Source organism: Magnolia sinica, chromosome 6 (genome assembly GCF_029962835.1).
Source record: "Magnolia sinica isolate HGM2019 chromosome 6, MsV1, whole genome shotgun sequence".
Classification (NCBI taxonomy): Eukaryota; Viridiplantae; Streptophyta; class Magnoliopsida; order Magnoliales; family Magnoliaceae; genus Magnolia; species Magnolia sinica.
The window spans coordinates 36,653,341-36,725,429 of NC_080578.1; the positions used below are offsets into that span (position 1 = coordinate 36,653,341).

At 39.9% G+C, this 72,089-nt stretch overlaps 1 protein-coding gene across 2 annotated transcripts; it reads right to left on the reverse strand.

The window, feature by feature from the left end:
- Positions 1–18,086: 18,086 nt before the first annotated feature.
- LOC131248656 (beta-1,6-galactosyltransferase GALT31A) lies at positions 18,087–44,731 on the reverse strand. Of its 2 annotated transcripts, none has more exons than XM_058249038.1 (11): positions 44,412–44,731; positions 24,245–24,347; positions 23,976–24,037; positions 23,629–23,816; positions 23,148–23,211; positions 22,627–22,699; positions 21,896–22,016; positions 21,139–21,226; positions 20,884–21,009; positions 19,817–19,926; positions 18,087–18,407 (listed from the first exon to the last, which is right to left on the reverse strand). In XM_058249038.1, the coding sequence occupies exons 1-11, from the start codon at positions 44,525–44,527 to the stop codon at positions 18,259–18,261; spliced, it is 1,200 nt and encodes a 399-aa protein (XP_058105021.1). In that variant the 5' UTR covers positions 44,528–44,731; the 3' UTR covers positions 18,087–18,258. The 2 variants fall into 2 exon arrangements, with proteins under 2 accessions (XP_058105021.1, XP_058105020.1); XM_058249037.1 differs by having other exon boundaries at positions 23,629–23,840; positions 44,412–44,730.
- Positions 44,732–72,089: the final 27,358 nt, after the last annotated feature.

Sequence of the window (72,089 nt, forward strand, 5' to 3'; positions counted from 1 at the left end):
TGTGGAACCGGTCGAGAAGGTACAATATCCCTGGGCAGGTTATCGACTGGACGAATTATGGCGGTACTCGTGCGACACTGTCTGGATTCTTTTTTGCAGATATCCTAGTTGGTTGTGCATGCTTGTTCTTTCTAGTAAAGTGAATCGATTCTAACTTCATCTTCGTATCAATGGGCTTCATTTGCATTTAATGTAGTCAAGAATGGCTTGTTATCGGCCAAAACTAATTCGACTTTATCTTAATTTCAAAATATTATAAATTGATGTAAGGGCGATGCAATGCACACGAAGGAGCGGATTTAATCTCTTCAAGCGGAGCATTGTAGTTGGACGAAGTATTGACCATGAAGAAAGGGGTCAATATTTCATAGTGATTTATATAGAAGTTATTTTGTAAAGATTGTTTAAAAGCATGCTTATACCATGTAGAACCATTAGATTTTCCAAAACTCTCAAATTAGCAATCATTACGAAAATGCCATTAACATAGACCCTTAAATTCTAGATCAGATGGTTCTCGTGATCCGATTGATGTAAAATTTTATACCATGCCTATGTATCATAAATTGTCCATATATGTTAAATTTTAGCTATTAAATCATTATAAAAGTGACCCAGTTGACAAATCAGCCCCTTAATCATTGATTTTGGTGTCCATCGAATAACGAAAACTCGTGGGTAGTCGTAGTAGGATATTTTTCTTCATATAAATGACTTGGATTGCCCATCATATAGACCAAGTATAAAATATGAAGACCCCACTTTGTTTTTTCCCTTAGTCACGAAGTTATCCTTTTAGGCTTACCGACTGGATCTCCCGATTTACCCACTTTCAGCCATCCATCGCAATTCAAACTTGGACCACACTTTGGCCTCATATGACTACGGGATCATACAAAATTTAGACCCCGATATATAATCTTATACCGTTGAATGTTGAAGTCAATCCATTCCTTTTGGCGCAACAAGTAAAACTTCATATTTAGAGTCTTCATACCATTGATCAACCATCAAACTTTACCCAATCGTTTGCCTACCTCGACTACACATCTCCTCCAAAATTGGGCCCTGATCATTAGATGTTGACCGTTAATTAAGATCAAGTCCGTTTTGGCACCCACTAGGAGTCTCTTCAAGATAAGCTTACTTAAGCCTCAGATCAACTCCATATTTAGTCCCATGGCCTAACACGACTTGCTTAGACCGATGAATGGAGTGAATTCCTTATAAATAGCATTATGGACCCCACATTATACCTATAGACAACCCGTGTTTGCACCCAAGCTACCCTCACGTACAAAGACGTATTTAAATAAAACTTCTTTTTCCAAATTTCTAATCTCAGAATAAGCAATTCAAAAGTGAACATCTTCAATTACTTCAGATCATGTGGTTCACCAGATTAATGGATCTGCCTCATTTTTATCCCCAATGTCCTAACATGTACAGAGAAACAGATGGACGAAGTGGATCTTTCAAAACCTATCACAATGGGCCCCACCTGATCGCCAAAAGTCGAGCCAAAAACTGGAACTTCTGCCCACTATAACAACTCCCATAAAAACCATGTGTAGGAGACAAATTCTCCCGCTGAACTCCCTGTTTTGAATCATCTATAGATCTCTGCTGTCTAATCCTGCTAAGAAGAAATTTCAACTCCTCCTTAGTCGAGAAAAGCAAGATGAACATGGTTTCTTCCGCCGTTCTTCTCACAAACAAACAACATAGTCCGTAATGGGATGAAATCAAAACCTGATCAATGCACGGCTTGCAGAAGCATTTTGAAGCAGGAAATCATGGTTTCCTTCTTGGAATTGGATCGAAAATCTCTACAAAGCAGAGGGAGATTTCTTTTAATCTTGGCCTTCTATGCCAGCTTGTGCGTAGAGCACAAGATTCGCGAGCCTTCCACAGGAATAATGGCATTGTTAAACGTACTTTCCTCCAATTTTGGTGTGTGAATCCCTCTACAAACCAGGAGAAGATCTTCAGACAATCTGTGGGATCCACGTCCCTTCTCTACTAGAATCTAACTAGAAAAATCGGATTACACCGCCAAAATCTAGGGTCATTCGCAAACAGGGCAGTGGAAGTGTGCATCTGCCCAAGACTTTCAAAGAGCGGACCCACCAGTTAAACAACGATGAACCTCCGATTCCTGGGTCCCATGAGTTTCTATAAACCCATCAGGAACGTCCACTAGATTTGTGAAGAAGGAATAACCCAAGATAAGGGAATCCACCATTAAAACGCCTATCATCTTCTTTGTTGCATGATGACCATTGATCATGGAGATTACACCATTCCAAAATCTGATCCACTCGATGGCTTGTTTAAACATATAATCTCTTTCGGTAGATTAGAAGAAATGAACCAACTATCAAGGCCACGGATTAGGATCGAACTACCACCAAGACCCCTATGCATGCTCCGTGTTATAGAACAGTTAGAACTCTCTTCCCCTTCGCTGATGCTGGGCAGATAATCTGTATATATTTGGGAGAGAATCCAGGTCTAAATCTCAAATAAAGAAGAGAGAGAGAGAGAGAGAGAGAGAGAGAGAACATCGGTTTGAAGAGAGAGGGAAAAAGAGACTGAGCATGCTTAGGGTCAAGCCACAACTCGCTGAGTTGTCTGACTGAGTCCAAATCCAAGCTGGGTCCCTCTGACGATTAAAGGTAAGCTATTAGGGTTAGTTCTTTGTTAATTTATGGATTTTCAACAACCTTATGTAGTTATTTTAGATCAAGTCAAACCAAGTCGACTTAGCAAGAAAATTCATCTAAAGATTTGGGTTTGGTTGGCTAAGGTTGAGCACTAACCGGAGAACTCCTCTCCTTTACTAAATTCACATCTAAAAAGTTATATTGGTAATACAGATCCTAACCCTTGATCTTAAGACAAGTCCTGGTATTCAATTTAACTATGTAAGAAAGATAATGAAGGGATCTAACCATCTAAATTGTTAAAAACTAGGTTGGAATTCAAATCCTATGGCATATAATCACACTCAAGGAAGAAACGACGTTAGAGGTGACAATTTTTCCTTTAATTTTTGTAATAATTTGATTTGATTATCTTATTCTTACATGCTTTAAATTTTATTATTTTGAATCATCACCTTATGAATGAATGTTACAATTATCACATTATTATCTTATTACACAAGTATCGTGTAGCAAATCCCACCGTAGCGATCTATATATCATCGTGGACATAATGCGTTTCGGGTAGCGACCCTCTTAGTTGACACATAAATTTAAGTAATTAATAATGCGTGTTACATCACTTCTGGGATTGGATGTCATAAATAGTCGCTCCATGAACAAATCATGTCATGTAATTCATTTGATTTGTATGTTGTGCCGCCTTGTAGTGTTCACATAAATCTACGTTAACATTGGACACGCCGACGAATCTCCATAGTATGGGATACAGAGTGAACCAGATATCTTTAAACTACTTTTCACATTATGATGATCACTACGTGTAATAGACCGCACATACTTTGTTAGGTATGCATTTTATTTGAATATTTGCGCATACCGATACCACTTGTATTTGTGGAGTATGAGATGTATCGGGACCCTTCTGTTATTCTTATGAATCACTCGAACAATTGTAAACTTTAAAGGATGACCACCACTATGAGTAAGGCATTAACCCTCTCCAACCATACAGATATTGCAGGTAAATTACAGGTTGATGATACGGACGATAATCATTCTATAGAAGATTCTTTCGAATAAAGAAGAAGGATAGCACCACAAATTATTTTATTTATTTTTCACTGCAAACTTTAGTAATGTAATGAGCTCCCATTAAGAGGGCATTTGATGATTTGTTGAGTTCTTTTACTCTAATGGAATAATAAATACAGTTTATTTTACTCTCATGAATGGTTACCTTCGTGAATGTAACTGGATGTGATCTAAATGAAAATAAATAAATAAATAAGGTATGATTTTGAAGCATCTAATTTTTACATTATTAACACTCAAAATTCTCAGGCACGAGTATATACTCAGGCTGCGAAAATTCAGGGCGTTACATGACTATTCTTTGATTCAGAGCTCTCCGTTGAGGCCGGAAGTTAAAGGGCGAGAACCCTTTCTGAGGTCGATAGGGCTCTCCTGTCGATCCCCTTTCGAATTGCATGTCTGACCTGCCTTACTAGCCAAGGTGAAGCTTCCACATCTTGTGCCATTTTGGTACCTAGGCTACATAGTGGTGAGTCTTAATCGTTGTGTTACATTGCTCTCAATTGTTCTACGGAACTCACAGTCATTGTATATGACTAGTATCATTTTAATCTCGATTGTCGCAGTAAACCATGGTAATGACCAGGACCAAGATCAACCCTTTGCCTTGGTTGATCCAACTTTCATAGGCTCACCATGGCCATGTTGACATCCAAATTAGGTGGGAATGGATTAGTATCTATCAGCATTGCTTATTCGCCATTTTCTAGGAATTTCATCAGTCTGCGATCGATGTTATTATGGATGACATTCTTCAACACAATACACTTGTTAGTGGAATGAGAACGCGTTTCATGCCATTTGTAAGATTTAACCATTTTTAATTCATTTGCCATAGGTATTTTGTGATTATAATGAACTTTAATAAACTTCCCTGCTAATAGTATCTCGATATCTCATCGGCTCAAGTGATATCAAAGGTATATATCTTCTAAGCCTTTTGTGTGGTCGACGTAGTTATTTCTGCGTTGACCAGCATTGAACAAATGAGTGGCTTTTTTGCCACTACCTCGGCAATCACAACCTCATAGTTAGGATCATGGTAGTATGTCCCAATTGTGGAGTTCTTTTGCCTGGTTCCTTCCTAGAGAAGCTCCTCATATCTAGAAACTTTTCTAGTTAGATCATACAAATCTGTAAACTCTGTTCCAATGAATTTCTTTTAAAGTTTGTATTCCAAGCTGTCTTGCACAAGTTGTACAAATTCAGCCTAAGTCGTGACAACCTTACACCGACTTTTCACTCTTTTAAATCGGGTGATGTAACTCTCGTAAGATTTCCCAGGAAACTATGGGAAACGTGCGAGATCAACCATGGTTATCTCCTTATCCTTAGAAAAGAACTGGGCATGAAATTTTTCTCCATCCTGCAAGGTATGGATTGAATTTACTATGTAAAGGACGTTGCCATCAATGAATGAATGAATAGTTGTAACTTGTGATATCCACTGTTATCCAGTTCACCACACTGCATAGTGAATCGACCTACGTGCTCGATGGTCGATTGACTAGGATCGCTCGAGAATAGGGCAAAATCCAGTCGATAGTTCCTCGACAATGGGTGTTGTCAGTCGATCTATTCGGGATATGGCTTATGGTAAACTGAGATGGTATTATGGTCGATGACTTGTCTTGTTACTTCTTGGACCATTTGCATAATCTGGTCGCTATATATCCACTGCGGTTCAACCATTGGTGGTGGATGAGGACCTACCCAGTTCTGTCCTTCATGGAATAATGGATTTCTACGAAAATGCTGGAATGGTTATCTCCTGACATACCCTGATTCCGCACTTCATGAATAAAATTCATGACTCCCGCTCTGATCGCCTAAACTTGGCATGCAGTGGAGCATTTCACCCATCCTGGATTGGAACGGGAGGCGAGTTCCACTGTAAGGGAGTTATCAGTGGCGGATAAACCAGGTTACCAATAGACTTGCTTCATCATTACACTACGTTGTCGTAGGTACTCTTTCGGTGATGATGGCCACCAATCGGTGTATAGCCTTGTTCTTGTTAACCATCCATCTGTTAACATTCTCAGTTTGAACACTAAATTTCTCAACTTGAGCATGTACTAAATCTACTCGAGCTCTCTCATATTCCTAAATGTTCTAGATACTCAGTTGTACATCCCAAAGTCCGATCGTTATCTCTTAAAGAGAAGCTGTCTAAGAGGTTGATGCGCCTTCTTGGTTGGTAGGACCGAATATCGAACTAGTGTTTAAATTTAATAATTCATGAGTCGTTTGAACCGGCATGTCCTCGGTTAGAGACAGTGCGGTTCGTGTCGAGCGTTCAGCCCCAGCAATTTGACTGCTTCTTCTATTCATATTTTAAATTGATCAATTTGTAATATCACACCGGTAAGTAAACTAGAGCGAGTGTTCTACCAGGCATGCCAAGAAATGTGTTGGTGCTAGCCAAAATTGTTGCATAGCCAGTGCACAGTAAATATTTGTGGCCACCAAGTAGTTTGTGGTCCCACTGGACGTGCTAATAAATGTTGTTGTTATTTCAATCTCGGTCACGTAATTAGCGCGGGCATGCCAGAATTGAATGTGCAGCTCAATTCAAACCGAACAACTACAACCCTAATCGTCAAGATAGGCAGATACATCAGAAATGGACCGTATATGACCGAGATCGAATAAGATAGGTCACCGATTCAGCCACTTACACAATGTTGCTTGAGACGATCAAACGATTATCAGAGGGTGGGGTTCATCCTCTGAAAATGGGTTACACCTGTTCCTTCCATATGAAAGGACTTTCTCTTCAGTATAGATAAAACAAAAGAGAAATTCTTACAGTCAACCATGGAGAACAACTGCAGAACGCCTTTATAGATGGAGAACTTCGCTTAATACTCGAACTGAATCCAGCGTATGAGCATAAACTCGAATTATAGCTAAAGTTAACAATTAGATTACTAATACGGATTATGCTAAGGAATGTAAATGGAAAATAAAGGTAAAGATTACATTACGGAATGACCGATAATTGGAAGAGTACACTAAGTAATGTAGATGACAGATAATTGAATGATGGATTTGGTTTGGTTTGGTATAAGACGATTTCTTCTACCGAATTATATTGCTATTTAGAGTCTTAAACTGATCCTATGGATGCTTCTCATGTTCTGACGGTTGCTATAACTATTTCAGCACTACTAAACCCTTGAAATCTTTTCTCTTCTTAGCTGCCGTAAAAGTGCACTCGCTCATATGCACATTATATTTCTCTTACAGAAAGGGTGGAAGCAAATCTTATTTTTCTTTAAGAGACCACGTGATGTGTTTATAACATCCAATCCATATAATATATGAAACCCACCATCCCACGACCTAAAAATCTGGCCTATTCAAATCACTAGATGGGCTACATTTGAACCTATACGTTTTTGAGTGGTGTATATTAATTTCTATTGTTTGGCCTATCTTATCATTTGATCTGTTTGAATTTGGTCCTTCTAGAAATCATGTTGGACGAGTTGGACATGAAATATATACCTCACGGGCCTACACTTCTCCATTCAGAACTTTTTAAAGACAACTTAAATGAGCGTAGGGCTTATTTGGGAGCCTGTAAATGACTGTAAATGAAAATTAGAATGGGAGGTAAATGAATTGGGATTAAATGACTCACTTAGTTTGTTTGGATGGGAGTAAATGAAATATATTTGAAATTTAAATATTCTATTTGGATGGACATAAATTTGAAGAATTAAAATGCATTGGAATTCTTCAGGATATTGATATTCACGGGAACATATGTGATATCCGAAATCAACTTTAATATTACAAATTAGTGTAAGTGATATTTAATAGAATGATTGAAATAAGCCAATTGAAATATATACTTTAGTAAAAAAATGAGAAATTTTAAACCTTAGGTGGGCCATAAATGTCCATTTTAATATAGGGATCACAAACAAGCAACTTGGGAATGCTTTTTAACCATTCATTTAGATGGCCAACTTTTAGAGGGTTTGGATAATTTTATTAGTGTGATTTTCAATGATATAGCTGGTAATTGAATTGCTTCGCATATCATTAGCATGTCATGTGCATCACGAACATATGCATAGCCCCACATTTGTTTACTTGTGCGACTATCCAAGAGAGCTCAAAAAGGCATTTCACGACATTAACTTCCAAATCCTCAAAGAGAATTTTATTTATTTGTCCATTTATTTTCATTTCCATGCATTTACTTTCATCCAAACACACCTCAAATACCATTTACTTGAAATTTCTCCCATTTACCTCCATTTATTCCCATCCAAATGATTGAAATTTCTTCCATTTACCTCCATTTATTCCCATCCAAATGGAAGTAGTTTCTCTCCTTAATATGCATTACTCGGCAATTTTGGTTGATGTGTACTATGTGGACCCCAAAGGTCTCCATTTTCACTACTTGAGAAAAAAACGGAGAGCATTTTTGTAATTCCAGTCCTCAAAAAGCACCTCTAATTTTCAATCCTAGAAGGGTAATATTTTGTAAAATATAGATTCCTCATAAATTTTGTGGTGAACATCTTTTAAAAAAACAAGAAAGAAAAACTCAAATTTTTATGATGAGTTTGCCAGTGAAATTCCCACAAAACTCAGATTTTACCGTACAATGCCTCCGGCTGAAATTGCCAAGTAATGCTTATCGAGGTGGGAATGCTGATTGTACATTGAACTTGCTAGTAATGACATTGCTACTGATCAGTGCTCCGTGGACTCCACCATGATGTATGTGTTTCATCCATGCCGTCCATCCATTTTGCCAGATCACTTTAGTGAATGAGCAAGAAAAATGAGGCAGATCCAAATCTCAGGTGGACCACACCATTGGAAAACAATGGCGATTGAAGACCCACCATTGAAAAATTTTAGGTGCCACAAAAGTTTTGGATCAAGCCGATATTTGGGTTTTCCCTTGGTCCAGGTCTATGAAACCTAATCAACAAGTTGGATGGCAAATAAATATTACAGTAGACCTTACGAAGTTTTTAATAGTGGGTTCCTACTATCCTTTGCACTTGAGATTTGGATCTAGTTATTTTTAAGCTCAAGCCAAGGGGTGTAAATGGGCTGGGATTGGGCATACAAAATCAGAATTTTGAATAGGCTTAGCCCGACTGCCCAGCCCAAAACAGTTCAAAATCCAGGCCAAGACCAACCTCAGGCCTAGCCTATTGACAGCCCTACTCAAGCTGTAAAATGAGCTGGCAAAATGAATGGACAGTGTGGCTAAAATACATACATCATGGTGAATTATCTAGACACCTCATTTTAGCAGTCTTTAAGAAGTTGTGAATGGAGAATTGTGGTCCACAGGATATATGTTTATGTTTGACGTCCAACTGGTCTAACAGATTACCATGAGTGTCAGAAGGACCACAGCTCAGCCATGTCAAATGATGAAAAGGGTTAAAACTGTTGGAAAAATGTGTTAGAAATATCAAAAAATAAAATAAAATAAAATTATTTATTTTCTATCACTAAGCTAAATCACGAAAAATATACACTTTCTTTAAAGCATGATTCGCCCCCTTATCAAATTGTTGATGGGTCACAGGCGAATTGCTTCCAAGATAAGACAAGCCATTTTGGATCTTGTGTTCAACAATCATAAAGGGTCCACCTAGGAACAATTTCAACGTAGCAGATCTTCTGGCAGAATTAAAATGAGAATGTGTTAACAGTATTCTAAAATGGAGATGCAATCCTTAGGATCTGATGGATAAGGAAAGATATGATTTTGAGATAATGGAATTTGGACCGGAATGGTTCAGTTTATATATGCACTAAGGAATGGATCGTTGCTAGGTGACCATCAATGGTTCAGAATGTTTGAAGAACGTTTTTAACTGTTGATCATTAATTTCAGTCATTTCTGATTCGTCAGATCAAAAGATTTAACCGTTGGGTCATCATGACCTGTCTGTTTTCAGACTGTTGTGGCTTTCAAGGCAGTTAGCCGTTTCTAAAAACAGCTGACCGTTTCGAATTAATAATCTAACCATTCTCAGTCGCCTATAAAACCTTGGCAAATGCGAAGTATAAAGTGCACCAACTAGCTCCACTACAGCCACACTGCCCACGCCCAAGCACACGCATGTGTGTTCTAGTGCGCAACCTGAGTGTCACAATCTCCAAAGCTCCAAGTAAGAATATTACACAAACATCCTCATATAAACCACAATTTTAATCTTTTCATTTACGATGTGGGACAAAAGCACACACCGCACTTTTTCGATTCGAAATTCCTAAAAAGTGTTTTAGCAGCAAAATCTCGAAATTTTGAAATATTTAATTTTTAAAAAAAAAAAAAACCACAAATCTCAACACAAATTGTAAAAATTAATATACACCACTCAAAAACATCTACATTCATGTGTAGCCCATCTAGTTATTCAAATCGATCATATTTATGGGTTGTGCGAACATTATGGAGAGTGGATTTCATATGCTAGAAGGATTGGATGTTATATACATACCATGTGGGCTCTATAATTCTTAACTTCGTTGCCTTTTGAAGGAAAAATAAATAAATTATAAATTAAATTAAATGACACTGCAAAATTTCATCTGAGGAATCCATTTAAGGATGGGCATCGAGTCGAGTCAGACCAAGTTAGGGCTAACTCGACTCGATTCGATTTTGAAATAGGCCTGACTCGAACTCGATCCGACTCAATACCAAGTCCAACATGCCCGACGTGATCCAAGTTGGACTGATTTAGACCGAGTCTAATCCGGTCAAAAGTACCGAGTCAGGTCGAATTAACATCGAGTCAGATTGAGAGATGAGGGAGGGAGGGAGGGAGTGGAGAGGAGAGAGAGGAGGAGGAGGAGGATGAGGGTGATGGTGGTGAGTGGTTGCCAGGCTTGGAAGAGGGAGGGAGGGAGGGAGAGAGTGGAGAGGAGATAGAGGAGGAGGAGGAGGAGGAGGTTGATGGTGGTGGGTGGTTGCCAGGCTTGGAAGAGGAGGAGGACGAGGGAGGGAAAGAGAGAGGTTGGGATCGGGTCGGGGTAGGGTTAAAGAATTGGGTTTCGAATCTAGTCGAGTCTAACCGGATCGAGTTTCGAGTCGAGTCGGGTCGAGTTACTAGGTAACTCGAACTCGACTCGATTTGAGTTCAGATTGGGTGAAGCTTACTCGATTCGGACCGACTCACCCATTCTGTTCAAGTCGAGTCGCATCGGAATGAGTCAGATGAGTTGAGTTAGTCGGATCGAGTCGTCCCGTGCCCACCTCTAAAGGCATTATTTGGTGAAATGCAAATTTCTAAGAAATTTTGCAGTAAAAATCTCAAAATGAAAATAAAAATAAAAATTATTTATTATAAAGGAATTTCTACTACGAAATTCCTCAAGAATTAACATTTTACCAAATAATGCCTTGATGTTTAAAAACTGAAAGGAATTGCTTTAAAAGGAAGGAAATTACAAAAATGCCCTCATTTAATTATTTTTTTGTTTGACGACATAGTCCCCACCTTTTTTAGGGAGGACTATTTCTTACGAATACACGCAATCACCCGCAATCATGTGTATTGGTAATGCCAAGGAGGGGAGTCAAACCCACACCTGTATGGAGCAAACCCACGATGACGGCCACTTGCCTAAATCTCATCGGTACCTCATTCAATTATTTCTTTAAAAATTATTGGAAGACAAGACTTGTGGGGCTAACATGGTATGTGTATAGTATCTAGCCTTTCAACATATGCACCCCACTATGGTAATCGCACGGACCAAAAAATAGTACAATCAAATAATCAGATGAGCTACACTTGAATTTGGATGTTTTAAGTGGTATGTGTGTGTGTGGATTGGCCCACCTTGTCATTGGATCCCCAATATTTTTTATTTGCCTAATAATCATGTTGTCGTGCAGCTGTTGGATGGGTTGGATGTCAAATAATTACTACTAAGGCCCGACAATTATGGATTCTCCTCTTTGTAAAGAAAATAATTTTAAAAATGAGGTCAAATATGTCATTTTTCCTTTGGAAAAACATTGCCATGGAGGCATTATTTAGTAAAATCCAAATGATGGAGGCATTTTATAATAAAAATCCCTATTATAATTCCTAAATAGTTTTAAAATTTCAACATCATATTATAATGAATCAGTTAACCTTTTAATTATTTTCTATATTAAGATGGGATAATTTCATGAAAAATCTCCCTAAAACCTAGCAATATTTTGAAAATCTCTAGGCATTATCTCGATGATATCATTTAATTTACTTCTAAAAAATATTTCAACATTTTTAAAATCTCAGTGATATTTGCCACAACTGCTTTATACGCTCCCGTGACTAGCACATTAGTTGTTTGACTCTATTAGCTATTCAATCAAACACGAGGTCACACATGTTAACGAATGCCCATATTTGGTAAAACATGTGCGGTTAGGAAAGTGTTGGCGCATCAAAGTCGTACTCGACTCAAGTTCGATTGAACGCTTTATAACCCCATTTGCTAGGATAGACTGATTAAGACCAAATTTGCACCTTCCCAACTACCTATTGTTGCAGGTGAACAAGCAATTTAAAAGGAGCGGGGTTTATCCTTCTGAATGAGAACTTTTTACCTTGCGTTAATTACTTTTCTTTTAACAATTATTGCAAGCCTTGTATTTCTCAATAAAATAATGATGGATGAAATTAATTAAAACTAAAAGGGCTAATGATGCTGATTGTATTGATTTGTATTTGAAACTCAGTAAACAAAATAAGAAGAGAAATAAATGAAAGATAAATACTTGTGATCGCCTATATGGACAAACAATCGAGGCAAATGGTCAACAAGATTTGATCGGGGTGTAATCTTCCAAGTAAGGACTCAATTGATTAGACATCCAACGATGGTACGTCGTGGATATTTATACTACTACGCATATTGCAGCGATGACGCTAGATAGTAACAATCTAAGCTAACCTAAACTCTAGACATTTTGCAGCCTGACCGAACAAAAGTGGAGGAATTTAAACTAATATAAGTAGCATTGCACTGTGTAGAGATTGTTTTTGGCATGGGCGTCGAGCTTTTCATCGTGTGCTCCTTATATAACTCAGGAGGTGGCAAAACCTTCTGAGTTTCTTTGTTGATCCAAGATCCTTGGTGATTACGGTGTCCCTGAAGATTATGGTAAGAAACTGCTTTTCCGATCTTCCCAATCTGGCCAAAGAGATCTTTAAAGGTTGCACTTTGAAACCATTTTTTTAGATCTCCTTGCCATCATGACTGCAGAGATTCGTGGATGATACGGGATCAGTCTCGTTGGACTTAGATTCCTCAGTGTCCTTCGATTTCCTTCCATTTTTGAAAGAATCCGCTTCTTTAACCTTTGTAATCGCCATGGAAGCACGGATCGTCTCTGGGAAGATCTCCGATTTTGGTAGGATTGTGTGAGATGGCCTTGCCAAGTACATCTAGATTACGATAGGATTCCTATCTCGGTAGGTCCTTATAGATTTGTCGAGCATGCTGCCTCGATTGCACGTACCACTCGTGTGACGCCAATGTGTCACTCGTCGCAGTGCCTCATCTATAGACGTGTGTACGACCATGTGTCATTCTGCTTTTGGCATGTGATGTAACACTGAAGGATATGGGGCTAAAGATATCCTCGGGGCGTGAGTAAGATTTCATCCATCATTTGTGCATAGTACCAACACCTAGCAGCGTCTCATTGATCCGCGTGGATGCGCTAGGAAAGGTGTAAACATACTCAAATGGGACTTAGATTATATTAAAATTCTTTATTTGTATATATTCCTCATTTGCTGTGATTTGATTAAGTTGTAATTTATTTAGGATAGATTTGATTTTTTTTCTATTTAGGCTGAGGTTATCTATATTTTTCTAGTTTTTTCTCTCTCCTCCTTTTGTATTAGTTGATGTTGTATAGATGTCTAAATGATAGGTGAGGCCCAATTCTTTTTGGTGGAGCCTGCCCGATCGAATGTACATGTTTTCTCCATCTTTAACAAAGTTACAAGTTGTGGGCTCCGATTTTTCTTTTACAAAAAAAAAAAAAAATGATTTAATTTTTTATTGTAATCTTTCTAATTTTGGGTATTCCTTCTGTATGAATAAGTAGCACCATACATAATGAAAATCAAACAATTTTTTTACTTTCCAATTTTTACATTGTATCAACTTTTCAATGAAAATTCCTCATGCATTTCAAATTTAAAACATATTTACTTCTCAAAAACTATTATGTCATGGTTAAGACTCAATTCCAGCATAAGATTCACCAAATTCACACTGACAATGTAACCAAGTTTCTCTCCAGTTCAATACAATATTATTTTTTTTAGAAAATGGCATACTTCATCACCAGACTTGTGTTGAAACCCCACTATAGAATGGGGTCGTTGAACGTGACCATCAACACCTCCTTGAGATTGCTTGAGCTTTGTGCTTTCAGGCACATTTACCTTTATCATTCGGGAGGAATGCATCTTAACTATTATGTATCTCATCAATCGTATATTTACTCTCAATCTGGATGGTAAAACTTCTCATTGACACAAATTTGCACCACGTGCTTCTAAATGATCTTTGTTGGTTATTCCTTTGGAAAATAAGGTTATCGAATTTACGATCTTGAAAGAAAATGTCTCTTCTGCTCTTAGGATATCACATTCGTGGAGAATACATTTTCATTGCACCACGTGCTTCTAAATACATCTTTGTTAGTTATCCCTTTGGGTAATAAGGTTATTGAGTTTATGATCTTGAAAGAAAAATGTCTCTTCACCTATCACGATGTCACATTTGTGGAGATCACATTTTCATTCAAGCCCACAGTTGCCATCTTTGACGCATCCAATTCCATCATTCCCATACAAATCCTAGAGGCAACCTGTAATCATCTATCATCACCCCCAATCCTTGCTGACCCTCTACTCTCCACTATTCTACCTTCATCTGGCATTCGTCGTTCTCATCGCACAATCACACAATCACTTGACTTACCTACCACAAAGACGATGTATGCCTTACTCTACCATCTCCTCTATTACTTCACCTACTTCACAACCCTCTTCAAGTATTCATTATCTCTTATCTAAATTACTTTCCTATAATTGATTTTTTGCTAATCATGTTGCTCCTGTCTGCTTTATCCTCCCATGATGAGCCGACACCTTTTTCTCAAGCTGTTAAAATTATTCATTGGTGTGAAGCAATGTTATCAGAAATCAAGGCCTTGGAGCAAAATCAAACCTAACCTTACAACGCTTACTACCAGACGAAAAAAGGTTATTGGATATGAATAGGTGTATAAAATCAAATACCATGCCTACAGGACTATTGAACGTTTCAAAGCACATTTAGTGCTTATATCATAGCAGCCATTCTCCATTTCCACTCCAACTCAACATCAACATCGCTTTCCTCCATGAGGACCTTCATGGAGAAGTCTATACGACAATTTCCCTTAAGATTAGGGAGGAGCAATGCATTTGACGTCTCAACAAAACTCTCCACGGCCTTCATCAAGCATCCAGAATTTGGTCTGAAAAGTTCTTATCTATGCTCATAGAAGTTCTCATCTATGCTCAGAAGCTGGATATCACCAATCCTCTGCTTATTATTCCATTTTCACCCATTCCAATGGTCCTCTTTTTACAACAGTCCTTGTGTACCCTGATGACATTATTATGATAGGAAATGACCTAAACCGCCGTCATTACATTAAAGGCATTTTCTATACCAAGTTTCACATTAAAGATCTTTGTCCACTAAAATGCTTCTTAGGCATTATGGTGGTACACTCTCCCATGGTAATTTTTTTCAATCAATGAAAATATACTCTTGACATTCTCAAGGATAGTGGCCATCTTGGAGCTCAACCAGAAGTTTTTCTTATAGAACGAAATTTATGTTTAACCAATGACCATGATATTGTTGTTCCAGATCCAACTATGTACCGGAGATTCATTGGGCACTTTATATACTTAACCATCACCAGACCTGATATTATTTATGCGGTCAATATTCTCAATCACTTAATGCATAAACCCCGCTAATCTCATTACAATGTGACTATCTGAATACTCTGATATCTCAAGTCTTCTCCGTTAAGGAGTATCCTTCTGCGATCTTACAACTCCCTTCAACTCTTAGCTTACTGTGATTTTAATTGGGTCAGGTATTTCACGATGCTTGGACAAAGCCCTATATTCTGTAAAAAAGAAAAAAGAAAACGAAAAAGGAAAAGAAAACATACTATTGTTTCAAGATCCTTCACCAAGGGAAAATACCACGCCTTGCCAATGCCACTTGTGAGCTCACTTGGCTCAAAAATCTCCTACCTAATCTTGTTGTTCTACATCCCTAACTTGTAAGCCTTCATTATGCTATTCATATTGCCAACAATCTCATCTTTCATGAATAGACTAAATTTATCAAGATTGATTGTCACCTAGTACACAAAAAAATAAATAAATAAAAATAAAAAATCAATATTGAGATTCTCTACCCTTCTTACATGCCCACAAATCAACAACTTGCTGACATATTCACCAAAGCCCTTAATCAGGACCACTTTCACCTTTTACTCACCAAGTTAGGCTTATGGATCTCCACACGCCAACCTGAGTATTAAGATTCTTTATATATCTCTCTTATTTGCTGTGATTGGATTAGGTTGTAAATTGTAATCTATTTAGATATATTTGTTTTAATTCTTTATTATTATTATTATTATTATTATTGTTATTATTATTATTATTACTACTATTATTATCATCATCATCATCTTCCTAATTTGGGTCATCTCTTATGTATAAATATGTAGCATCATACAAAATGAAAATCAAACAATTTTTTACTCTTCAATTTTTATCCACCCCGTTCATCCATTCTGCGAGCTCATTTTAGGGCAAGCATCCACCCAAGGAAACAGTGGTGATTGAATGCCCATCATTAAAAACTTCCCCATGGGCCACAAAAGTTTTGAATCAAGATAATATTTGTGTTTTCTTTTCATCTAGGCCTATGTGACCTAATCAACATGCCAAATAGGCATTACAGTGAGCCCTAAAAGCCTTTAATGGTGGGTGTTCTCAATCACCATTGTTTCCTATGATGTGGTCCACCTGAGATTTGATCTCATGCCCAAAAATGAGGAGGCAAAATGATTGAACAGCACGGAAAAAACACATACATCATGGTGGGGCCTGCAAAACCCACCAATAGCAAGGTGAGTATGCTATTGGCATCAATTGAGGAGAGAAATTACCTAAACATCTTATTTAATTATCTAAACATCTTATTTTAGGTGTCTTTTAAAAGTGAAGAATTGAGAATTGTGGGCACAAGGTATATGTCTAACTTCCAACTTATCCAACAGATGCACCATGCCATGTTACCATACCTAAACTTTAAGAAGGGCCAAACAGTAAAAACTAATATGTATCGCTCAGAAACATCTGAATTCATGTGTAGCCCATCCAGTGAATCAAATTCGGCAATTTTGGGTTGTGTGAATATTATGGTGGGTTTTATATGTTAGAAAGATTGGATGTCATACACACACCACGTGGCCTCCATGATTCCTGATTTCACTACCTTTCAAAGAAAAAAAAAAAATTTAACGAGGACCATAGAATTTCATTTGGGAAAGGAATTATTTGATGAAGTATTTGTAGTAAAAACTCCAAAATAAAAATAAATATATTTATTATAATTCATAAATAATTTTAAAATTCCAATATCTAATTATAATGAATTAGTTAACATTTTAATTATTTTCCATGTTAAGATGGGGGTAATCTTAGAAAAAATCACGTTACAAAGCTGATGATACTTTGAAAATCTCTTGACATAATCAAGTTTATATCATTTAATTTACTTCTCCCAAAAATATCTCAATATAATCTCAGCAATATTTGTCGCACTGCTTTATGACTAATGCTCGCGCATCGGTTTGGCTCCAAGATTGTGGTTCCAGAAAGAGGTTCTGCTTATTATGTTTGGGTAGTGGGAAAGCCAGTTTAGAGACTTCAGGAATTGTGTTGAGAGACAGAGCACTTGGAATCCTAGAAAGAAAAAAGAAAAGAAAGAAAGAAAGGAAAAAAAAAAAAGCCTGTTCTGCTGGAATGTTGAGAGAAGAAAAGAAAGAAAGAAAAAAAAAAAAAAAAAGCCTGTTCTGCTGGAATGTTGAGAGCATTTCCAATGGGAAATGCATGGTTTGTAAGTATTTTTCAAGGACCCCAACTGCAAGAAAAGGGGATTCTGTTTCCTTTGGGGACTGCTTTGCAGGTCGCAAAGTCACTCCCTGAGAATGGACTCTGTCCCTAGCTGACGGTGACTTCTACTCAAAATTCCTTAGTTCATGAGAAAGACATTGGAAACAATCAAGTAACAAATGGACTAACCCGCCATGTGAATATAGGAAAATTGGGAAGATGAGTTAGCATACATTAGATTACAACCTGTAACTGATGCAACTGAAAGAGAGGTCCGGTTTTCAAAATTCGGCGCTCCAAACAGCCCCATCACCTTCCCCACAGCGCTGGTGTACTTCCTCCATTCTCTCCACCGATTTGCAAATGCCGCTGCAACTCCAGTCGAAAGATGCAGCACAAGGATTCCCTGCTTGGGCCTTCCACTCACAATCTGACAAAGACAAAATGTGTTAAAGCTATCTGGTTGGAACGAGAACAGGTTCATTCACAACTACAGGTTCATGCAACAGTCCCATGGTTTGGTGATCCAGGCCAGAGATCAGATGCACCACAGTGATGAAGGGGGACTACCCAAAAAAATCTTACAGACAAGAAGTTCCTTGCTATCTAATCTTTGGCATTTTCATCTGAAGATTCTGTACTGCTGCTATATTTTTACCCACAAACATTGATTTAGGCCCCCAACCGATGGGATTGGATGATGATGATGATAGAACAGTTTGGATATTCAAACTTCAATTATGTTGGGAGCATCTCCCATCTAACAATGCACACCAAATCTGGATTGCCAAACCACCGGCCCTACTTGGACAGAACGAGAATATGGAGAACATATGCTCATGTCCTAATGCATCAAGACCTTAATTCCTAAAAAAATGAACAGACCAAGTACACTCTAGTAAGCAAAAATAACAGTAGCTCTATTTACAGACTATGAAATAATAAAATTTAGAACTTTCTACCAGAGCATAGAAAGAGATACAAGTACTATGAGTGCAAGCTATTTAATGGCCCACAATGATACTTCATTTAATTAGCCAATACATTTTATTTTGATGATGCGGTGGCCAACTAATAAGCATTTTTTACAATGACACCTCAGATGTTATGCCATAGGCATGGACAATGCAGATCTCTGCATGCATTTCCTTGAGGATTTACTATAGAGGAATTACTGGCTCATGGCAGTAGCAAGCATACAGCTTGCTGCTGCACATTATTTTGTATGTGGTAGACCATGTGGGAGCATCATTCTCTAATTCAAACAATTGATAGAGATGCCCAGTGTGGATGAAGGATGACCAAAAAATCTTCCAGATTGGAAGACACTATCCCCTCAATTCATGAACTACAAATAGATGGTTATGAATAAAATAAAGCAATGATCCTCATGCAAGGATCAGGATCCTCCAATCTGCAAGAGTCTTGAAGCATACATGGAATGTTTCACCAAACCATTCCGCAAATGGACAGACTACGCAGCAGCAAACTGTATGCTTGCTGCTGAGCAGGACACCCTGATTCCTCTTTAGTTGAATAATTTCTTTTAGCTGCCTGTGAATAGGTCAGCCTTTTCAGCATGAACCCATGAGAAAGGTGTCAAATATCTATGGATGTAGCAAATCAAGGTTAACTGACAAAAGAACCTGTGACCACCATGGGGAATGAAATTTTTATTTTTTAAAAAGGAAGATTTGACAGCTGAGATGCACGAGGAAAGAAACTAAAGAAAAAAGAAAAAGAAAAAAAGAGGAACAATTTGACAGATGAGATGCATTTTGATCAGTGCTCCAGGAATAAATTTCTGGAAACTCAGCTAATTCAGCAAGCAGCTCTTACCTGGGGGAGTCCCACAGCATAGGCTCCGTTCATCAATATGCTCAACATCAAGACCGATGAACCAGGAACCCAATGATACGTCTTCATTTGCATACCTGTGTAGTATGTGCCTACAAAAGATGAAGAAGAAGAATAAAGGAAAACCAGCATTGGGAGTGAAACAATTTCTGCAATCAATTGCTGTGAATAAAACATGTTATGAAAAAATGGAGTTACATTATCCTTTTTGGCCTGTCGATATGAGCAGTAATCTCAGGACCTAAGTCCTAAAAGTAGGGCACATATGTCAGTGATCCACATTCCACACTGCAATTGATATGATGGGCCCCACAATGGATGGACCATCTCCCAACAGTCTTCCTAAAGGTACAGTCCTAACCACTTGATTCTGTTATCCTTCAAATAGACAGCTCAAAACAGAATTATAGCCACTGTCCACACTCAACATAAAAATACCAAAGGCTGGATATGGCTATGATTTTACCATCCCGGAGATTTGTCAGGGCATTCGCGCATCCTAGAAGGTCCCATTTGATCAACTGTCTACACTAGATCACCAAGCTGTGGGCCCAAGTTTCCTAAAACACGAAACTCCCAAGTTTCCTGTTCCAGACCTGATGTTCTGGATTATGGATCATTTGAGATCCAAATTGCCATTTTTAGTAAACCACAATTATGGCTCCGTATTCTTACTATTAATTAAGTTATAAATTTATATCTATAATGCAGAGATTTATACTTTTATCTATTAAGTTATAACATAACACGAAGCATGCGGGGTCTATAATAATATCATTCATCATTTTATCTATAAATTGCAATATGAATTCACATGTAAAACCATATCGCATACATAATGCATGTATTGGAGTGATGCACACATGATCAGATCCCTAGAGTATCACGTATTAGAAGAAGTAGCACAGCGCATACTGTTAGCATACCATGTACCAAAGTGACCAATGATCCAGGTAACCTTGTGCCCAACACGTGCTCAATTGGGACCAGAGATACTATACATATCCTCAGGCTGAGAATTGTATAATTACTTTAAAGTACAAGCTTACCTATTAACTGATATGTAGGTTGCCAAGTCTTTGGAGATTGCATACATCTGTCCTGTCGCATGTCTGAAATACTTATTTCCCTCCTCACCAAATTTCCAGTATTCAGGCTCGTGGTACTTGACCCCTCTGCATAAAGTAGCAACAGTTGCCTAATGTTAAGTCAAAGGCAAAAATTATCTAAATAAATAAATAGAGGATAAACATAGTTCTGCACATGCATCTACTTGGAAACTTCAAAGGATTCGACAATCTTACTTCTGTGCAAGAACTGGTCCAGACTTCATACAACCTATATAGACACGTGGTTTTGACTTATGGCGAGCCAAATTAGAAGCAACCATACCTGTTGAAACAAGCCACTCTCAATCCATACATTCACAGTCGTAGCTAAGTTCATAAATCATTCATCTGTGCATTTTAAATCTGAGTTATTATAAAATGCGGGAGGCGAAGTACACATGGATTTCAGTTATGTACAAGTTGGGCTCTTTTTCTGAAGATTACTAGTCAGGCCCATGTTTAGTGATCCAAGCCATTGATGATTGATACTTTAGGCCCCACTTTGGATTTCCACTAACCAAACTTCTCCAATATGTCGTAGCCCTTCAATTGGTGTGGCAGTAAATAGACAGTTGAGAAAGAAAAAAAAAAACAGTCCAGACTTCACCACAAAAGGGCCAGTATTCGATGGTTAGGATATTACAATCTGGGGAATTTTGTCCATGGGCCGTCTGCAGTGAGGCCCCTCATATCAGTGGTCTGGATCAGTGAACCATGGACCCCACTCATACAAACTGAAAATACAATCTTGGATTTTTTTTATTATTATTATTATTTTTTTTTTTTGGTGCATGGGCGATCTGCAGTGAGGCCCATCATATCAATGTTCTGGGTCGATGAACCATAAGCCCCACTCATAAAACTGAAAATCTGAGTGTACAGTACAATTTCCCAGGTATTGTTTAATATGTCTTAAAACATAGAGATTAAATGGGACACAGAATACTCTAACCAGGATTGACATGCACATCATCGTCAACTTTAATGTAAAAATCAGCATCCCACTTTGCCACGGCTGTTGAGAAGTAGATTTGAGTTTTTGAAGGCAACTCGTGATACCCTTCAATGTGGTTCTGCAATGAAACAGTTCTATTTCACTGATCAGACAAAAGAAGAAAGATCCTAACTCTGGATAAAGGAGTTTCAGATATGCTATTTGAAATTAACAGGAAATACCAGATTACAAATAACCAGTCTCATCAAGTCCACGCATTGCATGTGTGGAACATTCGACTAGTGATTCTGGTGGGCCCCAATGTGCACATGACCTCCCCCAAATTAGGCATCCACTCACTAAGCAGGGACATACTTGTAGATACATGGCGTGCCCCACATAATCAGGCTGGTCACAATGCGGACAACAAATATGGATGAACTGCCTGAATAATCTGGTCAGACCTCATTGATCGTATAATAAATGCATGTCGAACATGGACTGTTGGCATTTTTTATTTTTTTTTTAATTGTCCATGATTATCATAGATCAGTGGTCTGGCTAATGGGTGGATAGCCCAGAATCCTGGCCAGGTCATCTACACTGTGAGGCCCACCTGACACATGGCTCAGATGTCCTACAGTTGGGCAGCATGTAGAGATCTTAGCAAACCTCTACAAACAAGCATCCTGGAAATTTGTTAAATTTGGTGATCTTCGAAAATCCCAAGTCATAGAATTTAGACGCACCAGTCTCAAGAAATCCTGATGCTGGTCCTCTTCTGCATCAATTGCACGGTCTAAAACACCACCTGGAGTTGCACTGTGGTTACATGCAAGAACTTGTCAAAGCTATGAACCAAAAATTCTTTTCAAAATGAGAAACATATCATGCTAAGCACTGTCTTATGCTTGCAAATTGAAAACTACTTAGCCTTGCTGTTCCAACTTGCAAGAATAGGAATACGATGCCTACCCTGAACATGTGCTAATGTTGCTGGTGCCATTCATCGAAGTGACCCTCACATGCACTTCAAATGTGGAGCTTTGGTTGGCCCTTGTTCTAACATCCAATTTATTTGCATATTTGGCCCACCACCCACCAGACATTCGTGACCAAGCTGACCCGATATTTTCAGGCTGCAACACAAATACAGTGTGGCCAGCCAGATGAACAGCCAAGATCTTACACAGCACCATGTGGATAGAGTGGAATCTGAAATCCCTACTCTAGCAGGAATCCATTGCTTTCTCATTATAAAATATTCTACCTGTGACCAATAACAAAGCGCATGACAATTCCCTTCTCTTTCTCCATCTTTCTTAATTTCTCTCCTGCAGACAATTAACTCAAAAGATTAGAAACATGGAGAAATGACCACAGACATGCTGTCTTTCCTGACAGCATCACTTGTGTTGAGCATCCGAGCTGTGCAAAAGACGGGCAACACCATGAGATTACCTGGCACAATCCACGATTGTCCACTCAACAGACAGGCCATGTAGAAATCAATGGCAGCTAATCGTCTGATCCAATGTATGGGTATGGGCCACCTAATAAGTAGATCAACATGATTTTCACAATAAGTGATCTTCACAGTGGGGCCCATCTTTTGCCTGACTCTGATGTCCCACACACATGACAAGTAGGCAGGAAAGATGGGGCTGTGTGTGATCATTTGTCAGAAATACAATATACCCACATTTATTCAATATAAATGTTGCGAAAGTTGACAAAATCAAACACTGAACCTCGAGGCATCCAGGTTTCTCTGATTGAATCCCGGCGCTTTCTGCTGCTGAATGCAGTAATGATTCCCATGACGAAGAAAACTTTCTGGCGCCCCTTTGTTTGCTCAGTTCCTGGTTTTGTAGCCATAGGAGATCCGTCCCGATCACTAGCTTGTGCAGCTCTAGCTGTGGCTAGCTGCATCTCTAGCCTGGATATTGTTTTTTCTAAAGTCCTGTGAGTATCATAACATGTATATATGCATCTCCGTTAAGATAAACTTTGAACTTATTACAACAGAAAGAGGCAGATGATAAAAGGAAAAGCATATCAACACCACCCAATGTTTGGGGAGCATGCAGAACTTTACATGATTACGTCATGTGTTTGTGAAACTTGAGAAAGGATGTCTCCCGCCTGGATAGAGTTATCCTGAAAAAAGGCGAAAGAAAGATTAGCTCCATGCATGAATCCACAAGCATGCTAGTGCGCCTAGTTGTCTCCTCCCATGCACAAAGTCCACGTATGTGCTAGTGCGCCTAGTTGTCTCCTCCCATGCACAAAGTCCACGTATGTGCAAGGGCATGAATGGAGGCACTACTACATCCAAGGAAGCTTGTCTTATTTGTTCCAACTTACTTTCTTTTCGCAATCAATTATAGGTTGCAGGTCTCTCTCTTGATATTTCTTCATAGATGAAGCCTTCTCATTTACTTTAATGGGATCAGGAACGCTCCATAACCTATAAGCAATCCAGAGGAAGTTGTTAAAATTTATTCAAAATAGAATGACTTTTAACAACTTTTTTTCCTTAAAAAAATGATAATACATTGAAAGGATTTGAAATATGAGAGACTATTTTATCAAGAAATACATGTTATCTTCACCCAAAATTTATCCTTGGTCAAATCTCCAATAGACAACATCAAGATCTGACTCCAAATGAAAAACACGGCAACGTAGGTGTTGGACGTAGGCCAATGGGGCCCACTTGTGAGCAATCACTAGTGGGTTCTTCCGGTTTTTTCTTTTCTGTTATATTTCAAATTCAACTTTGAATTTGAAATATGATAGGAGATAGGGATGTGACCGGATGATATGGTCTCATCCAATCTCATCTGATCTCTCATTCCTTTCCTATATAAGGATGAGACACTCTCCCGTAAGACATAAGAAATACCGAGAGTATATGGAGAGAGATATAGTGTGCACAGTAGTCTGTCCATTTTGGCTTGTCCTTGGGACGATCTAATCCATAGATCGCGATCCGGGGCCACTTATACCGTAGGATCAGAGGTGTGAATAGATCCATCTGCTCCAGTAGTAGATAGGCGGGCCCGTGGAGTGTCAATCTTCTGCTTTGTGAAGGTTCCAAAACTCGTATAGACCGTCAGATCTTGAGGGCTCACCTTCCGTGCTTCCCAACAATAGTATCAGAGCATTCAAAGCATTCAACGGCGGATCTCCGATTATTTTCATCTAAAAAGGTTAGTGGCCCATCCTTTCTTTTTGGATTGGAATCCATGGCCTGTCAATAATCTTGATTCCATACATGAAAAGTCATGAGTACGGTGGATTAAATTATAATTTTGTATACACGTATGCCATGTACTTGTAAGCCCAAATATGATGGACCAAGATGATGATGTAGATCTTTATGATTCCATACACCTTAATGTACACCATCTTATTGGTTTATGGAATGGTCCACATACTGTACCCCATGCGTGTACATCATATCCACCAATAGTTGTTGTATAGAAATACATGCGTGTACATCTCACAAAATATACAACAATAGTTGTTGTATTGAACTACAACACTTATACATAGCTGCTGGTGACGTATCTCACCATACTTGAATTGAAATATCACACACTCAGAAATATTGGCTGTTGTGCACGTGTACATGTGTTGGCTGATACAAGATACCAGCAATAGAAACGGATGAGGTATGAACAAGAGTTGTTGTTCATACCTTGGATTATCCATGCATTATGTGGCCCACTACATGAACTGTTTGGATTGCCGTGCCGTGATATCAAAAACCATTTTTTCCACAAACACGCCACAGTAGGTGTTTTGGAAATTTTGGATTCAAAGTACTATTCCATGTTTTCCGCCAACACGCCACAGCCTATTCTGGTTGCCCGTGGAAAGATGCCATGCAATTTGGGTTGGATAGGTGGGGTCCACTTATGATGCCTTCTCAAGATCCGCTCCATTCATTATTTTCTCTATATCATGTCATGATATGGGATTAAAAATGAGGCAGATCCACTAATCTGGTGGACCACACCACAGTAAAAAGTGTTCAACGCCCATTCGCATAAGCCATCTGATTGCCGCAACACCTTATTTTCAGACCATAAATCATAACTGGCTGGACCCACCTGATCAATGGTCTTTTTTGTCCAACCCAAATGCCACATTGGCAGATGTGGCATGTGAGGACCACCAGACCAATATACAACAGGGGTGGACCACCATGTTGTATATGTGAAATCAGCTCAGTACAGTCATCAGATAATGGCTTTAGGATGTAAGGTTGACGATACAATCTGATGGACCGAGTAGATTTTATACATATAAAAAGTGGACCCCACAGACTTGGTTATTGCAGAGAATTCCAGTCCGCCGACATTTAAATTGGTTGAGTAGCCCATCTTTGTCAGATGGTCGATACTCATGTACCCACCACAAGATCAAAGATCTACGGCTGTTAATAGTCGTAAATTAGCATTAGTTTCTCACCTTGAGAATGTAGTCTTCCTTGAGTGGTTCCATACTAGATGGATGGACCCGATCGACACATAACTTAAAAGACCTTTTTGAGTGGGACCCACAGGATGCAAAAACCAACATCTTAGTGGGTGATGTCACTTCACTACGGAGTCTTGCAAACTCCACCTGTCAGTAGCTAATATAGTGTACATTGGCTAATATGTGTATGGTCAATAGCTAGCTGTTTTAGCTAACGTACAAAACTCTATCTAGCTGTTGTATAGCTGACATACACATCTATATCTAGCTATTGTATAGGTGACGTACATATCTATCTTGCAAACTATTTGCATTCTCACACTAACTATAGCTGTTGTATTCACGTGGGTCTGATCACAATGTACGTGTTATATCCAAACCGTCCATCCATCTGGCGAAAGATATAATTATCAAGTAGGCCACATGGATGGACGGCATGGATAAAACACATACATTTGAGGTAGGGCCAAAAGAGTTTACTCAGTAGGCAATACAATTTACATGTAGCCTGTGGCAACGTGGCACATGTATATGAGATATATTCCGCTCATAAGATACAACTCTTTATTGATGTTGCACTAAAAAAAAAGGGCCCACAAGATCCACCTTGCATTGGCCACAGCTTGAGAGTTGAGAGTTACACAGATCTGGCAATCCATGCCAACCGAAGACTGACGTGGCCTTCGAACCGATGGTGGAAAACAACCATCTGAGTAGATTTCTCTTGTAACTTAGGCAAGAACAGACAAGTGAAGTCCTCTATGCATTGGATGCATATATGCTTGTGACATGATGGGCCCTAGGATTGGCATACTGCTCATATACATGTACATATACATACGTGTGATTATGTATATTTCCCGTATTTCTTCATTATGACATGTACATATATATATATATATGCATATGAATGTTGTTTCCTTTATAACATTTTCTTCACTGTTGATCAAGAGATCATTAGTGATCGAAATGATCATCAACTATGATGATCAATGTTGATGAAAGGATCGATCATCAACAATGATCACTAACGGTGATGATCAGATCCATCTCTAATGGACATGATCACTCCTGAAGATTGAACTCTCTTCATATTTAGCACTTCATTTTTCTTTCTTTCTGATGATGTTTATATGTGTAAAATAATTAGGCTTGATGTGTTTAGATCAAAGCCCTCCTTATTTTTCATTGGAACATATAGAAAAACTTAGTGCTATAATCCTCCCTAAAAATAAAGGTTGTGTATAACCTGAGTGGGAGTTTATTCTCCCCCACCAAATGATGCATGCAACCAAATAATGGTAGGTTGCACGTTATACAAATTCATTCTTATAAAAGAATTAAATCTCATCTTAAAAGGAGAACTTGATTATTCTACACCGCCCATTCGGGTATGTGGACTTTCAGATCTCGTTAAGATGCGTTTACTACTTTTATACTTTGAAAATTTAAATAACACGTAGAAATGCCGATGAGTAGTGTCAATACCTTAGATCATAGCTAAGTAGTGATACTCATGCAATGTAGAGATGGCCATCAAAGCGTTAATCGCAGAACAGCTGAAAGGACAATATTTCGACGACAACAACTACGAAGACTGGTCCCGCGTGGTGTGACGCCTTCTGGACAAGGACGACATATCGCACACACTCGATGAAGTTCAAGAAGAACCCATATTGGCTGAAAACGGGAATTTACAAGAACATAGGGTTGCGATGACTCGCTACAATAAGTGGCGAAAACAGAATCGTTCAGCCCATAATGTCCTTCTTAGCACCATGCACAAAAAACTCATACCTAAGTATGAAGTGCATGAAACCGCTAAGGGAATCTGAGAAGCACTGACAAATGCCTATGCGCAAAAGTCAGATGCGAGAGTTCGGGCAATGGAATTAGAATTCCAAGAGTATAGGATGCCAGTCGGCTGCCCCATCAAAGATTATATCCGTAAGATGGAGCAAATGATAGGTGCCCTTAGGAATGTTGGGTGTAAATTGACTGAAAATCAAAAGATTATAGCCATGCACCGTTCCTTGCCTGAATCTTGGGCCCAAATCAAAAGAATTCTGAACCATACTGATTCTATCACTACGTTCAGAGACTTTTGTGGCCACTTAATACGTGAGGTTGAAATGAATGCAATTCAGCCAGGTTCGGCCAAGGCCTTTGTAGCAGAGACCCATAAGCAGAAAGCTAACAAGAAACGGTTCAAAGCTCGCAAGAAGGCGAAAAAGAATAACCAAGAACAGAAGTCCACAGCACCTCCTCCAAATCTCAAGAAAGGAAATGGAAAGAAGCAGAAAAAGACAAATGTAGTTTGCTTTGTCCGCGGAAATTCCGGCCATTATGCTCGGCAATGTACCCATAAAAAGACGGTAATTTCTCAGTAACTAGATACTTTGTATGTAGGCGTTTGTTCTGAAATCCTTTCCGTTGATACTATATCTAACAAGTGGATTTTGGATTCAGGCGCAACAAAGCATGTAACACAGAGTCGTCGAGGACTCGAGGAATTCCGGCCTATATCCAAAGGAAGTTACAAGCTGTACATGGGCAATAACACTGTTGAAGACGTACTAGGAATTGGCATTTTCCATCTCCGTACGCGCATAGGGCGAACAATAATCCTTCGTGATACTCTTTATGCACTGGGGATGCGTTGGAATTTAATTTTTGTTTTTAGGTTATTATTTGATGGTTTTGATATTCGATTTTCAGGGACAAGAGTTTCTTTGAGACTGAATAACCTCATCTTTGTATGGGAAAATTTAATTTCAGATTTATTTATTCTAGACATAGATTGTGATAATGCTCCTCTTGCTTTATCTGCTATGTCGAATGAAACTGTAGTATCTGAATCTCAAAAATGGCACGCGAGGTTAGGTCACATAGGAAAGGATCTTATGACAAGACTAGTACGTTCTGGTCTGTTAGACTCCTTATCCAAAGTTGATTTGTCATTTTGTGAGCATTGTGTCCGGGAAGACTTCAAAAAAACCATTTCCCAAAGCGGCTAGGTCCAAGGGCACACTAGAGATAATCCATTCAGATATCTGTGGACCCTTTAATGTACATGTCAGAAACGAATGTCAATATTTTGTCACCTTCATTGACGATTACTCGCGATATGGATATGTGTATCTCATCTCACACAAATCTGAGGCTTTTGATTGTTTTCTTAAATATAAAGCTAAGGTAGAAAATCAGCTTGAGAAAAAGATTAAAATCCTTCGATCTGATAGAGGTGGCGAGTATACATCTGAAACGTTTAAATCATATTGTGAAAACTTTGGAATTATTCAGCAGTACACAATGGCTTACACTCCACAACAAAATGGTGTTGCAGAGAGAAAGAATAGGACATTATTGGACATGGTTAGATCGATGATGGCACAAGCTAATCTCTCTACCACATTCTAGGGAGACGCACTGTTAACAGTCGTCTACGTCCTTAATAGAGTCTCATCCAAATTCATTCCTAAGACACCATATGAGATGTGGTCTGGGAGGACTCCTCTAGCCAACCTACACCCTTGGGGATCTTTAGGATATGTTTTGCTACCTACTCCGCATAGAGGTAAACTTGATAGAAAACTATTGAATGCGTGTTCATTAGATACCCTATGCATTCAAAGGAATATATTCTAATTTATGACGACCATGTACGATGGATTGAGATAAAATCCCGGGATGTGACCTTCGTTGAAGATAGATACCCAAGCCGAATGAAGCAAAATGTTCTAATACAACTTTTTGAAATACCCAACGTATCTCAGAAGAGTGGAAATTCTGTTTCTCAAGATGATGATGCTCCTATAGTCCGTCAGGATAGTGGGAGGACATCCCAACAGGCTCCTGAGTTACGTCGAAGCGAAAGAGGATTGATTCCCCGAAGATACTTCGATATTGAGGGGCAAACATTCTCTTGCATTGCGATTAATGATGACGAACCTGATTCGTATCAGGATGCATTATTATCTTCTAACTTGGCCGATTGGGTGAATGCTATGGACGAAGAGATCACTTCCATGGAAAAAAAATAGTCTGGGAACTTGTTGATTTGCCTTCCAATCGCAAAGCGATAGGTAATAAATGGGTACTAAAGATCAAAAGAAAGGCAGATGGTACAGTGGACAAGTATAAAGCATGATTAGTTGCTAAAGGTTTTACACAACAAGAAGGCATTGATTACGAGGAGACCTTTTCACCTGTTGCAAAGTTCTCCTCAATCCGCATGATCTTGTCCATTGTCGCAAGTTTAAACTTAGAGTTATATCAAATGGATGTAAAGACCGTATTCTTAAATGGTGACTTGGATGAAGAAATATATATGCAACAGCCCATGGGTTATGTGGACAAAAAACATCCAAAGAAAGTCTGCAAGTTGTTGAAATCTATCTATGGGCTGAAGCAATCTTCAAGACACTGGTACATGAGGTTACACTTGGCCATCACCACTTTTGCATTCACGATGAGAGAAGAAGATCATTGTGTATACATGAAACGGTTTGGAAGATCTTTTCTGATACTATCTCTATATGTAGACGATATCCTGTTAGCTGGTAATAACATGCAATTGTTGATATTGACTAAAGATTGACTATTCTCGAACTTTGAGATGAAAGACCTCGGTGAAGCCAACTTTATTCTTGGGGTAAAAATCATCAGGGATCGCCCTAAGAAATTTTTAGGTTTGTCTCAAGCAACCTATATACAAAAGATCTTAGAGCGGTTTAAGATGAAAAATTCAAAAGCTGTTGAAACTCCTATGGATAAAGCTACCAAGCTAGACAAGAAATCGTGTCCCCAGATGAAGCCAAGAAATTGGCTATGTCCTCAGTACCTTATGCAAGCGTAGTAGGGAGCTTAATGTATGCTATGCTTTGCACCAAACTAGATATTAGCTATGCAGTTGGCATAGTCAACTGTTATCAGAGTAACCCGGGACAGTCTCATTGGCAAGCCGTCAAAGGATATTCTGATGCTACTTGGGGTAATGACGCCGACGAGGGAAAGTCTACTTCAGGGTATGTATTCTTACTCGGAGGAGGAGATATCTCATGGTTGAGTAAGAAACAGACATCCTTTCATCTATGGAGGCCAAGTACATTGCATGTTGTGCTGCAATTCAGGAGTGTGTATGGGTTCGCAAATTTCTATTGGGTCTGGGTGTTGTACCGAGTGTTCGTCAGCCTATATCGCTGAAAATAGACAATACTTCTGCCATTAACTTGGCAAAGGACCCTAAACACCACCAGAAGTCTAAGCACATTGAGATCAAGTATCATTACGTCCGTGATCAAGTGAAAGATAAGAAGGTCGCCCTCAACTATAATCCTACTAAGGAGATGATGGCTGATCCCATGACGAAACCTATAGCTAGAGATCTATTTCAGATTCACGTTAAGCAGATGGGATTGAGGAAAATTTGACTGATGTACTTGTTTTATAATACATTCGATCTTTCATTAATGAATAATATATTCCATTTATTCCGTATTGAACACTAATATAAACTGGGTAAGTAGATCATCAGCATTTACCTTGAGATCATGTAGGATTTCTATCTTAGTCGGCAGGCCGGTCACCCACTCGCACGGGTAGACCAACCTTGAATGTACAAGAGAGGTACATCTGAGGTCATGTTTATACATTGAGGTATGAAGTTCTCTTTATTTTGAATAATAAAGGATAAGGATATGAGTGCGTCATATCCGCCTACAATCTTATAAAGATTGAAGATGAGACTGATAAAGTCGAATAGCATAATCGCATCATTCCGTTACATGCGATCAATGTTATGGCCTGAATTTAGAGCCAGGTTATGAGGTTATGAGATGAGTCGTACCTCATGTAGAATAACCTGCGTATTGTAGACCCGACATTCACCTAGTATTGTCTACTTTACGACGTAGATTGTAGCCACGTGCTGGGACCTTTTACCTACAGATTGCTTTGATTCATTCTATTCATTGCAACGTGCGAGTAGTCAGTCCTGTAGGTGACTCTTTGTGTCCTTAGTTACCCTCTTCTTGTGTATATGAAGATGAAATTGAGTGTCGCTACTTTAGTGTACTATGACGAAAGGTCCTTGATTGGCTAGACTGAGCTACGCTAGGAAAGCGGCTTGATTAATTCCGAATTACACATCTGCGTGGGGAAGATCCCGTGACAGTTACACCAAGTTTCTAGAACTATAAATACGCACTTGAAGACTTATCCGCCGGCAGTATCAAGTTGTTTTTATTAGACTTTTGCAAACAATATTTTTCTTAAAAAGTATATATATATATATATATGTGTGTGTGTGTGTGTGTGTGTGTGTGCGTGCAAGTATTGCTTTAAATTGGTTTCAGTCGAAGTTCATGAAAAATCAAGTTTTCAGAATAACTCGATAAGTTGGATAAGTGCGTATGTTGGCCGAGTACTCGAGATCGGGAGTTAACTCCATCCGGTGTGGTCATGCGGACTAGGACAGGCATTGCAAAGCTTGGGTTATTGAGTACTAGTTAGGTGGTTACTTAGTACTTAAGCACCTGTGAGAAGATTACGGTGTTCCAGCTGGTCCCACGCCTCTGATTCTTTTGATTGCGATGTTTGATCTTTGATTGTTATTAGACGAGTCAAATAGACAAATCTTTTGTGCCTATCCCACAATGTAATTGAGTGGGAGATGTTGGACGTAGGCCAGTGGGGCCCACTTGTGAGCAATCACTAGTGGGTTCTTCCGGTTTTTTCTTTTCTGTTATATTTTAAATTCAACTTTGAATTTGAAATATGATAGAAGATAGGGATGTGACCGGATGATATAGTCTCATCCGATCTCTCATTCCTTTTCTATATAAGGATGAGACTCTCTCCCGTAAGATATAAGAAATACCGAAAGTATATGGAGAGAGATATAGTGTGCACAATAGTCTGTCCATTTTGGCTTGTCCTTAGGACGATCTAATCCATAGATCGCGATCCGGGGCCACTTATACCGTAGGATCGGAGGTGTGAATAGATCCATCTGCTCCAGTAGTAGATAGGCGGGCCATTGGAGCGTCAATCTTCTGCTTTGTGAAGGTTCCAAAACTCATGTAGACCGTCAGATCTTGAGGGCTCATCTTCCGCGCTTCCCAACAGTAGGCGTATGTGAATGAAAATGACGTTGCAAGGATCTGATGGTCGTGTAAAAATAACAACAGTATCGTCTCATCATCATAGCCTTGTCCCAGTTATTTGTGGTTGGCTTTTAGAATACTGTTTCACCAATCATTCCCATCTAAGGCCCCCTATCCTTGGTAAGTGAGCAAGCATTCATATTCCTTTCATCACCTCAATTAGAGCCATTTAGATCTTCCTCTCCTCCTCTTTTCAGGTCTTCAATGTTATGTACCCCTCCTTATTGGAGCCACCTCCAGTGGTGCAAAAAATAATACTACAAAGGATACTAACAGAAGACAAAAAGGAGAAAAAGATAAGAGTTTTTGAGCAACGCTAATGTAAATGATTTCTCTAGAGCAAACAAATTTCATATAACTGTGTGAAAACTCCCAAACTCATCCACAAAGAAATCAGAATATTTATGAGATACTATCTAGCACCTCCGCGTTTGCTTATTTTTCAATAACAAACCAACCAATGTCTTTTTCCCTTAATCAATTTTTTTTTTTACACACTCTCACACCCACATACAGCACATGGGTTCTCGAACCGAAGACCTCAAAGTTGAAACACATTGTGTTTACCACTGAGCCATGAGTAGAGACCCTTCCCTTAATAGAGTTTATTGTAGGGATTTTTATCAAAACGGCCCCAAGGTATGGCCATTGCAATAGAATACCTCTCTTTTCATTTCTTTTTCTTTTCTTTTTTTTGGCCTCTTAACAACTTCTTAGTTTTTACAAGGACCAAAATGCCCCTTGCCTTTGGGAGCTGCACCCATACTTGCTTTTGCTTGCTGGAGAAGATTCGAAGCCCCAGTCTCAATGTATGACGTGACTATCACGTGGTGATTGGGCCCACTTGAAGTCATATCTAATCCATTCATTTTCTTCGTGGCCCACCATTTGAAAGGGAAAACACTAATTTGAGCCTAATACAAGTTCTCTATGGCCCACAACAACTTATAATGGTGGTCGTGTAATCCCAACTCTTTCATGTTGTGCGGTCTACCTTTTATGTGGATGTGCCTCATTCTTGAGCCCATGCCATTAAATTAAATTTTTGAATCCAATGAATGGAGTAGATTCAACACATATCCCACGTTAGGCCCCACAAACAATGTCTGAGGATCATATAGTAGGGCCAAGTACGTTCAAAGACCTAAATTTCTACCTCTTGTAGTTTCTTGCAGAGAGCTTCTTCCTTCGAAGCTTCCTTCATTGGACCCACCACTGGCATATTAAATTTTTGAATCCAATGAATGGAGTAGATTCGACACATATCCCACAATAGGCCCCACAAACAGTGTCCGAGGATCATATAGTAGGGCCAAGTACGTTCAAAGACCCAAATTTCTACCTCTTGCAGTTTCTTACAAAGAGCTTCTTCTTCCTTCAAAGCTTCCTTCATTGGACCCACCACTGGCATTCAAGTCTCCATCTTTAAGAAGTGTGGTCGTCGAAGTGTACGAAATGGTCAGTTTTTTACAAGTTGAAGCAAACAAAAAGGCCACACAACGTTCCATCTCCTCCGTTCAAATTGTTTGGGATATCAGATGTATCAAAAATCTAAAAGATGGAGAAGCCAAGGAGTTTATTGACCTGCAGGACTGCATTTCTAAGACTATGCCTGTCTCCTCTCTTCCCGACACTCTCGGGTGGTTTCTGGATAAGTCGGGATCTTTCTCGGTGAAGTCCCTATATACTCTCATATACCCTGCGGCCACTACCCTATCTGAGGTTGATTCCTTCATATGGAAATACCCGGTTCCTCCGAAATTCATCTGCTTTGGATGGATCACGGGTCGCAGTAGAATCTTGACAGTTAACAACCTAGCTAAGAGAGGCATGCACATCGTCAATATCTGCTTGTGTTGTATGCGAGAAGCCGAGTCGGTTAATCACCTGCTGGTGCATTGCCCTTTCTTTACCCAATTTTGGAATGATCTCTATCACTGCTTTTCGGTTTCTTGGTGTTCCCCGGACTCCACGGCCGATCTCCTATCCTCTTGGAATGGCCTCAAGCTAGGGAAGATCAAATCCATCATTTGGCGCATGTCAATTCTCGCTATTTGGTGGGCCATTTGGGAAGAAAGAAATGAGAGACGTTTTAATGATAAATCATCTAGTGCTAGGGTTGTGGGTTCTCAGGCGAAAAGATTGGTGATCGAATGGGCTGTTAATATTAAGGATCTTCTTAATTACGATTTTAACTTTTTAGGTTGCTAGGGCCCCTCTGCTATCTCAGCAGCATCGGCCCTCCTCTTTGCCTGTGTTTTGTTTTGTGTGTTTTTTCTCTCCTTTGTTTTCTCTTTCGTTTTATTGAAGCTTTTCCTTTTGTTGCCTTAAAAAAAATAAAAAAAAAATAAAAAAAGGGCCGCACAACGGAAAACAAGACGCTAGTGGTCGTATGCCGGAAAAAGAACTTCACTAGAGGGTGGTGGTGGGTCGTTCAAAAGGAAAAAAAAAAAAAAAACTCAAATGGGCCCTCTGACCGACTTAGCCCTACCTATGGGATCTTCGGACATTATCTATGGGGACTACCGTGGGATATGTATCGAATCCACTCTATCCATTGGAGTCGGAATTTCATAAAAGGCCACGAGTATGTATCGAATCCACTCCGTCCATTGGAGTCGGAATTTCGTAAAAGGCCATGAGTAAAAGATTGAGCCACATCCACTCATAAGGTGGACCACACCACAAGGAAACAGTTGGGAGTAAATGGCCACCATTATCGGTTGTTGTGGGCCACAGAGAGCTCATATCAAGCTGAAATTAGTGTCTTCCCATTGCAATGGTGGGCTGCAAAGAGAATGAACGGATTGGATTTGCCTTCAAATGGGCCTACTCACCACGTGATACCCACGTCATGCATCGAGATTGGGGCTTCAAAGCTTCTCCCGCAAGCAAACAAGGCACGGGCGCAACTCCCAAAGGCAAGGGGCATTTTGGTCCCTATAAAAACTAAAAAATTGTTAGAAGGCCAAAAAAAAAAATGGTGGCTATTCTATTGCAACGGCCATGCCTTGAGCCATTTTGGTAAAAATCCCATTATTATACCTAAATAACTAGGATCTCTCAAGCTATGATAAAATTATATGCTATATGATTCTTAATGGTGGAGAACAAACTATGTTCCTGTGAATTAGATTTTAAATAGCTGCAACCTCCACTGAATATTTCAATTTCTTTAGAGATAATGTAAGATTTACTAGACAAAAAAGAAAAAATCCATTCCAATAATGGATAGGTATTTAGCAAATAATGCTCATCATGTTACTTGATCAGCATGCCCATTATAGCATTTGTTTCCCTTGGAACAAAGCTAAAAGAGGCAATGATGGCAGAGCATACTGCAATCTAGGAACAAGGCCTAACTTTATTGACCTTGAAACTGCATCAGTATAGCCAAGCGATGGAACTAGAAGAATCCTATTCTAAGATAAGACCATATAATAAATTGTGAAAAAGCTGGCTGCAGACCTTCTTCCAATTCTGCGTGATTCAAAACTCAACCCTGCAAGAACAACAGTCTTACTTCCCTTTAACATCTCTCATGCATCCATGATGCCTCCAACCTTGGATGTCCACAAGTTCTCAAAAGGAGCTACCATTGAGATTAAACTTCCACCATTCGAAAGAAGGCACCCAAACCTCAATTTTCCTCAAGGAGTCATGTTTTTCCATAATGACCAGGCACTCACTTCTAGTGTGATCCGACCTAGAGACAGCTTTGAACTCCTTAGCGACAGACGACTAGGACCCAAAAAGAGAACATAATCATCTCCTTAACTAAGGATATAATGAGGTGACATCAACCATAACAAGCTTGAACAAAACGAAAACCTATCAAACAATTGCATGCCCTATAGTTCCCTATGTTCCAAGGTTGAATGAAAGCCACTGTCAAAACCCAACCAAAATGGTTAACGGGCAGGTGTTTGGTCTGTACTTCTAGATAACGCTCCTAAAAGCCATGTCATTGCACTGAGGCTGCACTCCTAGTCCTTATTCGTGAATCCATGCTTTGAGTCATGCCGAGACAGATGTGCTTATGTCCTGATAGATCTATAGTTGCTGATGCAAAAGATTAATAAAAAGGTTCAATGTTGGGTTGTGGTGGTTAGTTTGTTAGAGTTTTGGCCTCATGGAGGGGACATTGAGGTTGAATTCTCCCAATGTCGTATTTAATGCATCAAATGCAAATTCCTATATCAAATATAGTAGTATATCACGCATTAGTGAACTATCGTGAAATTTTACAGTCAACATTAATACCTTATGCATTTATACAATCTATAACCACAATTCAACCTTTAGCTAATTTGCAGACTGTAAGCAGGAAAGAACAGACAAGCAAGGATCAACTAAGAAAGAACAGTCAATGATTCAGCATCATCTCGAAACACACGTCTCTGGGAGAACTAAATCAGTCATGTCAATGTGGAACTTAGAAAAATTGAAAGAGTCAATGGAAATAAGCAAAAACTTAACCCAACAAAAAAAAAAAAAAAAGAAGCTAGAGTACATTGATTTTTTATTTTTTATTTTTATTATTATTATTTAAAGGTGATGTTTGACGAACCTCAACAATGATCCTACCAATGTTAACAGTGGAGAGATGGACAGAGGAGAGGTAAGATAAATATAATGGAACGAAGGGAAGAGAAGATAAGACGAGAAGCCAAAAACTGAGGATTCAGATTTTCATCATAGCCTTGCTTGAACTATTTGGGGTCAAATTTACTCTATCTTGCCAATCACAATTGTTTAGCAAATCTTTTTCAGCCAGCTGCCCATCTAAGAGCAACTCTTCTCCTTTACCTGAGCTTGGAGCTATGACAAGAAAAGGAGAGAGAGAGAGAGAGAGAGAGAGAGAGACCCCTCTCAGTTCTGAATCCAGATAAGATGCTCCCTAATCTCAATGCTCCCTTCAAGTTTACCTCAGCTACTAAGTGGTCTACCGCAACAAGCTACCAAGTGATCCATAGAGAGAGAGACCCTTCTCGGTTTTGATTCCAAAGAAGTTGCTCCCTAATCTCAATGCACCCTTCAAGTTTACCTCAACAACCAGGTGATCTACCACACAAGGTGTCCCGTTGCAGTAACGGTGGGTGTAACAGTGCCCACCATTACCAATACGCTGAATCGGCGTAACGGCCGATACGAGGGGCATAACGACGAATACACCCCTGTATCAGTTGATTTTTATTTTTTATTTTTTTGCTCAAAAAATTCCAAATATATATATATATATATATCAAGAAAATACAAAAAATTGTAAATATTCCAAATATGCATTCATTTATAATTTTGAACATGTTTAAGGTAGTGTAATGGTTCAATCTTTAGTGAGAATGTTGTATCGGGCTATCTGATGAATTTATGAACCTGACAACTTGGAATTAACTGCAAATCTTTTATATTTAATTATTTAAGTATATAATATCAATATAAATTTATTAAAATGAATGTAATACCAAAACATCTAATACTTGTAGGTTTTATTATTATTCATAGTATTGGTATATTACATACCTCACGACTTTCGTACATTTCATTTCAACATACAGAGGTTTGGGACTTTTGATATCATTTTTCCCAATAGATCTTAAGAAAAAGTTGAAATTAAATTCAGGTGAATAGTGTTGTCAAGTTGGGGTTGATTTAGTGGACCATTTGATGTCCTAAATCAGCCTCGATTTCATGCAATCTACTGGTACTGATCCCAATATTGGATTGGCGGACATTTATTGGACAATGAAGAATGAAAAAATATCAAATGATCTTATCGCAAAATAACAAGTGTCAACAAATTAATGATGAAAATCATTCAAATAATTTAATTTTTGGATTGTGACTTAGCAACAACGGTCCATAATTTAATTAATTAATTTTGAGTTTTTTTTCTTTTTTTTACACACGCACACACACCCCCACACACTCACACTAGTGGAATTTCACCACCTAATATATGCCTCATCTACAATTTTTTAGGGCCATGTACATAGGCCCCACCTCGGTGTGTGTATTGTATATCCATGTCGTTCATCCGTTTTTCCAACTCATTTTATGACATGGTCAAAAAATGAGGTAGATCCATATCTCAGGTGGACCACTAGTGGGTGAGGCCCTGAATGTGGGGCCCATCTCGATGTATTTTTATATCCATGTCGTTAATATGTTTTGCCAAATCATTTTAAGGTAGGGTCCCAAAAATCAGACAGATCTAAATCTCAGGTGGACCATAGCGAGTGATGCCTTAAATGTGGTGCCCACCTTGACACATTTGTTGTATATCCATGCCATCCATCCTTTTTTGCCAACTCATTTTAGGGCATGGTCCCAAAAATGAGGCAGATCCAAATCTTAGGTCGACCACATAGTAGGGATTAAATCCCCACCATTAAAAACTTCTTGGGCCAAATGATTTTTTTGGATCAAGCTATCGTTTGTGTTTTCCCTTAATCCAGGTCCATGTGACCTTATCAATAGGTTCGATGGCAAATAAACATTATAATCGGCCGTAGGAAGTTTTTAATTGTGGGCATCCAATCCCTACTGTGTTGACCCATTCGAGATTTGGATCTGTTTCATTTTAGGGACCATGGCCTAAGATGAACTGAAAAAATTGATGGACGGCATGGATTATAACACATATATCAAGGTAGGCCCTGTGGACCAAATTAGTGCATGTGCACTAAGCGGCATATGCAGGGGGCACCGATACAAGGGGCCTATCGCGTAATGGTATTGACCGTTAACATTACATATCGGCCATTACAGCCGATACATGACCGTTTTTAATACCTTGCTACCACAACAACTCTAATAGCTCTAGGCATTTGAAAACCAAAAGAATGGCATAGAAGGAGTCATATCAGACCTCAAACCAAAGGGCCCAAGATCAAACAAGACAGCCTAGGTGAAGCTGCATCTAATCGCCTAGTAACATACTTCCGTTGACAGGAGCAATCCAAGTATTCTTCTATTTCACTCAAAATACAATGAAGATCATTTGCTAGAATTGCCAAGGCACCTTTGCATGACAGCACGAATGACCAAGCCAGAAATATTGGCTCATGCTGAGACTCGTATGCAGGAATACCATAGCATCAGAAGACACATATCATTTATTTCCAAAGCCGTTGGACACTGTGTCATCCCCACATTTGGTTTTATGGGTGGAATTTGACTCTCTCTCTTTTTTAATCCTGAGATTTGGGTGGAGCCTCCCTCTGTGTCCAGTCAGGCTATCTATTATATCAACTCATCTCGAGGCCTAATGGACAAACTTGGCTCATGCTGATTATTTATGCTAGTCACCAATACCAGAGACGATAGAACCTCTAGGAGGAGCTGAGACAGCTAGCTAGGTCCCTTTCTTGGCCCTAGATAATTATTGACAATTTCAATTCCATTCTTCGTACATGGGAAAAGAAGCCAAATGCTTAGTCTCATGCAGAAACATAGACAATTTCAAGGCATGAGAAATGATTGAGGGTCATGGATATTAGATTCGTGGGAAATCCTTTAATTTGGGGAAACTCCCATCAGGGTATTACTAATATTAAGGAAAGACTCGATACAACTTTGGTTAACCCTAGTTGGAGATCCATATACCCAGACATTCGGCTTTTTCATTTGCCTAGAATTGCATCAGTCCATTGTCCTATATACTATTAGAAACTTAACTAGAGAGTACAAAACCAGACCACTTCGTTTTGAAGCCATCTGGTTCGATCATCCAGATTCCTTTAAGGACATTATGGAATCATCGAATAAACTGGTTAGCGGTTCACCAGCTTTCTAAATATGTCAAAGAAATAAACAAAAGGAGAGACACATTAATCACCTAGAATAGGAACCACTTCAGACATATCGACAAGAAAACCTAACAACTAAAGGATCAAATCAATTACCTTCAAACCCAAAACTCACTGACTCGAAATCCATCGTCTCATCTTCATGAAAGCAAACTACTATCAGATTACCATGAACTCAAACAAGAAATTCTTTGGTATAAAAAAACAAAGATGCAAATGGCTTAAATATGGGGACAGTATTACCAGTTTCTTCCACTTATCCACAGTTATCAGTAACAACAAGAACAGAATTAACTGTCTGAAGGTCCCCGGAAGATCAGTTATAACCCACAACACAAATGAAATTGAAGGAAGTATTGCCAACCACTTCAAGAAACTTTGTGGTACTTCTCATCAAGATACATCAAGAACCTACTTTAATCTGGTTGATCAGCTTGATCCAATAATAAAGACATGGATAATAGATCTCTTCTGAATCCGATTGATGAAATATATATCTTCGAGGCTCTTCAAGATTCCACCATTCAGAGCCCTTAATCTAGATGGGTTCCAATGTATGTTTTTTTTTTCCTACTATAATTGGAGAAGCTCTATGTGAACCTAGACATCAAATGCATAACTTCCCCATCATTCTCTGTCCTCATTAATGGCAGCACAACTGATTTCTTTACTCTTTAGAGAAAAAAGAGGCCTTAGACAAGTTGACCCAATATCTCCTACCTATTTATAATTTGTGCATATGCTCTATTAGTGTATCTTACCAAAGTGGAACAAAACAAAAAGGTTCTCCCCATTAAGACCTCAAAACACAAATAAACGAGTGTGGTACTCCAAAAGATGTTCATGATATCTAATGGCAAGAGGCATGTCGAGATATCAGTTGAAGTTAACCAAACACTTACATCTCAAAAAATACTCACCATAGATACCGATATCTCCTGCTGCATTAAGTACCTGGATGCATATGGAATATTTTAAATGGACATGAAGCAAACATCTAGAAGGACTATTGGGTCCCCGGCACACAACTAAATGAAATTAACAATACATTGTTGGCTACTCCTGGTAATCTGCAAACAGATAACCAAATAATTACAGACAACAAGGTGATTCTCACATGATTATCAAGGATGTGAATGGTCAGGTGGCGCCATGATGGAGGATGCAAACCATGCTGAACAGTGCGAGGCTCACTCTTCAAAGGATGAATAGACGGATTACTTAGTTTTGCAATCCTTCTAACTAGGTGCCACTCCATGGTGTGCCGTAAAGGCCGTTACGTAAAGGTAACGGTGGCAACCGTTACATGTTATGGGGTCGTAAAGGTCGTAACGGGCGTTACAGATAAAATAACCCGTAAAGGCTGTTATAGCCCCCGTAATGGCCCGTTACGTCCCTTGCAAAGGCTGCAATGGCCCTGTAACGGCCCATTACGGGGCTGATACAGGTTTTTCAGGTTTTTTTCAATAGAAAAAAATAATAAATAAATAAATAATAGAGAGAGAGAGAGACCGTAACAGCCATTACGGGGGCCGTAACAGCCGTTACAGCCCGTATCGTAAAGGTATACGTTACGGCCACCGTTACCGTTACGGAATACCTTGTGCCACTCCCGCTTTGAATCATGCTTCAAACTCACACTCCTGCTCCCGTGGATTACTTGAAAACATTTTGAAACACATCCCCACACTTACACTCGAATCTATTGTTGCTTTGTGTAGCTATAACATCTCATCATATTTCCAGGGAAGCAAATGCCACCACTGACATTTTGGTTAAGTTAGCTAGCCAGGATTACGGGGACTGGATTGACTGCATTCCTGATTTATTTTGGCTAATGTAAATATAGATAACTCCAATCTCTTACACACATGCAAGAAAACACACAAAATCATCAATGTTGAGGAAAAGATGCCGAGGATCAGATGACACCAAGGAATGCGTGCATACATACATACACGACACCAAGGACATTGCTCATTAAAGAACGCTCATGTCAAGGATAAGGTGCTGAGGATCAGACGACACCAAGAGCATAGCTGATTAAAGAATGCACGCCCACACACAATCATCATAGCTGATTGAAAAAAAAAAAAAAAGGATTACAAGGCACAATCAAGAACAAGAAAATCAAAATTGATGATGGTAGATTAGTGAAGTAGAGGCATATTGAGAAGAACTCAAATGAGCCTGATTAACTTGATTCCGATATCAACAGAGTCATCCATAAGGGACCTCAAACACCATCCATATAGGTTGCTCGTATTTCTTCTGTACTCCAGAAAGGAATGTATCTGGACTTGCAGGTACTCTGGCTGGCTCATATGACAAGATGGCTCACCTGTGCAAGATCCAATCCATTCATCAGGCAGGACCCACCCCAAGAACCATCCACACCCATAAGTTGGAAGTGGGTCATCAGCAATCATTTCTAACCATCCATTGCCATCACACGCTCATGGACACCCAATGATGGAAGAATGGCCCATCCTATTTTTGGACCAGAGCATCTGCACGTCGTGGCCCACCGATGAACAGTTCAGATTCCGTACACACGTGACACATTGGCAGGTGCCCCGTGAGTGCAGCTGCGAGTAGGACGTGCCAGTTAAAAGTCTCAATCCATCCAGCACAAAATTACCAATTTCCAGTCTGAAACCGATAATCGTATTTCACAAAATAGCACAACAAACAGACAACTACAAATCACAATCCAACATACATAGAAAACGACATTCTGCATTTCTACCCATTAGAACCACTGCCATAGCAGAAGATGCTCGGAAAGATTATCACGCATTAGTCAAACACCCATCGAAACCCAACAGCATCAGCTTGTATAATCTCAAAAATCCCAAAAATAAAGAGAGAACTAAGAAGAAAACCCAACAACAGAAATAGCAAGAAAGCAAACAGAACAAACCCAACAAGAAAAATTCAGAAATCAAAACACCAAAAACACAAACAATAACCAAAATTTCAGACACCCATTTATATAAAAGAAAAAATAAATTTCTCCAATACTCACAAAATCAAAAACCAAGAAAATGGTAGTAAGAAAAGCACCTATTAACGACGAAAACTCCAAAGCAGAAGCTTGAAATGCAGAAAAGAGAAACCCATCTCGTAGAGACTCCTCCTCCTCCTCCTTTTGGGTGTCTTGTTGGGAGCATCAACCCCATGAAATGCTACTGATGCTGCCGCTGAAATTGCCAGTATCAGAGACTCGACATCGCCGCTCGAGCACGAAGTTTCTTTTTGTTCGGGCCTTCAAGCAACGAGTATTGAATCTCGTGAGAGAGAAATCGAATATATGCAGGAATCCGAGAATGGAAATACAATAAAACTCATCACTCGCCCAAAACCAATGCCAGGCGAATTATTTTAAAGACGGGCGAGGAGAAAAAGAAAAAGTACGAAATTTTTCTGAAATGCCGAAAACGCCCTTACTTCCCAAAATCAGCCGTCCGTGACGGTGGCTTCCATGTGTTATTTGATACTCTGGCAGAGTCTGATAGTTCATGTGCATGCACTTTAACATTATTGGGTCCCACTGTGGTTTGTTTATAGTAATTAAAATTTTATTTAAAAATCTAAATTTTTATTAATGGATTTTTGTTCCGTGGCATTTCAGCCATTTAATGTTATTCATCTTAACGGTTCATTAGATGTTTATTGATCTGCTATTTAGGACATTATTAAAGTGAAATATTTGGCTTGTGGACCATCTAAGTTTAAGAAAATATTTGTATCGTCTATTTTGGTCTGAGTAAGATCATATCAAAAAAAATTTTATGACTGCATGTGTGTGAACGATCATGCTCTCCTGAGTACAAAGCTTTATCTTGCCTCGTAAAATGAGAGAGATTACATAGAGAGACAGTAAACAAGGAAAGCTGATTGCGTGCTGACCCGCTGGACAAAAATCGGTACACGGCTATGTGGGACGGACTCACTGTGATGTATGTGATTTATCCCCACCGTTTAAACCTTCTTCTTTTTTCACATCATTTTAAGGGCATGGACTCAAAATTGAGGTAAATCTAAGGTTCAAGTAGAGTAGATCACATAAAGCAGTTGTGATAATGACACTCACAATTGAAATTTTTCTAAGGGGTGTTTGCATCATGGATTTGGGGTTTGGTAGTATAAAGTAATCGAGGGTTTCCAATCCAGGGGTTTCAAATCCCCTCAAAAAGGGGATTCAAATCCAAGGTGAGAGCTTGCATTACACCTAAAATCATTTCAATAGTTTTATGTGTAACATTCTATTAGGCACATGGCCCACTATGATATTTAAAAACAATTAGATTAGCAATGGCATCACCCTTATTTACTTTAATATGATAATCAGCACCATTCAGACATTGTTCATGTAAATCAATGGTTAAAATCATTGGTTAGTCACTTGGACATGATCTTGTGCTTGTCATTTCCAGGCAAAGGATATATCTTAGCGGGCTTATTACAACTATTGTGTCAAACGTTACATATGTCACTAATTAGAGCTATTAAAGTTGATTTAGTAATTAAATTCAAACCCTCGTAAATATACAATGCATAGCTACTTTTGAATTAAAATTGATTCCCAATCCAACGTGCCAACAATAGGAGAATTTCAAATCCATAGGTTCTAAATCCACACTTCCAAATGTACCCTAAGGCTTACCATGATATCTATTTGTCAACCAACCAATTCAGACCTAAATGAAGGGAAACCACAAACGTCATCTTGATCTAAAACCTCAGTGGTCATCTATAATTTTTTAATGGTGGGCATTCAATCCCACCATGCAGTCTTTTTGAATTTTTATCTACTTATTTTTGAATTCATACCTTAAAATAATTTAAGGAAAATAAATGAACAAACTGGCGGACTCCACAGAGCCCCTGCCTTGACCTATTCAGTCCAAGCGGGGCACGAGGCAGTCCACTTCCTGGCATTTAAAAATTACATAGAAAAGATGTAGCATGCAAGCAAGTCAAATTAAATTGTCCAAATTATGTCTCATATTATATTTACTGAGGACAAAAACTATGTTTGACTAATTATCTGACTATACATCGGTGAAATTAATTTGACTGCTAAAATGATGATATCCAATGAATTGAAGGTTAAGATCGCCCGGCCAATCTGATTTTAGTACCATGACTAAGTTACATCACATGCTACATATTGGATGGGAACAATTTTTAAGTGCCTGAATATCAGGCATCCTACTCTGCCAGAGCATCTAATTACTACCCACCGTGCTAAATGGCAAAGGGATTGCCAGAGTGTTTGAAGATGTGAATCGCAGAACATGTGCTAGTATAGCCCATGCGCCATATGCTTTAGTTGGCAAAAGTCCATTTTAAACTCTGTATTACAAAAAGTTCATATAATTGATAAAACATTTAAATTTTTATATATTTTAAAAGATAGGAAAAAATTCATTCTTTGGATAAATTGAATTAAACATTTTTTTTCAATGAACACATTTTATTCAAAAATAAAAAATAAAAAATTGAGGGCAATTTAGAAAATAAAAATTGGTGGTTAATAGAAGATGAGAATTTTAACAAATGAACTAATTCATCATAAAACGATTACTCAAAAAGAAAGGACATCATTTGACCATATATATGTGCTATTATTTGTATATATAGGAATTTCAATTATTTTAATTAAAGTTTTTTAAAACCTTATTTATATATAATATATACACACATTGGTTGGGGCTCTATGGATTAGGTACTACCGCCACCACCACCTAGCTGGAGACAGACCGTTGTGGATGGGCTCTATGGGGGCCAATGGACGTGTGTTTTATCCACATTGTTCATCCAGAAGGGTCATTTAAGTGCATGAACCCAAAAAGGAGACATCGAAGGCTTGAGTGGACCACACCACAAGAAGTAGAGGTGACAATGATGCCCACCGTTGAAACCTTCCTAAGGGCCACCGTAATGTTTGTTTGCTATCCAACTTGTTCTTAAGGTTACATGGACATAGACGAGGGGAAAACATAAGTATGCTTGATCCAAAACTTTGGTAATCCCCATGAGGTTTTCAACAGCCATTCAATCTCCATTGTTTCCTGCCGTATGGTTCACTCAAGCCTTTGATCTGCCTCATCGAAATAGATGAACAATGTGTATAAAACACATACTTTAAGGTGGGCCGCATAGAGCCCTTACGAGACCATCTTCTCTAGCTAGGTCCCAGCGGGGTATACCTTTCATTTTGATTTTTTTTTAAAAAAAAAAAAATCTAAGCTTTATTAAACCTAAACCTTACATCCTCTAAATTTTTGGCATTTTCTTTTTTATATATAAAAGCACCTTTTTATGGGCCAGACTGAATAAACATGAGCAATTTCCATACTCCTTTTTTGTTGTTTGCGTTTTGCTAATTAGGATTTGGGCTATTTCATGCAGAGCTCTATGTGAACCTATCCTATCTTCTCTCATTAGGTAGGCCGTAGGTGTATAGTTTTCCTTGCAGAGGGTCATTTTCCACCTACGAGTGTAACCCACCTGATGATTGCATGTTGATTTATAATCCACGTGGTCTTAACCATTTGCTCATCTAATTATTGACCCTTGGATTATTATTATTTTTGCCAAATCACAGTGGCACTGCTCCTCGACCTACTACTGAACAATGGCGTGGGGCCCACCTGAAACATGATTCAGAAAATGAAATGAACATGGATGAATGGCTCAGTGGTAGATATCTTTCGTTTTAGCAGGAATGTAGAAAGCTCCCCCACTGCAGGGCTTATTGATCAAGACCATCTATCTAGTGGGCCCATCATGGATGACACATGGTTCAACAAAACCTATCAGATGAATTGAGCAGTGCTCTTTTGTAGTTATCACTGCAATGGGTGGGTCCCACTTGCTGGCCGATCCCAAGAACTTGAAACAGTTAGGAGTCAGATTGGATCACTGAGTCATATTTTCTTAATCATCTGCCATCCATGACATGGCTCACCAGATGAACAGTCGAGTGCATCCATTGGACCATGGGACCCGCGCAACCACCAACCAACCGGACGCGGTTTGGCTAGAGTCGCTGCCACTAGTAGCTAGTGGTGGGCGCTCTGTGGGCCCACTATGAAGTATGTGTTTTATCCACGTCGTCCATCCATTTTCACGTATCATTTGAAGACTTGATCTAAAAAATGAGGGGAATATAAATCTCAGGTGGACCACACCATAGGAAAACAGCAGTGATTGAATATACCATTAAAATCCTCCTAAGGCCCACTGTCCTGTTTTGTTGACATCCAATCTGTTGATTAGGTCATGCAGACCTAGATGAAGGGAAAAACAAAGATCGGCTTGATCCAAGACTTTTATGGCTCCCAAGAATTTTTTAACGGTGGACGTTCAATCAACGCTGTTTCCTGTGATGTAGTCCACTTGAAATTCGGATGTAAGTCATTTTTGGTATCAAACCTTAAAATGATATATTAAAATAGATGAACAGAATGGATGAGAAAAATACATCATGGTTGGGCCCACAGTGCACCGACCACTAGCCATTGGGTAGTGGCAGGGTCACCAGCCAATCCGCTCTCCAACCATACAGCCCTATTCACCGATCCTATGGCCCACTGCCACCAATCCCTTCCCTCTCAAACGAACAAGTCCATTCAACGTTCAACTAATTAGATGGAAAGGATTAATCATGAATTTGGACCATCCATCAAGTGGGTCCCACCCCATATTCCTGATGCCTCAAATCTCTCTTGCGGAGAAAAGATTAATACAGGATCTTGACAATCCATCTTGTCGGCCCCACTTTTGATTCCCAGAGCATCTGTAAAGTCATTTTAAGCTACTGGCAGCTGATGAGAAATGGATCCAAAGAAAGTAGGTCCCACCTTACTCTTTTCGTGATTGAGGTTGTCAATATCTTCTTGACTTTGCATGCCTCTTTGTATGCGTAGGATAGGCTAGATGTCATCTCCTTAGTTTCGATACAATTTTTATGAAAGTACATCGGTTTTTTCCTCTGAAATAATACTTATATTTTTGCATCCTGTCCGGAATTTTCCATGTGAACTTAGAAGGGCTAAGAGTATATTTTGTTGCATTCGATGCCTTAAATCTAATCAGATTCTATGTAGATTTTTCTTGCAACTGCAAAAGTACATAATTTGTTTCTGATTTCATTTATGATTCTTTCCGATTTTGTTTGGGATTCTTCCTAAAACTATATATATGGGTATAAATGGGATTGGGAGGTACTATTCTAAGAAATTCTAAGGCTTTTTAAAAAGGTTCTAAGATTTTTAAAGAGTATAGCAAGAGTGAGATTCAAGCTTATTTGAATCGGGTAAGTTTTTTCTCTTTGTAATTTCTGCTTTCATAGTGAAGATCTGTCGTTTTGTGTTGTGGTTTTTTTCTGAAAGGGTTTTCCACGTTAAATCTTTGTGTTCTCTTGTGTTTGCTTAGTGCTCTTGGATTGCTATCCTAAATCCATCTCTGTGTGATTCCGCAGTCCAAAACTCAACAAGTGGTATTAGAACTATCGTTAGGGTACAGATCTGAATCTACAGGATTAGCAATAATGGGAAACACCAAATTTAATATTGAGAAATACTCAGGCAAAAATAATTTTGAGTTGTAGAAGATTAAGATGATTAATTTATTAACTAAGTAAGGTGAAGTTAAGGCTCTTGAGGAGCGAAAATCAACTATGAAAGATAAAGAACAGGAAACTCTTGATAGTAATGCTTTAGCCTCCATTCATTCATGTCTCACGGATGAGATTCTCTATAATGTTTTGAGAGAGAAAACTACGACTAAGTTATGAGCGAAGTTAGAAGATATTTATGCGAAAAAATCTTTTAAAAATCGCCTACACTTGAAGTTACAATGGTATATGTAAGACCCGTATCTTAGTCCGTACCACTCCGTTAGCTTCCGCGGTCCTTCCGGTCAAATTTCAGCAACCTTCGCACCATATCCGACGTTTGCGCGCGATCTTAAGTCAGGTCCCGCACACCGACGTCGACTCAATCCGAAACCTATATCTTGGCGACCGTGCTGTCGCCGCGGTTCCAACGCCGTGACTCGCGCACTGAACCGATACCCAGGCAAGAAGATGCCGATCTGCGTTTATTCCGAAGAAACACCGCGCGTTGCGGATTTCGAGGGAATCTCTACAATTAGTCTCATCAATCAACCATAAATGCATCTCATACCTCAAGTACTACAATTCATTCCCTCCTTTTTCAAAAGTCCACCCTCTTTCCACCTCACCACTCCTCTTTTTCCAAATTTCAACCTCAACCATACCACTTTTACAAATTTTCATCCCAACCCATCACCCATCACAGCTCACCCATCCATATCATCTCTCTCTCTCTCTCATTTCTCAAATCTCCCAAGCAACCCAAGCCTCACACGTCCAAGCTTCCCCCTCCCTCCCAAGTGTGGTCCACCTCCTCATCTCTCATCCACACCCTCTCATCTCTCATCCATACCATTAATCTCCCATCATCCACCGTCCAAGGCAAAGGCAAGGAGCATTTAAAGCCAAGGGAGCAAGGAGGAGGCTTAAAGGTGGGTGATCCACCGTTGATATCTTGATCTTTAGGGCCCACTTGTTGTGGGACCCATTTTGATGTATGTGTTGTATCAATAGAGGGCCCATAGTGGCGAGGTCCCTCCTCTCTATCTCACTGTATATTTCTCTCTCTTTCGTTGTGATGGTGTGGATCCCACCAATATGTGTTACATCTACCCCGTCCATCTACATCAGACAGTGTGGCCCACTCTATTACAGGTGATGATCCACACCATCCACTGTTTGGATGGGCCCAATGCATCTTTATATATATATGTGTGTGTGTGTGTGTGTGTGTGTGTGTGTGTGTGTTATATTTTATATAATATATATAATATAATATGTATTTATATATATATATATATATATATAAAATATAAGATATATATTATATGTATATGCATATATATTGGTGGGCCACGTCCACGTGGGACCCACCATAATGATGTGATTATGTAAGTCGTCCAGCGTCCCTAGACGCTGGACGTTGGCAACGGTGAAGTGTTAACTGACATGAGTGTGTACTTTAAAAAAAAGAGAGAGAGAGAAAGAAGTGGTGGGCCTCTCATGCAAGCCCCACCCTGATGTATAAGTCAAATCCAAGCCATCCATCCTCTTCCTCATATCATTTTAGGCGTTGAGCCAAAAAATGATCTCAATCTGAACTTATGGTGGGCCATGGTATAGCGAACAAGTTCTCTACCATTGAAATACACACCGATATTGCTGTACATCAGAAAACTATTCAATATTGGTCTCGATAGAATTGTATCGAGCCACAGGGGCCAATGGCTGGTGTGGATCTTGCTGATGCGGGCCCCGCCTGAGAAAAACCGCAGAAAAACCAATTTTTTTCAAAAAAAAAAAAATAGCAGCAACAGCAACTGCTGCCACTGACAACAGGCGCAGGCACTGCCTGCGCTGGACGTCCTGACAGACGGACGAGGCAGGGCCTCACGGCCCAACTGTGGGCCCCACCTTGATGCGTTTCTTCCATCAGAACCGTGCATTTGATGGGACCCCAAGGACCATCTGTCCATCCCAAAAATTAGCCATATACGGAACTCAGGTGGGCCATACCATCTAAAATCATGTGAAGACATGCCTAAAACATATAAAATCGCTTGGTGGGGCCTACCTGAGTTTTGGATGTTGCTGAAATTCGGTCTGGACCGTTAGTCCAGTGGGACACACATAATGGGTGGGCTGGATCTGTGGACCACATCACGGTGGGTCCCAAGTTTGGGTGGCTCATAAGCCGTTTGAATGGCAAATAAACGTTTCCGTGGGCCCGGGTCCACGTGACCTTGCAACAGATTGGATGATGGATAAGTATCACGGTGGGGCCTACCATGGTCCACGTGACCTTATGAACAGTTGAATGGCAAATAAACATGCAGTGGGCCCCAGTTCAGTGGGCCCTCCTCTGGTCCACACGACCCGTGAACAGTTTGGATGGTAAACAAATAAACATTTCAGTGGGCCCTATCCAGGCCCACGTGACCTTATGAATAGATTGGATGATAAATAAATATTACAGTGGGCCCTACCTTGGTCCACATGACCTTATGAACAGTTGGTTGGAAAATAAACATTATGTTGGGCCCTAGGTTGCTTGGAAAATAAACACTACTGTGGGCCCCGGTCTAAATGACCTTATCAATGGGTTGGATGGGAAATAAACATTATGGTAGGCCCCACATGGGACCCACTTATGTATGTATTGTAAACCATACCCTCCACTAGAGTGGGCTCCATCACGATGCATGTGTTTTATCCAACTGTCCAACCGTTTTGGAGATAATTTAAGGCCCATTGTGGAGGCCCATCTTCATGTATTGGTGGTCCTTGTTGAGGCCCACCTTGATTTGTATTAGGCCCATATTATGAGGCCCATTTGATATACTGGAGGCCCATGGGTCAAGGCCCAATAGGATGTACATAAGGCCCATTGTAGTGTGATTCCTCCATGATATATATATTGATTTTAGAATGGGCTATACCTTGGGAGCAATGATGGTTTGATGTCCACATTGTGAGGATGTTGTTGGTTAAATGTCCGCATTGTCGCTCTCCCTAGGGCCCATTAATAGGCCCACACTTGTACCATATAGTCCGTCTAGGCCCATATTCGTTTTGATCAGAACCCATCACCACATAACATACTTAGTATAGATTCATGATTCATGATCATACGCATCATATGTATGCCTGATATGAGAAGTGATTGATCATAGCATATGCCTTCGGGCAGATCGTTTATGGGCTCCTGGATAGGCGGAGTCGCCCCACATGAGCGCTCGGTACGCGCAGGATTGTTGCATGTTTGGTAGGGTGATTCATGCACTTGCATTTGTGTGATCATGATCATTGTATGCCCTAGCAACATCAGGGTTACAACCTCCACAGACACATCGTGGGTGGCTAGGTTGGATACCGAAAATGTTTGGTTCTAACATACGGGCTCCATAGATGTCCCTGGGTGAAAATCCCTAAACCTGATGGTACTAGAGGATGACTCCAACGTCGAGACCGAGTGGATATATGAGCGCATGAGGGCCGAATACCAGGAGGCCGCGTCTCCCACTGTGTCGTGGTCGGTTGGAAAGGAGTGTGGCCTTACTCGCCCGAGGGTAGGGGGCAATACTAGGCTGAGTTTGACCAGCTAGTGAATGGGTCCACTATCGACGTGCCGGATAGGTATTGGCAGACTATTGGCCAGGCAGATAGTGAGGTTTCTTACGCTCACTTAGACTGTGTGGCTAGGAGAGCGACAGTGCCATTTGGAGTGTACTGAACCTCAGTAATTATCCAGATTGAGAACTGTATTGATATATGATGAAGATTGGCATGCTTGAGTTGCATCTCGCATCGCATGGCCGTGTTATGACCGATAGCATTCATATCTTGCATCGCATAGCCTTGGTACGGCTGATTGCATTCATGTGCTCATTACCATGATTCCGCATTACTCTGACATTGCATTTTGAGCACGCTTATATTGCCCACATACTTACACCACCCTCTAAGCTTTCTATAGCTTATGCACGATTGATGCGTGCAGGTGACGCCAGGATGTAGTCGCAGTCATAGTCTCGCCGTAGTTAGAGCGTGCAGCCGAGCCTCTGGAGTTTTGTTTCTTTTGTTACATTGTATTTTTCCTTTCAATCGCATTGTACTCAAAAGTTTTTGATCATAGTGAATTTTGTGGTGGTGTTCTTGTGGTTATTGTTCGTGGGTTATGCTTTTGGTTATGCTCATTATGAATCAGACTGATGATTATAAACCCTCCTTGTAGTATCCCAGGATCGGAACTTTGTGAATGGGTGCCGAGAACTGAGAATGGGGTTCTACGGAGGCTGTCGGCGCCGGATTTGGCGATCGGGAATTTTGTGAGCCCGGTTTCCGAGTTCGAGGCGTGACAGTATAACTTTAAGATGACAGAGGGTGAAGATCTGGAGGCCCACATCAGCAACTTTAATAAATTAGTTTGTAAATTACTGGATATGTAGGAAATGATTAAAGATGAGGAATAATCATGTATGTTGTTGAATTCTCTTCCGGCAATTTATGAGTCATTTAAGGACGTGATGTACACCACAAATAAAATCTTAAGTGTCGACACCGTTATCTTAATCCTTTAAGGGAAGGCTATGAGAAAGTTAAATGGCGACTGGGGACATCTTCCGATGCACTGTTTATGAGAGGCATGAATTTTGAGCGAGGTACAGGATCTTCAAGACATAGATCCAAATCCAAGGGAAATACCAAATGAAAACTAAAGTGCTGGAACTGTGGGATGACTGGACACATGAAGAAGGATTGTACCAATCCTAAAGCGAAAAAAGAAAATTCAGCGGCTTCTTCCAAAGAGGTTAATGATGTCACATCTGATGAAGAGACAAGTGGTGGTGATGTACTATCTATGTTTATGATTGGACACTTGTACGACAATCATGGAGATGAGTGGATCTTCGACATAGGAACATCATATCACATAACTCGTCATCGGAGTTAGTTCGCCAGTTACAAGGAATTCGATGGTGGACAGGTCTTTATGGGTAATGACAACGTTTGTAATGTTGTGGCTATTGGTACTATGAGCATCAAGATATTTGATAGAATGGAGTGTCCCTTGACTGATGTTGGGCACATTCCTGATATGAAGAAAAGTCTGATTTCTCTTGGTGCACTCAAAGCTATAGGGTACAAGTTCATTGATATTGATGGTGTCCTTAAAGTTTCAAAAGGGTTACTCGTAGTTATGATAGCACAAAGGTACGAAAACTTTTATAGATTGATCGGGAGCACTTCAACAGGTGAAGTGGCAGGAGATATTATAGATTCCATGTCTCTACGTATGTAGCATGCTTGTCTGGGCCACATGAGAGAGCGAAGCATGAAGGTACTATCTGATCATTGTTTGATTCCAGCTTTTAAGAATTCTAATTTAGATATATGCGAGCATTGTATATATGGTAAACCATCTAGATTATCTTTTAAAACTGGAAAACATGTATATAAGGGAGTGCTTGATTATTTGCACTCTGACGTATGGGGACCATCGCCAGAGGTTTCCATTGGGAGGTCGTCATGGTTTGTTTTATTCATTGACAACTACTCCAGAAAAGTTTGGGTTTACTTCATGAAATGTAAATCTGAAGTTTTCACCATATTCAAACAATGAAATGTAATGGTGAAAAAATAGTAATGGGCAAAAAATAAAGGTTTTAAGGACTGACAATGGCGGAGAATTCATTTCCACTGAGTTTAATGAATATTGTAAGGATGAATAGATCATTAGGCACAACACAGTGCACCGCACACCTGAACAAAACGGTGTTGTTGAACAAATGAATCAGACCCTTTTGGAGAGGGCCCGATGTATGTTAAGTAATGTTGTGTTGGGCAAGGACCTAAGGACAGAGGCCGTCAACACGGCCTGCTATTTGGTGAACCAATCTCCTTTTACGGCAATTGAATATAAGATCCCAAAGGAAGTATGAAGTAGTCATAAGCTGGATTACTCAGATTTATACATATTTGGTTGTGAGGCTTACTCTCATGTATTATCAATTGAGAGAAATAAATTAGACTATAGAGCCAAAAAGTATATTTTTGTTAGCATGATATTGGTGTGAAAGGTTATAGGTTATTCGACAAGGTCACACATGCAAAGTCATCACTAACTGTGACGTCAAATTCGATGAAAGCTCCCTATTATACAAGAATTATCAGGATGAGCAAAAGGAACCTGAAAGGTTAATCGTAAACGTTTAAATTGACACAGATAATACTCAGGCAGACACAGATGCGCAGACAGAGATATAAGAGCAGGTGGAGTAGCCACCTATGAGAAAAAACTCACCGCGTGATCGTAGGTTACTAGCAAGATACAAGGACGACTCTAATATTGCATATGCTCTTATTACAAATGAGAGGGACCCATCTACTATTCAGGAGAATCTTAATAAGCCTGATGCAGAAAAGTGGAATGCGGCTATAGATGATGAGATGGACTTATTGCACAAAAATCACACATAAGAGCTGGTGGAGCTTTCAATGAGCCGAAAAACAATTGGATGCAAGTGGTTATTCAAAAGAAAACATGATAGATATAAAGTTAGATTGGTAGTGAAGGGTTATGCTCAGAGAGAATGAATCGACTTCACAGAAATATTCATGCCAGTGGTTAAATAGGTGTCTATCAAATTCATGTCGGCGCTGGTTGCCCAATACGATCTCGAGCTGGAACAAATAGATGTCAAGACTACATTTTTACACGAGGAGTTGGAAGAACAGATCTACATGGAGCAACTAGAGGGTTACGAAATTAAAGGGGCAGAGAAAAAGGTTTGCAGGTTCACGAGGTCGTTATATGGCCTGAAACAGTCGCCTAGACAGTGGTATAAAAAAATTGATTCTTTCGTGTTAAGTCGAAAATTTACTCGGAGTGAATACGATCACTATGTCTATTACAAGACACTGAGTTATGACAAATTCATCATCCTAGTATTGTATGTTGATAATATGTTGATCGCCTGTCATGATATGTCTGAAATCAACGTACTGAAGACTCAGTTATCAGGGACATTCGAGATGAAAGATCTGAGGGCTGCAAAAAGGACTCTCGGCATATATATTCATAGAGACAGGAAGAAGAGCAAGCTTTGGTTATCACAGACAGAATATTTTGAAAATGTATTGATCAAGTATGGGATAGTCCAAGCAAATTCGGTGACCATTCCCCACGCGACTCACTTCAAGCTTTCCTCAGAACAATGTCCTAAATCAAATGAGGAAAAGCAGGCTATGTCTCATGTGCCTTATTCGAATGTACTTCGATACATTCGAGGTATGAAAGACTACGTTTTAACTTTTGAGAAGACAGGAGCAAAGTTAGTAGGGTATATGGATTTAGACTACGCAGGTAGTGTGGATTCCAGAAAGTTAACTTCAGGTTACTCGTTTGTACTAATGAGTGGAGCAATTAGTTGAATGTCGAAGCTTCAGTCCGTGGTGGATTTTTCCATGACCGAAGCAGAATATATAGCAGTGACAGAAGCGTTTAAGGAATGTGTCTGGTTAAGAGGCATGATAAATCAGTTGGGGCTTCGGCAGGAGGTCGTGCCGGTTAATTGTGATAGTGAGAGCACTATTAATTTGGTTAAAAATTATGTTTATCACTCTCGTACTAAACACATTGATGTTCGTCACCACTTTATCCGACATGTGCTTGAAGAAGGAGGCGTGACTCTGGAGAAGATTCACACCAGTGTGAATCCAGTGGACATGCTCACCAAGGTTGTTCTTACAGAGAAGTTCAAGTTCTGTGTAACTTCTCTGGGCTTGGCGATGGCGTAAAAGGAAGACGGAGTGTGCACGAGAAGCATTGATGAAGTTATGATGAGAGACAGAGATAAGAGAAGAGGACAAGAAGCTACATGTTTGAAGATTGAAGGCATTGTGGAGATTATTGTATTTGATGTCTTAAATCTAATCAGATTTTGCGCAAATTTTTCGCACAACTACGAAAGTGCAGGATTTGTTTCCAATTTCGTTTATGATTCTTTTTTATTTTGTTTGAGATTTTTCTTAAAACTATATATATGGGTGTAAATGGGATTGGGAGGTACTATTCTAAGGGATTCTAATGCTTTCTAAAGGAGTTTTAGGGTTTGCAAAGGGTGTAGTAAGGGTGAGATTCAAGCTTATTTGAATCAGGTAAGTCTTTTCTCTTTGTAATTTCTGCTTTCATAGTAAAAATCTGTCGCATTATAAAAGTTAGCCTATTTTAAAAAATCAGGCTATTTCTATCATTTGGATTCGCTTTTCAGCTTTTGAAGACGATTCTAATTTACATGATTATGTTGCATTTTATTTTATATTGATTTCAATTACCATTGTATACCATCAACCAAATAATGCTTTTGCCCAATTATATCCATTTTCCACCGGTTACAACCGATTACAATGAATCAAACAATCCTTTAGATGTTGTTTGTTTTCTAATTTACCGTTGTAAATAGTGTAAATTAATAACAATTATTTATGTCTGGCTTTTTAAATGCTAACATTGAGGATTGTGAATTTCATATAGGGCCCACTATGATATGGCTTATCCACACCGTTCATTTGCTGTGCTAGGTGATTTTAGCACATGAGCCCCAAAAAGAGGCATATTCAAGCTCAAGTGGATCACACCACATGAAATAGTAGGAATTGAATGGCGACCGTTAAAAACTTCTTAGGCGATCTAGAAATTTTGGATCAAGCTTATATTTTTGTTTTCCACTTATCCATGTCCGTGTGACCTTATGAACAGGTTAGATGAAAAATAAGCAGTCTCATGGGCCCTGGGAAGAAAAAAGCATTTCAAGGGTGAAAGTTTTACAACAAATGTTTCTTATGGTGTAGGCCACTTGAGCTTTGGATCTGCCTTATTTTTTAGCTCATGTCTTAAAATATTCCATTAAAACAGATGAATGGTGTGGATATGTCACATACATCATGCTTGGACCCACAAATTTAAGTGAATCTTTTAGAACGGATTTTGGAGACAGAAATACTCATCAGGAATCAAACTCCCCTAAGGGATGATAAAGACATTAATGACATATTTACAGTGTATTGTATTTACGGGGAAATAAAAAGTAAAATTGCACCAAGTAATCTAGACTTTAGCCTCCGAATCATAAGTTATCTTTTGTTGTTTTAAATCATTTATAAGATGAGTCTCACTTTTCATGTTAGAAAGTCAATAAACAAAAGCTCTGAATTGGAGCTCTTTAATAGTTTGCGCTTCTTGCATAATCACATGGTTCAAATATTCAATTCAAGAGTTTTTTTTTTTTTTTTTTTTTCAGGCATATTGAGGGAAGCTTTATCAAACAAATGAGGTCATTGAAAGAAAAAGTAAATTCAGCTGCTAGATGTCCAACATATCTTTTTGCAATGCGTGGACGTCTTTGAGCATACTTTTAAAACCAGAATTTCTACTTTGCCATTCAAAACGTTTTTTTTTTTTTTTTTGAAATCGAAACAAACATTTCGTGGACAACAATAACTGCATACATGGGTCTTTCAATTTGCGCAATGCTTTCGCCATCTACGGTCCATGGTAGGGGCTAACCACATCAAAGGTCAAGATTACCAAATAATGGACGTCGTTTGGCTAGTGACCCCAACATCAGCCAATTAGTTGGTGTCAAAGCTGTAGGACCTACCATGATGTATGTGTTTTATCTATGCCGTCCACCTATTTTTTAAAGCTCATTATAGGGCATGAGCTCAAAAATGAGACAGATCCAAATCCCAGGTGGATTATATTGCACAGTAGGAAACAATGGAAATTGAATCCTTGTGGTTGAAAACTTCTTGGGGCCACAAAAGTTTTGGATCAAGATGATATTTGTGTTTTCCCTTCGTCCAAGTTCACATGAGCTTATCAACGGGTTCGATGGGAAAGAAACATCACGGTGGTCCTTAGGAAGTTTTTAATCATGGATGTTCAATCAACATTGTTTTCCTATGACGTGGTGCACTTGAGACATAGATATGCTTCATTTTTGAGCCATGCCTTAAGATAAGCTGGCAAAATGAATAGACAGCGTGGATAAAATACATACATCATGGTGGATCTCACGGAGCTTTGACATCAGCTATCATGCTGGGCGTCCCCAAACACCGGGTACAAGCACATAACGTTTTTGTAAGTAGAAGTCTTGTGTCTCAGTTGAAACATTCATTCAATTTCCAACAGCTAGATATTGCTAAGATTTTGATCGAGCATGGCTTAAACCGTTGGATCACAAATAGTGTGATCCAGAGTAAGTGGGCCAATGATAGGAACGTGAGGACAATTTCCTATTTTCCTATTAGTAGTAAAGAGGCGGATGCTTTGTTCCGCACCGATTGAATCAGGGACAAGCATGTACGGTTAATAGCATGTCCCCTATATTCCTTATTAAACATCCATTTGGCTAACGCCAGTATAGCTTCCTAATGGGGGAACTGTTTGGCACTTTTTTTAGTTTGGATTTTTATGGTAACGCGTGGTGTGTGTGGGTGTCAAAATCGACCATGTAACTTGATTCCAAATGAATAACTTTTTTTTTTTTTTAACACACGCACACACACCCCACACACTCACGCTAGTGGAATTTCACCACTAATGGGTACTCGAACCCTTGACCGGGAGTTGAAAGTCCCGAGAGTCTACCACCCGAGCAAGAGTAAGGACCCAAATGATTTGGATGGAAAGTCTACATTACCGAAGAACTTTGGTGGGCCCTTAGAAGTTTTTATTAGTGGAGTGTTCAACTACCCTTGTTTCCTAAATTCCAAATGAATAACTTAACCCCCAACTATCAATATAAATAAATACAATGATGGTGATCATATATAACTAAGATTTGAGCAAATCGGTCATAGATTAAACCACTTATAAATTATTTTAAAGAATGATCAAGTAATAGTCGACGGGCAAGGTTCTTATTCCCAATATGAGTTTAGTTTTACTTCCCATATGAAAAGACTTTTTGTACTAAACTTTCTTCAAACTAGAAAGAAATACTTACAGTTGGTAAGACATAATTGCAAAAAACTTTTCTAAATAAAGAAATGCTTCTATTAAAAACAGATAAAGTCCAACATATAAGCGTAGATTTGAATTATAACTAATCAATTATAATTAAAAGAATTATCACTACTTTTAAAATAGAGCTAATGCTAAAAAAAATTAAGTTAAGATAAGATAAAATAAATTTAACTAGGTTTGTTGGATCAGTATGAGGCAATTTGTTTTATGAATTTTTTCTTCTATTTATAAACTTTTTAGCTATTGTTTCTCTTTTTTACTTCCATTATTACTATAGTTGAATTGTTATCATTTTGGTCTTCCATATTATTTCTGCTTTATATTTTTTTAACCATTCAATGGCCATAATCAGATGACTTGTTTTTCCAACTCAGCCGTAATTATACTTAAAAAGTAAGCCAAAAATTTCTTAAAGACCTACCTGCATGCTATATTCCTTTTATGCGACAATACTTGTCATTTCTTAATTAGTTTATTCAAAAATGACTAGAAATATGTACAGCATAGGTAACATATTTTTTCATCCAAGGCATGTTTTCAGGAACACCCCTCTTAAAGAACGGATAAGATCTATCACATGTATGCCATGATGGAGCGCTTGCCGCGATTCACCTCTCAACCTCTCGACGCGAGAATCGCCCAGCTCGACATCGACCCAAACGGTGGCAGGCGCAGCTACTCCTTTCCTGGGGTTAACTTCGTCATTCAGCCGCGCGGACATTTTAGCCACTCCGAGGTCAAATTTTCAAATGTTCAAATGAAAGAATTGCCAAAGATACACGCGTCTCTCATTTGAAATTGATGGTGACTCATTCTCTTGACACGTGGCACTCACGTACCTCTATCCAGACCGTTCAAATTGTGAGGAACATCGTAGATGGGGCATTTCTCTAAATCAACACTGACCAAGTTACCCAAACCATCCAATTGATATTATAAAGTGGATGGGTAAGATTAAATTTACGAGTGGTCCAAAATATAACTTCAAAATCAGATGGTTTCTACAGCTTCGTCTCATTTTTAAAATGGACGCCGATTAGCTACTGAACCCGACAGTAGCGAGTCTGGCTACTGAGTGACGTCACCACATTCTTTGGGCCCCACCATGATGTATACGCTGTATCCACACCATCCATCCGCTTGGAGAGATCATTTTATGGTATGATCCAAAGACTGAGGTAGATGCGAAGTTCAAGTCGATCCCACCACAGAAAACAGTGGGGACAGTGATTCCCACCGTTAAAACCTTTCTTAAGCCACCATGATGTTTATTTGAAATCCAACCTGTTTACAAGTTGACTAAGACATGGAATAAGAGGAAAAACAAATATCAGTTTGATCGAAAACTTCTATGGCCCAAATAAGTTTTTAATGGTATGCATTCAATCCCCACTGTTTTCAATGGTGGGGTCCACTTGGGCTTTGGATCTATCTCAGTCTTTGGTTCATACCATAAAATGATCTCTCCAAGCGGATGGACGGTGCGGATACAACACGTACATCATGGTGCGGCCCAAGGAATGTGGTGACGTCACTCCAGTAGCCAGACTTGCTACTGTCGGCTTCAGTAGCTAATCCGCGTCCTTTAAAATGACGTTAAACCATCAATAGATATACCGAAGGTGAGCTGTTGTGGCCCGGGAAGCCTTTTCGAGTTTCAAAATGGAGAATGGAGAGGGAAATTCACCGTAATAAAGAAAAAACACCAAGGGCAATCTTGTAAAAAGTCTACGAGCATGGATTTCCGGTGGGATTTTGAATGGAAGACACCTGGGTACCTTGCGCTAGGTGCGTTCCGGGGTTAGATTCAATAACATGGGAGAAATGCCGTAACGTACATACAATCCACACCGTCAATCACGTAAAACACCTCTTTTTATCCTTGATCCAGATATTTAAGATGATTCAAAACTCAAGTGGGACCCCCCGAAAAAAGTATCATACCTAAGCACTTTAAATTCACAGTTCATCAACCAAATGAGCTTTGTAATACCATGATATTTGCATAATTATTTTATATTGAAGAGGTACATTAGATGAATGGATTAGAAGGCATATAAATACTACGGTGGGTCCTACAAAAAGTAAAGATGAGGGTTCCATCCCAACTATTATTTGTGTTGTTTCCTACCTAAGTTTGGGATGATCATTAATTTTAATTTCAATGGTTAAAGTGGGACATAGTAGATGATTGACGGAGTTGATCTCATGAAAGATCCACCTACATATCTCTTGGTTTTGTGAAAGTAACCTCACTAATACTCCGCGCGAGTTACCCTGCGCATATCATTTGAATACGAAGGAAGAGGAATGAAAGAAAGCTGTCCGAGGACAAGGACGGGACGTGACGGAATGAGTGCGACGACACCATGTTCTATCCCTGCGCTTCTCACGGGTTATTAGTGAGTGGTACCCACCGCTCGACCTTTACCGCTAAGAGTTATTTCATACCACAGCAGACTATGAACATCCATACTCGCTCTCAGAGAAGATGTGTAAAGTGGTACACGTGTCTCAATCTAAATATCCCAAAATGTTTGGAACCATGGATGAAATGACCTAAAGTGTCAGATTGCATGCCGTCAGATTTGAGTTTGCAGAGAAATGTAAACGGTCCAAAATTAACAAAATAATGTCCTTGAATCTGAGATTACTAATGTTCAATCAGTGTGTTTTCTTTGGAAATTTGGTCCATTTATGTTGGGGTCATGGTTTTAACGGTTTTGATTAACTTTTATTGGGAGAAAGTGTGTAGTGTCTGTGTGCGTAGTATGGGTTTCACGCTCCGCCAGAACATCCATGTTTTTACGCCCTTTTTTAATGTCAGAAAAGACCAAAGCTACCATTCACCACCATCTTTCCCAAATTTGCAAATGGTGGTGACGGGTCCAGTCAGGAGACCACAATGCAGACCATTGATATCGAGGAGCTCGTTCTTCTAGAATAGATCGAATGTTTTGCCACGATGACTGGTTATTAATCCGTACCAATTCGTAGCTACTAATTACACCGTTAAATGCAATGGGAGAAATTGAACGGTTCAGATACTTAAATTGTTTTCCAGGTCATTCTCAATTCACCGTGACACTGGCCCGTTTGGCCGGCAGGATCCGAAGTGATTGGACAGTATTGGAAGGGACTGGAAGTTAAATTCCGGGATTGGCCTGGCGTGCCAAACAGAGTCGGTGATCTGATCCAATCCCATGGATCTTTTGACAATCCACTGACAACACCGTCGTTACCTTTAAATCCCATCCAAGCCACCTCATCCGTTCAAATTTGCTTGGGACACATTTGGTTCCAGGGATTGGAAGGGATGGGAAGGTTTAATCTTGGGATTGGGCGGGCGTGCCAAACAGACATGGTTATGGCAATCCGGGATATAACCAACTCATGGATCTAGACAATCCACTGACAATATCATCATTACCTAGAAATCCATGCCATCCACCCTAATACCATTCAGTCCCTTCAATCCACCCGGCCAAACGGGGTCGCTTGACACCATGGATTGGAGGGGATTTGAAGGGGTTCAAATCCCCTCACTGAGGAGTTTGCAATCCATGGTGATAGCTTGGATTACACTTAAAATCATTTCAATAATTGAAAGAGAGTAACATGTGTGTTTAGGGTTTAGGTTTTAGGATTTACACTATCATTCTATTAGGCTCATGGCCCACTAATGATGACCAGTGCCGTCCAAACATTGTCCAGCATCATTCAAACATTGTCTATGTAAATCAACGATAAAAAATCGTTGGTTAGTCACTCGGACATGAATCTTGTGCTTGTGGCCCATTCAAGACTTGAAATTTCATCATTTTCAAGCAAAGCATATATTTCAGTGGGTTTATCACAACAATTGTGTCAAAAATTACATATCTCACTAATTAAAGATATTAAGCTGATTTAGTAATTAAATTCAAATCTCTGTAAATATACCACGTATAGGTACTTTTGGATTAAAGTTGATTTACACTCCAGGGTGCCAAACACACTAGCGAGGATTTCAAATCCAGTGGGTTTCCAATCCTAGGGGTTCCGAATCCACGCTCCCATGTATGTGGTGTCGACGGTTTGGATACCATGCATAGGTACTTTTGGATTAAAGTTGATTTGGATGGTTTAGATTGACATACATGGATGCCATGTATGTGGTGTCCATTGTCACGCCCCAAACTCGAAAATCGGGCTCACAAAATTCTCGATTGCCGAATCTGGTGCCGACAGCCTCCGTAGTACCCCATTCTCGGCTCCTAGCGTCCATACGCTAGATTTCGATCCTAGGATCTTATAAGGAGAATTTTTCAATGTAAATTTAACTCATAGTAAGCATAACCACAAGTTTACCTAAATCACAAAGGCAACATCATCATCACATATCCACTAATATAAACATTTGAATACAATGCTGAAAGGGAAATACATATGTCGAAAATTAAAGCCCTAGAAGACCGTTGCACGCTCCAAGCTCAATGCTGCTGTAACCTAACATCACCTGCACACATCTATCATGCATAGACTTATAGAAAGCTTAAAGGGTGGTGTAAGTGTGTGCACAAGACAAGTGCCAAGTATTCAATGTAATGCCACAATCATACAATGTCAAAAATATTGGCAAGATCATGAATTATACGATAACAAAGTAAAATATTGGTAAGATCATGAATTATATGATAACAGAGTAAGCGAAAATACGGACAAGTCCATGAGTCATACAATATCAGAGTACGCAATACAGATCAGCTATGCAAATGAGGAGTCATAGAGAGCTAAATATCAGATGCCGATGATACAATGCAATATGTAAATCCTGCTAAGCCCGTCTAGGCCATATAAGTGAAGAAACATAGCGACCCAAAATGCCATATGCCTGCGGATGTAATGCAATATGGGATGCGAATGAAACGACCAAGCTGGATTGTGAAGTTGTGATGATAGTATGTGGTATCATAAAGGACTTCTATCCAAACCAGTCTCATACCTAAATTTGGATAGTCAGACCCAATGTGGTAGACTCCTAATCTCAGGTTAGTCACACGCCCAATCGAAATCCTAGCCATGCGAAGGTACACAATAATTAGTTGCGCACCACCAGCCCAAGTGGATAGTCAATGAATGAATGAATGAGTATGTAACTTCTACTCAATAAGTCCACATATCAGTACGGTTCCTCTCTGAAAAATCACTAGGGTCTATTATACTCCAAACCAGATTGTCGCCCCATCGCACACAATAAGGTGAGTGGAAGAGACCTCACTATCTACCTGTCAATATCGGGCCCGACTCGTCGATAACGGACCCATTCCTTGAGCTAGTCAGACTCAGCCTAGTATTGCCCCCTCCTCTTGGGCAGGTAAGGCTGCACCCCCTTCCAATCGACCATGACATGGTGGGAGACGCGATCTAATGGTATACGGCCCTTATGCACTCATTCATCCACTCGGTTTAGACGTTGGAGCAACATCTGGAACTAAGAGGGTTTCGAGACTTTCACCCTAGGATATCTATAGTACCCCATGTAGAACAGATTTTCGGTATCCCATCTGGCCATCCACGATATGCCTGTGAAGGATACGACTCTGATGTCACTAGGGCGTACAGTAATCACAACACACAATGCGAGATGCATGAGTCATACAATTCAGTCATGCATCAATCCTGCGCATATCGTGCGCTCATGTGAGACAATGTAAGACCCGTATCCTAGCCCATATTGTTCCATAGGCTTCTGTAGTCCTCCCGGTTGAATTTTGACAACCTACGACGCGTAAACAGCAGTTGCGCGTGATCCTGAGTCATGTCTCGTATATCAGAGTCAGCTCGACCCGAGGCTTGTACCATTGCGACTGCACCGTCGTCGCGTTTCCAACGCCGCGTCTTATGCACCGATCTGATACCCTGACCAGAAGATGCGAGCCGGCGTTTATTTCAAAGAAACATCGCGCGTTTGCGATCCTAAAAGAATCTCTACAACATGTCCCATCAATCAATCACTCCATCAATCAATCACCTCACATGTCAAGTACATGTCCCATCCCCAAAAGCACCCACCAAGTCAACTCTCTCTCACCCTCTCTCTTACACACCCATACATGTCAAGTACATCATCACCTCACCCATCACTCCATCAACCATCACCTCTCCTTACAACCCTCTCTCTCTCTCATTTCTCAACACATTTCCAAGCAAGTAAGAGAACTCACATCCAAGCAATCCATGTGAGAGAGAAAAGTGAGTTTGTGTATGACCCACTTTCCCATCCAAATCCATCATCCTAACCATTTAAACCTCATCGTCCACCATCAAAGTGAGACACAAGGAGATCGGCGTTCTAACGGATCAAGAAGATCGAACGGTGGGTGCTTCTATAGCCTAGATTTCATATTTTTATGATGGGCCAAGTGAGGCCTACCGATTGATGGTATGGATCTCACTTTGGACCCTAAATGTAGCTGATGGCTCACCTTGATTATCATGATAATTCCATAATGGGGCCATTCTCCATGGACCCCATCATGATGTTTATTTCGTAGTTTGATAAGGGTCATCTAGACCTTTTATTTTGGTGGAGAAGGAATCTCCACCATTGATTCTTGATTTGGTGGGCCCATGTGTATTGGGACCTACTTGATGAATGATTGAATGCAAGGGAGGGCCCATAGTGTCAGGGTCCCTCCATCACGCGTGTGTGTCTACCTCTCTCTCTTTTTCTTTCTTTTATGGTGTGTGATGATGTGGTTGTGTGGCCCACCCGGATGGACCTCACCATGAAACATGTATTTGATCTAAGCCATTTGTAGGTGGGGCCCACTTTATATATATGTATGTTCCACACTACTTAACCATGTGGTGGCCCACCTAAGCAAGGCCCACCTTAATGGTTTATTTGCACTCCCAAAAAGAGTCCAGCATCTGGACGAATGTAAATCACAAATATTAGCCTTGGCTCAAGGCTATTTGGGTGAGCCACTAGTATAGGCCCCTCATAGATGTATGGACTCAATCCACGCCATCCATCCTATTTACCAACTCATTTTAGGCGTTGAGCCGAAAAATGAAGCAAATCTGATCATTTGGTGGGCCATAGCATAGAAGGTAGTGGCTGTACCGTTGAAATCCACTCCAAAGTTTTTGTACTCCAAAATATGCTCAATATTGGGCTCGTTTGGCTTGTCTTGAGCCCTAGCGACCAATGGTTGGATCAGATTCACTTGATGCGGGCCCCACATGTGAAAAACCATGGAAAAACCAAAATTTTCAAAAAAAAAAAGTAGGCAGCACCTGCTGCCGCTGACAGCGCAGCAGGCGCTGCTGCGCTGGGAGGGTCCTGGCCGACCGTGGGACCCTAAAAGTGGGCCCCACCGTGATGTGTTTTGAGAATCCACACCGTCCATTATGTAGGCCCTTAGGGCAGTGAGCCTCCCTCCAAATATCATCCTCATCTAAGGCTCAGCTGGCCCACGTCATAGGAAACAATGGTGATTGTATGACTGCCATTGAAACCCATTTTTGGGTTCACAGAAGTTTTGGGTCATAGGAAATTTGTTTTTCCACTTCATTCCAGGTCCGTATGACCTTATCAGCAGGTTGGATGACAAATAAGCGTTATGGTGGGCCACACGTGGGACCCACATCATGGATGTATATGTCTGTACCGTCCATCCACCCCAGCAGCCACATTGCTGCTGCCATGACGTCACCAAGCTCTGTGAGACCCACCATTGTATGCCGTCCGTCCAGACGTGGCCCACCCCACACGTGTGGGATGAGGCCACCTTGCACACCGACGTAGTTTCATTCAGGCCGTCCGTCCATCTCTTGACGTTGGTTGGGCCTGGATGCCTTTTCCTATTACATCATAATATAATATAATATTTATTATAAATTATATTATTATATTATATGGTGATATGGAATGGCTGTTTGCCGCCCACACCAACAGCTATATAACTACTGTGTGGAGCCCACCTTTATGTATTTATATCCACACCGTCCATAATGATTGGATGGTGCTGGACAACATTTGGACGGTGCCCATTTTCATGGATAATGTTTGGATGGTTCCGGACAACATTTGGACGGTGCCCATTTACATGGATAATGTTTGGACGGTGCTAACTTACTTGGACAATGTTTGGACAGTGCTGATCATCATTAGTGCGGCCCATGTGATGTGGCTCACTTGCCATAGTTATGAGGCCCATGGGTTGAGGCTCATTCTACTGTATTTGGGGCCCATGGGTTAAGCCCCATTGTAATGTATTATGGCCCATGGGTTGAGGCCAGTTGTTGGAGCTCACCTTGATGTGTATAAGGCCCATTTGAGGAGGCCCACCTTGATGTATTTGTGGCCTGTTGTTGAGGCCCACCTTGATAATTATAAGGCCCATTTGAGGAGGCCCACCTTGATGTATTTGTGGCACGATGTTGAGGCCTACCTTGGTATATACATAAGGCCCATTTGAGGAGGCCCACCTTGATGTATTTGTGGCACGATGTTGAGGCCCACCTTGGTATATGTATGGGGCCCATTTTGGTTTATTTATGGCCGTCCATTGAGGCCTACCTTGGTATATGTATGGGGCCCATTTTGGTTGATTTATGGCCATCCTTGAGGCCCACCTTGGTATGTGTATGAGGCCCATTTTGGTTTATTTATGGTCATCCATTGAGGCCCACCTTGGTATGTGTATGAGGCCCATCTTGATTTATTTGTGGCCGTCCATTGAGGCCCACCTTGGTATGTGTATGAGGCCCATTTTGATTTATTTATGGCCATCCATTGAGGCCCACCTTGGTATGTGTATGAGGCCCATCTTGATTTATTTGTGGCCGTCCATTGAGGTCCATATGATATGCATATGGCCCATGTGGTTAGGCCCATTTTGACATATTCTAAGGCCCATCTTGATGTATTTATGGCCCATCCATTGGGGCCCACCTTTGATATGTGTGAGACCCATCTGTGAAGCCCACCTTTGATATGTTTATGGCCCGTTGTTGAGGCCCATTTGATGTATATGAGGCTCATATGATGTGGCCCATTTGATATATTTGGAGCCCATGGGTTGAGGCCCATTGTGATATATTAGGGTCCATTGTGATGTATTAGGGCCCGTGGGTTGAGGCCCATTTGATGTATTTGAGGCCCATGGGACGAGGCCTAATGGGATGTATACAAGGTCTATTGCATTGTGTGATTCCACCATGGTTTATGTAATGACATTTATGGTGGGCCATGCCTTGAGAGCAATATTGGTTTGACATCGACATTGTAAGCATAATGTTGGTTAAATGTTCGCATTATAACTCTCCCTAGGGCCCATTGATAGGCCCATACTTGTTGTGTGTAGGCCATCAAAGCCCATTTTCGTTGTGAGGATAGTTTATCACCATATAAAATGCTTAGTATAACTCCATGATTTATGCCCATACACATCATATGTATGCCTGATATGAGGAATGCTTGATAATAGCAAACGCCATTGGGCAGACTATTTACGAGACTCCTTATGAGACGGAGTGCCGACATTATCGCGCCGTTTGCGTAGGATTGCTGCATGACTGGATAGCGTGACTCATGCATCTCACATATATGTGACTTGATCATTGTACGGCCTAGCGACATTATGGCCGTGGCCTCCACAGACACATCGTGGATAGCTAGATGAGACACCGAAAATGCTTGGTTCTAGCACTGTGGGCACGTAGGATGTCCTTGGGTGAAGTTCCCAGAACCTCCTTGGTACCAGGAGGTGCTCCAACGTCTAGACCGAGTGGAATATAAGTGCTGGTGCCTATACCATGAGGTCGTGTCTCCCACTGTGTCGTGGTCAGTTGGAAGGGAGTGTGGCCTTATCCGCCCGAGTGAGGTGGCTATAAGCTAGGTTGAGTATGACCAGCTCGTAAATGGGTCCTCTATCGACGAGCTGGGCCTGATATTGGTAGGCGGATAGTGAGGTCTCTTCCACTCACTGGGCTGTGCAACTAGGGAGGAGGCAGTCGGAGTGGAGTGTAATAGACCTCGGTGATTTTTCCAGAGAGCAACTATACTAATATGTGGACTTATTGAGCAGGAATTGTATATCCATTCATTCATTCATTCACTATCCACTCGGGCTGGTGGTGCGTAACTATTTACCACGTGTACCTTCGCATGACCAGGATTTCGGTTGGGCGCGCTACTAACCTGAGATCAGGAGTTTACCACATTGAGTCGGACTATCCAAATTTAGGTATGGGACTGGTTTGGATAGAAGTCCCTTGTGGTGAACCCCGTAGCCTGCGATACTACGTACTATCATCCCGACTTCACATTCCAGCATGGCCATTTCATTCGCACCGCATATTACATTGCATCCGCAGTACTTAGCATTTTGAGTTATTATGTTTTTGCATGAGGTTGACGGTGTTCGTGGCTTGTTAGGATTTGCATATTGCATTGCATTCTCAGCATCTGTTATTGTCTTTTTATGTTTCGCATCACAGGGCCTTGGTATGGCCGATAGCATCCATGCCTTCATCACATAGCTTTGGTACAACTGATAGCATTCATGGACTTACCGCATATTTTCGCATTACTCTGATATTGTATGATTCATGATCTTGTTAGTATTTCCATTTATTCCGGTGGTGTAGGATTTGCGGGTTTTATTATATACTTGGCACTTACCTTACACACACTTTCACCACCCTCTAAGCTTTCTATAAGCTTATGCACGATAGATGCGTGCAGGTGGCATTAGGTTGCAGCAGCGTTGAGCTTGGAGTGTGCAGCAGTCTTCTGGAGTTTTGATTTTCGACATATATATTTTCCTTCAGCATTGTATTCAAATATTTATATTAGTGGATATGTGATGACGATGTTACCTTTGTGATTTGGGTAAACTTGTGGTTATGCTCCATATAAAAACAAATCATACTGAAAATCCTCCTTGTAGGATCCCAGGATTGGAATCTGGCGCATCCGGGCTGGGAGCCGAGAATGGTGTACTACGGAGGCTGTTAGCACCGGATTCGGCGATCGAAAATTTTGTGAGCCCGAGTTCGGAGTTTGGACCGTGACAGACAATCTCTA

Bases quoted from the DNA above. Each gene is read 5' to 3' on its own strand.
- LOC131248656 (XM_058249037.1), bottom strand. From the start codon at position 44,527: ATGGGGTTGATGCTCCCAACAAGACACCCAAAAGGAGGAGGAGGAGGA. The intron at 19,927-20,883 runs GTAAGCTTGTAC...CATCTTTTGTAG, and splicing joins ACCTACATATCAGTTAATAG to GCACATACTACACAGGTATG. The intron at 18,408-19,816 runs GTAAGAGCTGCT...TGTCTTTGTCAG, and splicing joins ATGCTGTGGGACTCCCCCAG to ATTGTGAGTGGAAGGCCCAA.